This window comes from Natrix helvetica, assembly GCF_964273705.1.
Source record: "Natrix helvetica genome assembly, chromosome: 4".
NCBI classification, from domain to species: Eukaryota; Metazoa; Chordata; class Lepidosauria; order Squamata; family Natricidae; genus Natrix; species Natrix helvetica.
Genome location: NC_138550.1, coordinates 21,849,258 through 21,921,346, shown reverse-complemented (window position 1 = coordinate 21,921,346; position 72,089 = coordinate 21,849,258). Strand labels below are relative to the sequence as shown.

Sequence of the window (72,089 nt, the reverse complement as noted above, 5' to 3'; positions counted from 1 at the left end):
TGGATATTATGATTCATGAATCATTCGAAACAATTGCAGCTCTGTTTAGTTTTAGAAAAGCTTGGAGTTTGTTTTTTCTTTCTTTCCCCTTTTCCTCTCTGTCTTGCTTAGAGCTTTGAAGATGGTGGTAGTGATTATTGTTAAACACTGGAACAAAAGGCAAAGATGGAGCAAAAATTTAAACAGCTGCTTAGCTTTATAACTTTATGAATAGTCTGTGAGAAAGAGCATAAATCAAGCATGTGTTTGTGTGTTTGCAGAACAACAGGAGACCAAGTTAGTTGGCTTTGGTACTTGCAATAAATGCAGAGATGGTATTCAAAGCCAGTTCGAACCGCTTCACCCCAACTGGTAGCACCAAACTGCGGGTGCCCCCCCCGACCCCCAGCTCCAAACGGTCTTATGTAGCCTCATTTTTGACATCACGTGCATGCTGCACAAGCAAAGCGCATGCCCGGAAGGCCACGTGCATGTGCAGAAGGCTTGCGCACAACACAAGTGTGTGCGCGCATGTGCTGACATTTGCGATCCAGTGGTAAACCTAAGTGAATCCCACCGCTGAATAAATGCCTGCTTCATTTAATATCTCCATTTAGCTGATTCTCTAGTTTGAAAAATAATTTTGGACTCCATCCACTCCCATTTGAAAACCAGCCGTATCTTTTTGAGTGGCACTGAATTGCGAAGCAAACACTGCCCTTTGACTTACGGCCACAATCGAAACCATGTTGCTAAGCAAGACAGTTGTTCAGTGAATCGTGCATGGTTTTACAACCTTTTCTGACACTCTCAAGGGAATTGCTGCAGTTAAATTAATCATGTGGTTGTTAAGCAAATCTGGCTCCCCCCCACCCCCCCAGCCATTGACTTTGCTGGTCAGAAATTGGTTAGAAAGGTTGCAGATGGTGATCAGATGCCCCTGGGACGCGGTAACCATCCTAAATAAATACATTCAGCCAAGCACCTGAATTTGGACCATGTGACTGTGCAGATGCTGCAAAGATTAAAGTATGAGGACCAATTGTAAGTCACCTTTTTCCGTGCTGTTGAAGAGTTGTTAAACAAAGGGTTGTAAGTTGAGAACTAGTTGTACCATAACTTTTCTTAGGAGAGATGTTCTATGGCAGGGGTGTCCAAACTTGGGAACTTTAAGACTTGTGGACTTCAACTCCCAGAATTCCCCAGCCAGCATAGTTGAAGTCCACAAGTCTTAAAGTTCCCAAGTTTGGACACCCCTGTTCTATGGGGATTCTCAGCCATCCAGGTCATGGTTGTCTCAAAGGTGCTTTTTCAAGAGGCAACTGGACTTGGTTGTTTTTCTTTGAAGAGGTTTCGCTTCTCATCCAAGAAGCTTCTTCGGCTTCATCCAAGAAGCTTTTTTTAGCTTCAAAGCTGAAGAAGCGTTTTGGAGGAGAAGCAAAACATCTTCAAAGAAAAACAACAAAGTCCAGTTGCCTCTTGAAAAAGCACCTTTGGGGCAATCCTTAGGGGAGAAAAAATACTTAGTTCAATAGAACAAAGATTGAAATGTTGACATAAATTGTAAGTATCAGCTGCACATAATCATTATGATGAGATAAGTGGTCATAAAATTTGAACGAATCAGTGAAGCACTGTCAATTTTCCTTTTTAAAATGTTTTTGTCTTATTTTCTACTCAACTGGAAATCTGAAATAAAGGTACATGTGTGCTTTGATTGCTGGAAACAAGGAACAACCTCTTTTACTAAAGAAGAAAAATGTTGATTTGTTTAGACTTAGTTTGTTCTACTCAACCACTGTCAATTACAAACCACAATTTATGGCAGGAACTCCACTCATGGACTTCCAAAATATTTGTGATATCCCTGGTTGACAACTCTGAAACCAATTTTTAAACTTAAAAGAAAGCTGATATACCACAAACTTGCCAAAATATAATATTCTCGTATGACATGTTGATACTCTTATTTGAGATTCTGTAAAAGTCCATTCAAATGACATTGCTGAAATTTCATGAGATTTGAGGAACACATGAGATTTAGGCACTTTTTTTTAGTAAGATGATTGTTTGTTGGTTCTTTCATATCTTCTCTAGTTGTTCCTTTTTTTTTTACTTATTTATAGCAGATACATACTTTGGGTTGTATGTATAGGAATGCTATAGTTTCTAGATTGTGCATTACAATTATGAGTCCTTAAGAGTAGGGATTCCCTACTCTTCCCCTGATTTCTTGATCTATTTGTCCATCCAATTGAAAAAACTTTTTTTTTTAATTTGCCTCTTCAAAACCTTGGTGCATCTTATCCCCCGAAAAATATAGTATGTAAAGTGATATTCTGACACAAACAGACAAGTATAAATAAGTATGGAATAGTATACACAAATAATTAAAGAAGAAGGGGACCACAAATGTACAAGATGAATGTATAGGAGGGAAAATATCAATTGTAAAGACATACCAATATGGAACTGCTGTACGATGTTTTTTTAATCTATGTTTTGTTCTGTTTATGTATGTATGTGTTTAAAATAAAATAAAATTTAAAAAATTGTTCATCCCTGGTCTACATTTCCTTCTCCTTTCTATCCCCCCCCCCCACAGAACAGCTGCTCATTGCATCTAATTCTGCCATTAAATACATAAATAAGAATAATTTCATTCTTGTTCTAATTGCGAAGGAACCCCCTTAAGGAGAAGTCTTTGATGTGACCATTTTCTAACCTCTGTAACTAGTAATTTACATGCCACACAGTAGAAACCAATTGCACCTTGAGAGAGATGGATTATAGAGACGGAACAATAATTATACCTTTCCTCTTTTAACTGCTCCTGATTATGGCTTACTGATAAATCCAGAGGGGTGGGGTGGGAAGCAGAACTGTGAGCTTCAAAGGTATTTGTGAATACGCTTACCTCCTGCCCCTTTAGCCTGGCTGTCTTCTGGATTCTTTTGAATAAACTGCATGGAAAGGAAGAATGGGGTACACTGAACTAGGTAAATAAAACACAGCTGTGTTTTGCAAACACACCTTTTCATCCTCTTCAAGCACAGTTAATGTTTTATAGTTTGCCTTCTGATATGGCTCAGTCAGTGGCTGAGATGAATGAGTTGGCCCGTGAGCTGGAATCAGCTATTTTTGATTTCGGGTGGATGCAGATTTTAGGCTCATTCCTTTCTCAAGACATACATATTGTTGTGCCTATATAAGCTGGGATTTTCTTACGAGGGCCTATATTTCATTTGATGTTATTGTATTGAGATTTTTTTCCCCTAGGAATGATGGGGAATCAGTTCATGGGGGAGAGGCAGGATTACCTTCTGCACACCAGAAGCAGGGCATTTGATGTCTCGTTTGTAGACACAGAGTAGCTGAATGTATGGCCCTTCTGAATTCCTGAACTACACAATTTATATTTTATCTTCTTTTCTCTTGTTAAAAGACTTGGCAGCCAGTATTATTTCAAATAGGGATGTGATGGCTCAGTGGCTAAGATGCTGAGCTTGTCAGTCAGAAGGTTGGCAGTTCAGAGGTTCGAATCCCTAGCGTCATGTAACGGAGTGAGCTCCCGTTACTTGTCCCAGCTTCTGCCAACCTAGCAGTTTGGAAGCATGTAAAAATGCAAGTAGAAAAAGTAGGGACCACCTTTGGTGGGAAGGTAACAGCGTTCCGTGCGCCTTCAGCGTTTAGTCATGTCGGTCACATGACCACGGATGCCTCTTCGGCCAGCACTGGCTCTTTGGTTTTGAAACAGAGATGAGCACCACCCCCTAGAGTCAGGAACGACTAGCACATATGTACGAGGGGAACCTTTACCTTTTTACTATTTCAAATAATTGTGGGATCCAATCTGGACTAGTCAACGGGAACAGAAGTTTAGTTTTCCGAGCTTTCAGACACATGTTGGAGTCCATCCTTCGGGAACTTCTCTCTCACCAGAATCATTCCAAATAGTCTTCACAAGATAGTAGTTACATTAAAATTCAGTCAATCAGTTTGAAGTCTGCCAGATTCCGGGCAGCTAACAACAATTTATTACATTTGTACACCCTTCAATTCTCAATGCCTCTGATCTCACAACAATCAAAGAAATAATAATGCCGGTAGGTCTCCACTTATGATCACAATTGGGCCTAACATTTCTGTTGCTAAGAGAGACAGTTGTTAAGTGAGTTTTTGTCCCAGTTTAGATGTTTCTTGTCACAGTTGTTAAGTAAATTGCTGCAATTGTTAAGTCAGTAACCTGGTTGTTAAGTGAATCTGGCTTCTCCATTGAGTTTGCTTACCAGAAGGTTGCAAAAGGTAATTTGCATGACCCCGGGACACTGCAACCACCAATCAATATGAGTCAGTTGCCAAGTATCTGAATTTTGATCACGTGACCATGGAGATGCTGCAAAGTTCTGAAGTGTGAAAAATGGTCATCAATCATTTTTCCAGTGCCGCGGTAACTTCAAACTGTACTAAACAAACAGTTGTAAGTTGAAGACCATCTATAAGGTAAATAAGCCTACAAGATTGAGTATGTGATAAAGCAAAGAATTATAGTGTTCCCTGCTAAAGAGCCTGGGTGAAGAGCCAGGACTTCACAGTTACACAACAATAGAGTGTGGGCCATATGGATCTTGGGGAAGATAAAATGTAATTACTGTAACAGAGAAGGGACACTTCCATGGTCCCAACATATGACCTTCTTTAATCAAAGAAACTTAGAGTAAACCAACCCTGCAGGATCAAATAGGCCAGTGGTGGGATTCAACATGTTTTACTACCGCTTCTGTGGGCGTGGCTTTATGGGCGTGGCTTTATGGGCATGGCAGGGGAAGAATACTGTAAAATCTCCTTTACCTTCTGACTCCAGGGGAAGGTTACTGCAAAATTCCCTTCCTTCCCGATCAGCTGGGACTCGGGAGGCAGAGAATAGATGGGAGCGAGGCCAGTCAGAGGTGGTATTTACTGGTTCTCTGAACTACTCAAAATTTTCACTACCGGTTCTCCAGAACTGGTCAGAACCTGCTGAATACCACCTCTGAAATAAGCTATGAGAAACCGGCACTCCCTCAAGTAACCAGGTCCAATGCCATGTAGGGCTAGCAACCAGCAATTTTAAACAGAAACAGATCACAGGCATCCAAAAGACAGAATCTAAATAGCAACACTTAGGGAAAAAATGGTAAATGTCAGAGAAAAAGAATGGCAATTTCCAGGGACATCTCTTACTATTGGTTAAAATGCTATTCCTATCCTCTAAATTAAGATGAAGAATCTTTAGCTTCCCACAATGAGTGAGTAACATTTATTGTCCCGCAAAATACTATAATTTTCACTAGTATATCTTTTCAATGCGAAGGGGGGGATCACCCTGAAGGGGCATGTCCAATCCTGTTTAATGAGGAACTTTTAAACTTAAGCAATAGCTTAGTTCAAAGTGATGCCTTCAGCCAAGATGCCAGACCCCCTAGGAGATGCAACATGAATGGCCAAACGTCCAGTGCTGTTTTGCTCCAAATTAACTTTTGACTGTTCAAAATCCCATTCCCATCATATTTCTCAAGATGCTGTCATTTTCTTTGACCCTGTCAGTAAATTGATTCCATATCTCTGCCACCTAGAAATATTTCATTAGAGTTTATGAGCTGAACTCCATTTCATTACTCTGTTTCCCCAAAAATAAGACCTCCCCGGATAATAAGCCCAATCGGGCTTTTGAGCGCATGCACTAAAATAAGCCCTCCCCTGAAAATAAGCCCTACTTGAAAATATTTAACCGCATAAGCAGCCAGTCTCCGCCATTTCCTATGGTTGTTTGCTGTGCAAACACACGTGGTGAGGCAAGGCTAGAGGAGGGAAATGTAGGAGGAAACATGCCCCATGCACCCCACATCCTTAATTAACGGCTGCTCCCTAGTCACCACACTCCTTCTGTCACACTAATGGCAAAAAGAGTGGCAGGCCAAGCAACACACAACACAGCAGCAGCCATGAGGTGACCACGCTAGCTGCCTCCTGTACCTCAAAAATAATACACACAACACAGCAGCAGCCATGAGGTGACCACGCTAGCTGCCTCCTGTACCTCAAAAATAATAAGACTTCCCTGAAAATAAGGCCAATGTTTATTTTGGGAGTTTTCAGGGAAACACTATATTACCTGTGAATCAAAAAGAGATCAAGATATCGCAAAGACTAAGGATTTAAGATTTGACATATACAATATAATACAAGTCGTGAGTCATTTGAACATATTTTACTTCAAATATTTAAAGTTTTGGAGTAGACAGGAAGGAAGAAAAAGAGACTGAGAATAACAGTTTCCATCTCTTCCCACCATTACCTACCATGACAGGTGATGTGGAAAATTGTCATTCAACGTTTTCTACATCATTCTTGGCTTCCTGAAGGATTTTAAAAACACATTCTGTCCTTCTCTCACACTCATATACTTTATATAAGTAGGTAAAATGTGAATAACATATTATCTAAATGTTTATGAAAGGGACTCAAACAGCATACACGGCCCTCTTAAAATTTGTGCTGTTATACCAGCTCTTAAAACTATGGCACATTCTCCTGAACATTAACAACTGGGATATGTGCATTGTGGAAATTCTTAAAGTCTCAGCTGCTTCCTTCAATTTCTAATGGTTGTTGCCTGATATCAGGACCTGTAAATCAGGGATCCCAATATTAGGCTGAACTTTAACACACAACAGTCAAACAATTAACCAAGGGGGCTTGGAGGTCTTCTAGTCCAACCCCCTGCTCAAGAAAGAAACCCTATACCATTTTAGATGAGTGACAGTCCAGTCTCTTCTTAAAAACCTCCAGTGATGAAGCACCCACAACTTCTGAAGGCAATTTCTGTTCCACTGGTTAATTGTCCTCACAGTTAGGAAGTTTCTCCTTAATTCTAGGTTGTTTCTCTCTTTGGTTTGCCAGCACATAGTCCTTCTAGGTCAGTGGTCATCCACGCGCCCCATTTTTGGCCTAGCAGGCGTCCCTGCAGCCCAGTGGTGGGTTTCAAAAATTTGTAGAACCTCTTCTGTAGGTGTGGCCTGCTTTGTGGGAGTGGCTTGCCAGCCATGTGTCCAGGTGGGAGCGGCTTGCCAGCCATGTGGCTGGATGGGAGTGGCTTGGCAGTCATGTGACTGGGTGGGCGTGGCCAACTTGTAAAATGTGGTGAAACTCACTTAACAACGCTCTTGCTTAGCAACCAAAATGTTGGCTCAGAAACTCTGGCATTTGAAGCACGCAAGTCTTAAAGCTGTCAAGTTACAAGGCCCTTGTACCCCTAACCCTTTAGAAAAAAAAACTCAGGGGTGTTCAAATTTGACAGGTTTAAGACTTGTGGACTTCAACTCCTAGAATTCCTCCTCTTGCTCTTCATCTTGATAATATGCAGGTGGGCGGGGGGAGGGAACTGGAACCGGTTCTAAACGACACTGTTGATTTGTGGAACCTCTTCTATAGAAGAGGTTAGAACTAGCAGGAACCCACCTCTGCTGCAGCCTCCTGGGACCTAAAATGGGTCCCGGGGGCGCCTCCCGCTTACACCTCGCCCTCCGCCCCCATGGATGTGTAGCAGAGACCCGAAAATCAGCTGGCCAGTGGGAGGCGCACGAATATGCGCAGTGGAGCTGAGCTGGTACATTTTGGTATATAATAGGAAAGAAAGTTAGCATGCATTTTCAGCAAACGTTTTGCTATATAAAATGGCAGGAGTCATTTAAAAACTGCAGGATGGAGAACTTCCAAAAAGAATTCTGAAGTCCACCCATCTTATAAGTGCCAACACGGATAAATAGCATCAAACCTATCTACCTGACTAGCTTAATATATTTTCTTTTCAAAAAATCCTCCTCCATTCCACATGGCCATGTTAGCTCTGCAGAAAATACTTTTAACAGTCAGCTGGATTAGTACAACATTCTCATTTCCGGAGCCCTAGATCACACCACTGTTTCTATTACTATCATTTTATGATAACCCCTAAATTATTTAACTGGATAGCTGCTAGTTGTTGTTTTTTCCATTGTGCTACTGTATTCTGTAATTATAATTCTTGCAAATTGTTCCATTCCTTCCCTTGATTTGCAATTATTTTTTTGTCCGCACCAGAAGCAAGGATAGCAAATATTGCATAAAAATCTGCAACAACTTTATAAGCAGATCCTAAGCGAGAAGCAGCACTCTGAGCATCATAAACCTATGAAGTCTATGCACCATTATTGCCAAACTAGTTCTATTGATTAAATAAAGGGAGATTAAATAAAATCACGTTGCCCAAGATTCTTTCTGAAAATAGAAGAACTGTTGATAAACTGGTATCTTGAAGTAACGGCATCTTCTTCCACCTGCTGATTGATGGTTGAAGGCTGCTCCAACAAGAATAACAGGTTAAAACTGCAATAAATTTAAGAAAGATCCTAATTCCCTCTTTCCTTTTGAATTATCAGGGGTGCTTAACTTTGATATGACAACCAAATGTTGATCTACTCACCTGAGAAGCCAAGTGCCACATCCTGAGGCTCCTTGAAAAGCTATTATCCTGGTATTACACCTCATTACAAAGATTGATTGCGATGTGCACTTTGTATGTACTTCATTGGGTTGCTTAAATAATTATAAAATGTTGAGTGAAGCAATGTAAAAAAATTGAGCTTGCTGTTCCAGAAAACAGGAATTGTTGTTAAGAAATGTCTCAGAAATGTATTACCAAATGGTAATACAGAAATACAGGCAGTGTTGCAATAAAATGCAATTGTATAACTGTATTAGGGACGCGTTGGCTCAGTGGCTAAGATGCTGTTGATCAGAAAGTTGGCAGTTCAGTGGTTCGAATACCTAGTGCCCTGTAACGGAGTGAGCTCCTGTTACTTGTCCCAGCCTCTGCCAACTTAGCAGTTCAAAAGCATGTAAAAATGCAAGTAGAAAAATAGGAACCAGGTTACAGTGTTCTGTGGGCCTTCAGTGTTTAGTCATGCCAGCCACATGACTATAGAGACATCTTCGGACAGCGCTGGCTCTTCGGTTTTGAAATGGAGATGAGCACCGCCCCCTAGAGTCAGGAACGACTAGCACATATGTGCGAGGGGAACCTTTACTCTATACCTTTGAACTCTTATTGTTTAGATGCAGTGAAAACAGCATTGTCAGGGGATGGAATTTCAACACATCTAAAGGATGTTGTGGGTTCATTTATTTAATAAATTTATATGCTACCTATCTTACTCAACAATGCAGCGCTGGACAGATTTTTTTTATCCCCGTCCAGGACAACAGACACTTGGAACTTTTACCCCAGAAATTATGTCTGTGCAATATTTTAAATGGAACAGATACTTTAAATAGACAGGAAAAACATATTTAAAATCTAGAAGAATTTCAGACTACTACAATACAGCATAAGGAATCTGCAACTTAAACAGACAAGTGTAAAAACCGCAGTAGACTTTGAGAAAGAGCAAAACAGATCTTTGGCTTCCAGCTTTGGCTGCACCAACGAATAGATAATACCCTATTTATTGCACAAAAGCAATCATGTATCTTAAGCATCCTTGCAATTCGCGTGTGAAGGCTGCATATGAAGAAATGCACGAGTCTAGAAGCACATGGAACATATTCATCTTCTTGAGGAGAAGGAAAAAATTATATGTTTGATATGTATATATGCAACCAATACTTTATGAGCAGGAAAGCATGAGAAAATACAACCCTTTTTGTAACAGCTGTGCTGCAAATGTTTCGACATCCTAGGAATTAAGTATTGAGGAGATGAGTAGAAGGAGACAAAGAACTGATGCACCTTTAAAGCATAAAAATGGGGTTGCTGGAATATTTAAATGAAGTAGCAAGCGAGGCAGCTTTACATGGGCTTTTTGAAATGCCCTTTCTGGACATTTTGAGTTTCTTTTCTGCAAGCAGGAGTCAGGACAGTTTTGAATATATTGTTCTCCCAGAACTGGAGGTAAGTAGTAGTTTCTTTGATGGATTGTGCTTAGGTTTCCCCCCCAGATGGATGTGAGATTTCCCTTTTTATTTTATTGTTCTTTACATATTAAAGTAAAGAGGGACATGGTGGCTCAGTGGCTAAGACGCTGAGCTTGTTGATCAGAAAGGTTGGCAGTTCGATGGTTCGAATCCCTAGTGCTGCGTAGTGGAGAGAGCTCCCGTTACTTGTCCCACCTTCTGCCAACCTAGCAGTTCGAAAGATGTTAAAATGCAAATAGAAAAATAGGGACCAAATTTGGTGGGAAGGTAACAGCGTTCTGTGCACCTTCGGCGTTTAGTCAGGCCAGCCACATGACCACAGAGATGTCTTGGGGACAGCACTGGCTCTTCAACTTTGAAATGGAGATGAGTGCTGCCCCCTAGAGTCAGGAACGACTAGCACATATGTGCCAGGGGAACCTTTACTTTTACCTTAGTAGTTTATTTGATGGATTGTGCTTAGTTTTTCCCCCCAGATGGGTGTGAGGCTTCCCTTTTTATTTTATTATTCTTTACATATTAAAGTGTAAATTGCCTAATATTTGGAGTTGGGTGACCTCTAAGTTTACTTAAAACATTTTAAATAAAAAACCAACAACCCTAGAGCAGGTATGTCAAACTCACGTTGTCACCGCAGCATCATGTGATGTATCGGGACTTCCCCCCCTTTGTTAAACCAGACATGGGCGTGGCCAGCGCGTAACACATTCAGCCGCGGGCCAGGACCTTGACATCCCTGCCCTAGAGTATTGGTTAATGTATGAGTACAGCCTTTCATTTATAAAATGAACAATGAAAGAACTGTAATTCTTCACTTGCCTCTATGTATCTAGAATCTCTAGATAAATAAAAAGTAGCTCTAAAGTCTCTCTTTATGACGTCTTCAACAAAACAAAAAGCAAAGCAAGCGCAAAGACAGTGTCATCTATAAAATGTAGAGTACATCCATGATTTCTACCAAAGAGCTCAAGATGACATCCATGATCCTGGCTTCAGGAAGAACAGTGTTTGTCAACCTCGGCTACTTTAAAATGTGTGGATTTCAACTTGCAGAATTCCCACGCTGGTTGAGGAATTCTTGGAGTTGGTCCACACATCTGAAAGTAGCTGAGGTTGAGAAATACTGAGGGAGTATTTAAAGTATCTGTTCCATTTAAAATATTGCACAGACATAATTTCTTGGGTGAAAGTCCCAAGTTTTACTTAGCAACCTATGACAGGATAGCACTGACAGAATAAAACTGTAGTGAAATCTTTACAATTTATCCTGTCAATTGCCTCTTTGCTTCTTACCCAAGCTATTGCTAAACATATTCCTGAATTTCATTCTTTACTACTGCTGTGAAACACAGTAGGACATCTGGCGATCGTTTCGCAAGCTTTTCATCTTGCAAAACATAATCAAAACAGTTCCCATGTGTTGTAAACCAAGGACAGTTTTGCCAGCCCTCCTGCTAAAACCAAGGAGGATTAACTTGAACCGTATTAACACAGACCTGCATTGTGCTTCTTTGTTATGCGAGTATACCAGTCCCATTCTTTCAACAACAGCACACATTGAAGCCAATAAGGGTTTTGTTTTTGTCTTTTAAAAAAAATATGAATTGGAATGTGCTTGAGGTTGTAATGTAATCCTCGCTCCACAATGAAGCTCAGTAAAGGAGGAAGAGAAAGTAATTTAATCTACTGGAGTGAGTGCTTAAAGCAGGGGTGTCCAAACTTGGGAACTTTAAGACTTGTGGACTTCAACTCCCAGCTGGGGAATTCTGGGAGTTGAAGTCCACAAGTCTTAAAGTTCCCAAGTTTGGACACCCCTGGCTTAAAGGGAAAGTAAGGGTTTTAACCTTGCCATATAATGACCCCAACACAGGAAAAATTGTAATGATGGCACATTCACAAACAAGTAATGAGTATTTTTATTTTATTTATATCCTACCCTTATTACTTTATAAGTAAGTCAAGGCAGTGAACATACCTATTACCCTTGTCCTCTTATTTTTCCTAGAACAAACACCCTGTGAGATGAGTTGCGCTGAGAGAGTGTGTTTGGCTCAAAGCCATGCAGATGGATGGGTTTCATGCTTAAGGCAGGACTGGAACTCACAGCCACCTTGTTTCTAGCCTTTGCCTTAACCACTACACCAAACTGGCTCTAGGTAATGTAGCAACGTCACATTTTTAGGATAAAAAATATGCCTAAGCAACGCAAGCTTAGTAGACAACTTCAGCACAGCTTTCATATTCAAGTCAATCAATAAAGTTTAATATAATTTGATTTTTTTTCCTAAAAGATAAAATGCATTTTCTGAAGATATAGAAAATTGACATTTATAGGACTGTGCAATACTTTAGATTCAATCTTCAAACTGTGTTTTAAGCACATGAGAGGAAGAACATAACATTTCTCCCCAACCCTTTAAAGCAGCTACATCTGTTTTAGGGAGTGTAGGACTGCCATCTGTTGCTGATGAATATTCCCAGATGTTTCAAGGAATTGCAGACAGGTGTCATGTTCATGTTCCCACCAGTATACTTGATTTTCTTACAAAGATTTTTTAAGAAGAAAATAACAGAGTTGGAAGGGACCTTGGAGGTCTTCTAGTCCAACTTTCCTGCTTAGGCAGGAAACCCTACACCACTTCAGACAAATGGTTAGCCAACATCTTCTTAAAAATTTCCAGTGTTTAGAGCATTCACAACTTCTGGAAGCAAGCTCTTCCACCGATTAATTGATCTGTCAGGAAATTTCTCCTCAGTTCTACGTTGCTTCTCTCCTTGATTAGTTTCCACCCATTGCTTCTTGTTCTGTCCTCAGGTGCCTTTGCAGAATAGTTTGACTCCCTCTTCTTTGTGGCAACCCCTGAGATATTGGAATACTGCTATCATGTCTCCCCTAGTCCTTCTTTCTCTTAAGCTAAACATGCCCAGTTCCTGCAACTGTTCTTCATCTGTTTTAGTCTCCAGTCCCCTAATCATCTTTGTTGATCTTCTCTGCACTCTTTCTAGAGTCTCCACATCTTTTCTATATCATGGCGACCAAAACTGAATGCAGGATTTCAAGTGTGGCCTAATTTTCATTTACATCTTTCATTTAATTTCTTCATTTACATTCCTTTACAGGAAAATAACATACCACACAATAATTCTTTTCACCACCAGCTGACCTGGCTCTGAAATGAATAAGTCAACACTCTAAGTATCAGTAGTAAACCTGCAGCACCAACTGTTGGAGACAATGGGCAAGACTTCTTCGAGCTTCCTCTCTCTCTCTGCTCTTTGTGTTGGTGGATCGGGTGGCGACAGGTGTTATTGCTGATCACTAGCGTTAACTAGCAGCAGCCATGCTTCTCCTTCCTCTTCTTCAGCAGACGGCTGTCCATCCAGTCAATCACGCCCCACCCCATGCCTCTTCCTCTGAGACAGCAATTGAGGGGCCATCACAGTCCATACCTGTTGTTTGGTTTAATAAAACTTCTTGTTCCAATCCTCATATTTATTTTTAAAGTACCAGTAGAACTTGCACTTGTTGCACACATGTGCTCTATAATTTTCAGACTTTAGCAAAAGTGCAGACTTCTAACCATTTATTTTCACTTTTTTTCTTAAGAGTATTACCAGTGTAAAGGGCTTGAATTTTTCTTGTTCTGTTCCTGGTATCTCAAATTAACTGAGTGCCAATCTCCAGTATGGTAGAAAAATGTTTGGGAATCCTTTGATCCCTCCCTCCTTGATGGATTCCTTTAACACCCAGCAACCATTTAGGAAATGTCCTTTCTGTCCCATGTGGCTAAGCACACACCCTTCTCTAGTGATTCCACCCCTTCTTGTCCTATTCAACTCAATTGCTAAACCATTGAGGAAATCAGGTCAGAATTATCTCCACAAGCAGCTTCCATGCTAAAGGGTAAAAATTATGCTATTGTTCATGATCACAAATTTATGCCTTGTTTAGAAATGTAAGACTCATAATTAAGAAACAGGGGTTGTTCAGATATTTAACCATGTTTCCTCTATAAGCATAATAATATTAATCTAAGCCGCAGCAGAAAGTGGCACAGCATCTGGTATGTGTCACTGTTTTAAAATAATAGCCTGAGGCATCCAGTGGTGGGATATGACCGGTACACCCGGTACGGGCGTACCGGTGCCTGCTGGGAAACCAGGTACCATTCCGGTATGGTGCTCCGGAGGGCCCACCTGCTGTCCTTACTTGTATTTGAGCCAACCGGGGCTTCCGCGCACGACGCCTGCATATTGCTCCGCCGAGCAGCTGGAGCATCGCAGAGCTGTCGCGGGCAGTAAGTACACATGCGCGTGCTGCGCGCATGCATGTGGTGGACACCTGGCCCCTTTACACTGTACCGGTTGCAAAGGGATCTGGAACCCATCACCAGAGGCATCCCGTATTCATGTACAAAAAGATGAGTATTCTGAGACATACGTATATTATTTGAATGACCATTTATTAACAAATAGAAAAATATATAAACACGTACACAATGCTTCAAGTCACACTGGTATTTCTACATATAAAATATTTAAAAAATCTTAATTGTGTTTGAGAGAAGTCTGTGTCACTATACGTTTTTGTTCCCTCCTTCCCGCCCATTTTTCAGCCCTGCTATTCTTCCTTATTGTGGTGGCAAAGGGCATGGCTGAGCATTTGCACCAAATGGATCACCCAAGGCATGAAGGTAATCCTAGCTGCCCAGACAAAGTAAGAAAGCATCTACGTTGGGTAGCAAGGATTCATTCATTTATTTTATTACATTTAATTTTATACAGGCTTTAGAAATAACGGAAATGGTATAATTTTATATTGAGTGGGAGAAGGCAATGTTAAGCTGTTCCTGCATTTCACTAAGAAAACCACATGGATAGAACAAGTAAAGCGATTGAGGAAATGATGCCAAATGATGGGCTTCTCACATCAGATGCATTGAAAAAGCTACTGGGAGATGGGGGATGGTGGTTTTTCTTTTTGAGTATTAATTCTGTATATGATGTGGTTAGATTAAAACATACAGGATGTTGTTGTAACATAGGAAACATAGTTGTAATGTAGGAAAAGAAAAACTGAAGCCATATAGACAAGTGCTCCAATGGGCATCCGGGAAGCATAAATGTGGGAAAGCTAAATACAGTGAAAGATGAAATTAATAAACTACAAGTTAACATCTTAGCCATCAGTGAACTGAAATGGCCTGAAATTGGATACTTTCAGTCAAAAGATCATCGGAACATGAAAAACAACGAAGGAACAATGTTGCATTCATATCCAGGAAGAATATAACTTAGACAGTACTGACAACAGAATCAACACAAATTAGAATCCTACAGATTCTAGAGAAAAGCAAAAGGCCAGATGCTGAAGCGGTTTTAAAAAAGGCTGAGGAGCAAGAGACATTATTGATATTTGATAAAGCCAAAGACTACCAAAATAAAAGTTAGCAGAGCACTTCACTGATACCACCAAGGTTTTCAATTGCATTGACCATCTCATGTTGTGCAATGTCCTTGGGAAAATTCAGAGACACATCTCAGTGCCCTTACGCAAAACTTACACTTAGGACAGGAAGCTAAGTCTGCAAGGAACATGGCAAAACAGACAGGCTCCGGGTTGGGAAAGGAATGAGACAAAGTGTATATTTTTTCCTTATTTATTTGACTTGCATTTATTTATTAAACGTATATACTGCCCATTTAGTTAAGAGGCAATTCTAGGATAAAGGAGACTGGATTGGAACAAGATAAGCATGATTTTAAAATTTGGAAGAAGAAACACGAATAACCTTTTCCACATTACTCTAATAGCTGAAAATGATCTGCAAGCTCTCATAATCAAAGTCAAGGTGCACAGTGAAAAAATGGGACAAAGATTAAATATAATAAATACAAACTACCCTATTTTTCCGTGTATAAGATGCTTTTTCTTAAAAATAATTTAGTTAAAAATGGATCATCTTATACACAGGAGGCCGAGGAGAAGGTGTGGCCCATTCCCGTCCTCCAGGTCTGCCAGATGAGCCTCTACCTTATATGCAGCTCTATCATTCCTCTCTATTGTAGTTGTTTCCTGTATCACATTGCCCCTCTAGGTTTCATCTCTATTGTTCCTGTGATGCATTTCCTGTTCTTGTATTACTCACTCTCTAATAAGATGACTTCTGTACAGTAATGGCTTGTAGTGTGCGTTCTTAACTCTACATGAAACATGGGGGCGTCCTATACATGGGGGCGTCTTATACATGGCAAAATTGGGAAATAACTGGTATGGCAACCAGCCTCAGAACTGACAATGAAGATACTGAAATGGAGAATAGCTTTTGCATTTTAGGATCATCTATCAGCTACAAAGTAATAAAGAATTATGCCACAGACTAGCACATGAAAGGGCAGCATGAAAATCTTAGAAAAAAATATACAGGTGCTGTGACCTACAAAGATCAGCATCATTCAGGCAAAAGTTGGAGTTTGAATAAGCACAAAGGGAAGAGTACTGAAGTTTTTGAATGTTGGAGAAAGCTCACGAGAAAACATTAATCGCCAAGAAAATAATGAGCAGATCACAGAATGAGTCAGCCAAAAATTTTGTTTAAAGCACAAATGGGCAAATTATCATATTTTGGAAACATAATATAAAGACCTAGTTTTTCTGATAAGTACATAATATTGGGAAAGACTGGAGAAAGAGAAGAAAAGTGTGATCAGCAAGTGTGATGGCTATACCACTGAACGTTTTGAAGGGATGTATCAGGGACAGAATTATACTATGTGATCATCACGTTGACACCAACCTGATGGCTCATAATCAATCATTCAATCTTTTTGCATATATCAATTTGACATAGGCAACATAATCAATATGAATTTTGTTGAATCAAACATTTTATGAACAGTATATTATACGTAATTTATACTTCCCTGTCCTTCGTTTTTAGTATGTGGGCTGGTGGGGAATCTAATTATATAAAGTGTAAATTACACATACAAAATGACCATTGTCCACAGATAGCATAGATAATGGATAAAGATGACAAAATTAATTTATGAAAGAGCGTTCATAGGTGAAATTTCTATACATATTTTATCAAACGTTTTACACAATACTGAAATGCATGTCAGATTATTTACAAAATTTACATAAATATGGTTCCTCATGCAAAAATTATAGAAACGTGAATTTTGCAATAATGTTAACATAGTACCCTGCATACCTATCTGCCTCGGATGTCTGACCTTACATTCTACTTTTTTTGTGGGCCTTACCTTTCAAGTAACTATGTATAAGACTGCATTCCCTCAATTATGTATTTGTAGGTTTAAAAATGTAGCTTTTAAGACTGCAGTTTTATCCATATCTACTGAGAAAATAGATCCCACTGAATTCAATTTTTATCCACAAGGAAGAGGGAATAGTATTGCAGAGTGGCAGAACTATTCTAATGCTCTCTTTGCTACTACTTTAAAGAGCAGAAGCAATTACTGATATATACATCTCTACCTACTTCTTCAAGCAATGAGATTTCTTTTTAATAGTCCCACTGCTATATTTCCCTCCAGTTTGGAGACATGGAAACGGGTTGGAAATTAGGTAGAGAGTTGTGGATCCTGAATGCTTTCTGCTCTAACTCTGTTCATTTCTTTATTTCAAAAAAGAAGAAATGTAAGGAATCCTAGGGTCCTGAGATACTGTCCAAGGGGCCAAAGCCATTTATAATTTTATTTCAAACTTTTTTAAAAAAATGTATAAAAAAGCACATTAAATTTCACTGAGATAGTAAATACCTGATATAACTAACAAAACATCCCTACTGAAATAAATGACGTCTAATGTGTTTTTTTGAATTATGAAATTCTGCCAAACACCAGCATATAACAGCAGTTATTTATAGGGGAAATATTTCATTGAAAGTTGGAGTTATTTTACCTCCAGAGTAGGCAGCACCGAACCCACCAGGACTTAGTTCAAGATAAACATCAGAGAGCTGCCCTATAAAGAGCCGTGTAAAAGACTCTTGATCACTGCTTTTCAATTTCTACAATGTGCTTTTTCCATATAAACACTTATTTATGCAATACTGAACTGCGAAAAGCAGGGGATATTTCCAGGTTCACAATAAATAAATATAGGCAAATCAGAAATTTTCATTTTTCTTAAAAAGGATTATTTGCAGTGCTAGGATTCTTGGCACATTCACAGGGATTCAACACAGCTTTTTGTTGCAAATCCTATCAAATGCTTCCTTTTGCCAATATAATAAAGGATAAATTCCTGTCACACATCTGCTGTTAGTACATATACTGAGAAGACTATTCTACCGCTTGTTAGCCTTACATAATCTCCTTAGCTGTGAGTTCAATCCATCAAACTATGTCTGAATGAGGGACAACCCGCAGTTAGCTGCCCCTGGTCTTTGACCACACCGCTCCTTGAAATCTTCTCATACAGCTGCTTTGTTGCAAATCCAACTGCCAAAGAGCTTTCAAATGCTGCCAATTTATTCCAGCTGTTTCTGAAACAGTACCACTGAGACCCAGGCAGCATTCCATTCACAAACATTAGAGAAGAGGCACTCAATTTAAGGGCTGCCAGGAAAGGTCATGCGGATTCCTAAAAGAAAGAAAAGAAAAGCAAGTCTCTTATTTTTGCCCTCCAATTTATTGGCGATAACCTAAAAAGGCCTTGGTAGGCCACTTAACTTTTCATTGTGACAGAAAAAAAACCTACATTTCTTTTTCTCTTGATATTTTCCTTCTTGACATTTCAGATCAAGGACTTTTCAATCCTATTCAGAGAAAGCTTCTGCAACTGCTGTTGTACACATACAGTGTTACAGTTTCATTTTCAGATGATCTCATTAGTTACAGAAAGATGACAAGATCTGCTAAATCAAACACAGGATCTTTTTTTCCTCACCTCTCTGCTAGCCTTCAAAGATGGTAGAAACCCCCAGAGTGGAAACTACAACAGGAGCAACTGAAGAAGCCTAAACCTCATCTGACACATCCAAAACCCAATGACAAATTTGGAACAACTCTAAAAACAGAGAGGCAAACATTTCTGCAGCCAATAGAAACATTATGCACAACTAACAATTGGTCTCCTTCTCTTCTTCTCTGTTTATTCTCCTACCCTAACTCATTCCTGCATGTCCACTCAACAGTTTTAGAGGACTAAGCTGCAGCAGTGCCCCAGGGGTCTCCAAAGCTTTGCTTTGCTGGATGAGGAATTCTGGGAGTTGAAGTCCACAAGTCTTAAAATTGACAAGGTTGCAGACCCCTGAAGGAGAGGAACTCATACCAGGAGGAGCTGCTACCCCATGGAAATCAGTCTGGCCTTTCCCTGCTTACATTGAAAAAGATTCTCAAAGAGAACTGTTCCAGACAATATTCTAATTAGGCCTTCTCTAATATTGTTGGGAGGCTTGCTCTATTCTTGACTTTTTATTTATTATTTTACTGCTTTGATTTTATTCTACCATGAATGTTTTAGACTTCTTTTTCCATGTCAGGTTAATTGCTGACAGTCATTTGTAGTGAGATATAAATGTAATAAATGAATTATACAAAATACCAACCCAGAAAAGTAGTTTTAAAAATAACTTTTTCTGTCATTTTCTCCTTGCGATGTGCTTTTAATTGAACAAGAAAATAATTATTCCAGACAATACTGCTTAACAGATAACTGTGCTTACCTGTTTATCAGTTTGTTCTGTCATAATCTGTTGCTGAGAATGGTTCAGCAGCCAAAACCTGATTTAAGGGAGCAGTGATACTGGGAAGTTCATGTGATTCTGTCAAGCTTCCGAAATGAGGGTTTGTAGATGTGACTATATTTAAATCCTGTTTGTTATCTGAATCCATAGTGTCACTTTCTATCTCTAAGGCGCTGAAAAGGTTTTCATCTTCTCCCACTAGTTCAGGGTATGATTCAGAGAAAGAAATACTATCACAGCATTCTGGTTTTTGGATGAGAGGCCAAGCATCTGAAAGATCTCCACAAGTGGAATGTGAAAGAGAACCAAGAAATGCTGGAATCATTTCTCCAACAGAATTTGAATTCCTGTAAAAAGTTGAGAAACAAGACATTTAACAAAGATTCAATATAAGATATATATATATATATATATATATATATATATATATATATATATATATATATATATATATATACATACAGTATGTATGTATATATATATGTGTGTGTGTGTATGTATGTATGCATATATTTATATTTATATTATTAATATTAATATTTATATTATTTATATTAATATTTATATTAATATTTATATTTATATACATACATACATACACACACACACACACACATATATATAATCTCACTCGCCATCTTCAGGCTGGTGTTTTGGGCTTAAAGCGTGATCGGAGCTGCCGTCTTGCTATAAACCTTGGGTGGGGTGGAGTGCTGGCCCCGTTTCAGCAAGTGGATTCATTGGATGTGTGGTTGTATCATGATTGGTGCTGATTGGTGCTGGTTGTGGGTGCATTGTGTTGTAACGGCCTGGGTGGTGGATGGGGCTCATTTGTTTACCAGGGCTGGTTTCCAGATCTGGTAGGCGGGAGGTATCGTCATATTTATTCATGTTGTGGGGGTGTTTCTCTATTTTGATAACTTCCATAATTATGCTCTTGTTGAAGTGTTCAGTTTTGGAGATTAACCTGGTTCCTTCAAAATTAATTTCATGTCCTGTAGCTTTAAGGTGCTGGAAAAGGGAGGGAGTTTTTTCTTTTTTTCTTACTGCATTCTTGTGTTCTGCAATGCGTGCATTTATTCTCCTGTTCGTTTGTGCTATGTATGTTGCAGGGCAGATTTTACATGGTATTTCGTAGACTCCTTGGTTTTCTAGCTGGATTTTGTCTTTGGGGTTTCTTAAGATGTTGGCTATTTTTGGGTCAGTGTTGAAGGCTGTCTTGATATTGTTTGTGGATAATTTTGCTGATTTTATCTATGGTGCCTTTGATGTAAGGGAGGAGGGCAATGCCATTATCCTGTTCTGTGTCTCGGTTTTTGGGAGGAGTCTCCCTTTGGATTAGGTTGGTAATTTGTTTTTTTTTTTTTGGAATCTGTTGGAGATTAATACGTTTGTGAGAGTGTGTAATTCAGTTTTCAAGTGGTCTTTGTCGGCTAGGCGTTTAGTTCTGGAGATGAGGGTCTTGGCTACAGAGTTGATCTGTGCAGGGTGGTGATGGGATTGTGCGTTTAAGTAGAGGTTGGTGTGTGTTTTTTTCCGGTAGATGGTGTGTCCTAGGGAACCATTGGGTTTTTTGTAGATTAGGATGTCCAGAAAGGGAAGTTGGTTGTTTGCTTCTCTTTCCATGGTGAATTGTATTTTGGGATGTAGGCTGTTGAGATGTGTGAGGAAGTTGTCCAGTTTTTCTTTCCCATGTGGCCAAATCACGAAAGTGTCATCAACATATCTAAGCCAGGTTTGTGTTTGTGTTCAGATTTATCTAAGGCATTAGTTTCAAAATGTTCCATGTATAAGTTTGCGATGACGGGTGAGAGGGGTGATCCCATGGGTGCTCCTTCTATCTGTTTGTATCTTTGTCCATTATGGATGAAGTATGTGTTGGTTAGGCAGTGGTTGGTCAGGTCCAGGATGTGTTTAGGGAGGTTGTGTTTGTTCTGGATAGCTGAAAAGGCTTCTTTTATAGGCACTTGGGTGAAGAGGGATATGACATCAAAACTCACGAGTAGGTCGCTGGATTGTAGGTTTTGTTTTCTTTATTGTTTCTATGAAGTGGAGTGAGATTTGTACATGTGAGGTGATGGATTCTGCGTAGGGTTGGAGTTGTTTGGCGAGGAATTTGGCAAGATTCTGTAGAGTTGAGCCTATGGAGCTGACTATGGATCTGAGTGGTGTTCCTTCTTTGTGTATCTTGGGGAGGCCATAGAGTTTGGTGCATCTGGAAGATTTCTCTCTGGGGATGATTCTTTGCTGGATCTCTTCACTGATGGGAGAGGCTTTTATTTTGGATTTGGTGGTTTTTTCCAGGTAGGTGGTGGGGTCTGTGTTTAGAGGTTTGTAAGCGGGGTCTTGGAGTAGGTTGGATAGTTTGGCTTGGTAGTCAGATGTGTTCATCACCACTGTGGTGTTACCTTTGTCTGCTGGGAGAATGATTATGTTGTTGTCTTTCCTCAGGTTGGTGAGTACTACTTCTTCTTCTTGCTGTAAGTTGCTTCTGGGTGGATTACTGGAGCAAAGGATGTTGCTGACTGCAAGTCTGATTTTATTGGCTTATCTGGGTTGATTTTGGTGAGTGTAGCTTCAACTCCGCATATGATGTCTTCAGTGGGGATGTGTTTAGGGGTGACTGCAAAGTTGAATCCTCTGGAAAGGACATTGGTTTCAGCTGTAGTGAGGGTTCTGTCTGATATGTTGTCTACTGTTTGTTTCATGAGTTGCTGTGGAGGGGGGTTGGGCTTCTGTTGTTTTTCTACTCTGTGGAGTTTGTTGGTTTGTTTGTCTGTCTTGTAGGAGGTTTCTGTTTTGGCACTCCAGAGGGCTAGTTGTTTGGATTTGTCCCAGAGTGCTGGGTGGATTTTGTTGCTGAGTTTGAGGTGAAGAGTGAGTAGGTCTCGGTTGGTTTGGTCTAGTAGGAATCTTTTCCTGTGGAGTTTGTTTCTGATTAGGGCTAATTCAGTTCTTTTCAGGATCCATTCGGTGGCTAAGGTTTGATCCTAGCGTGCTAATTGCATATCAGTAAATATAAAGTATGATTTGTGTCAAATTTGTGCATTTAGGAGCAGAAAGATGGCATTAAAATATAATTAAAAATAATAATATAATTTTACATCATACAGTCAGTTATAATTATTGCAAGTGACAAGACAGAGAGAAGTTCAAAATTTAAGAAATGGGCACAACAAATTATGCTTTTCAGTACTAACAAAAGTGCAACAGAACTGAACACTTTAAAAACAACAGTACAGTTGTATACAGTATATACACTATATACAGTATAGTTAGAATATAGTTAATTTACCTGCAATTGGCTTTTGCCTGCATATTGTACATCCCCCTTTCCCTTTCAAATTAGTGATTGAATCTGTCAGAAATGTCTGTTCCATTGATTGAAAACTCTACAGGATATATACTCCAATGTATCATGTAATAAGGCCAAAACAAATATTCAATAGAAGAGTTAGCAAAAGGCAGAAGTTAAAACCTGAAGTACCTTTCATGAAGTGTAGTCTGAGAGTGAAAAGGACAGCTGTGACAACTATGTTCAAAGCTACAGGTCTCGTCACAGCACAACGATGGAATCAAATGCACTGGACCTTGAAGAAAGAAAACCTTAAATAAGAAACAAATTGCAAAGTGTTTTCTAGAAATGCAAATAATTTATACTTGTTGAGACTAGCTTTGAGCTGGTTCACACAAGTCCCATAGTGTATACTTGACACATAGTGAAGAACAGCTGTTGGCCTCTGGCTTTCGCCTCTGTTATGTAAGAAAATATCAACAACAAAAGGGGTTGTTTAGATCCCATTAGAATTTAATGCCTAGCCGAGCAATCCGTCATCCATCCACTTTGAGGAAAGGGGCAAGTGAGGGATGATGATATGGGATTGCGTTCTACACAACAATCATATGTTTGAGAATGACACAGCACAGGGCTCATATCTGCTCTTATACAAAATCTTCATAACACATTTAGCCTTTGAGATGGTGGTGTTGCATTTAGCCTTCATATAAAGTTTTAATTATAGAAACATATATTTTTATATTTGTAATTTTGATTTGCTTTACATTATTAAATGCTAGTAATTCTATTACTTTAGCCCTATTGGGATCTATACTATTAAATAGCAATGTATCCATTAAATTAATTTTCTATGCTTCTTTCAAATGTCAGTTTCACTGTGTTTCTCCTACTAAGACTAACCCAGCAAGTAACTTAAGACCATACTTACCACACATCTGTAATGAATCCTGCTGACCCTGGCAGCATGTTCTATGTTCATATATATTAAGTTGTGATCTATCAAAACATTCAAGTTCTGAACCTTCATAGTGAACATCCTGAGATTGTGCAGACCCTTTAGAACAGAGAAGATATTGACACTGGGTGTTAACCCATTTTATTTAGATTTAAATTATTCTATAATCATATTTAGTAACATTACATTTTCACTTTACTTAGAGCATCTATTATAAAAGTTTTCCCATAATATGAATTAAACCATTTTCATGCATCTTGTTGCTTTATGCCTATTTCAATATGTTTCCCATGATTTTCTAATTTAAAAAAAATATAAATACAGAATTTGGAACACAAATTATAAACTAACACGATCAGTAGCACTCAAAGAAAATATGTATAAAATGTTTTATTGTTGGCATTTAACACTAATGAAATTGGCTAAAATGTACCCAAACATGAATCTGACCCGCTGGAAGTGTAAAAAAAATACAAGGGACTTTCTATCACATATGGTGGATCTGCCCAGAAACTCAAAAATATTGGACAAAAATTTGGAAATGGGTGCAAGAACTTACAGGAGAACGAATAAAATACAAACCCGAACACTTTCTGCTGGGAATAATCAAAGGGAAATATACAAAGAAAATTAAGTATATATTAACACATCTGCTGACCACAGCTAGAATAGCGTTTGCCCAATGCTGGAAACAAAATAATATCCCCTTGGACTAATTAGTGATACAAAAAAGTTTGGATTGTGCAAAGATGGACAAATTAACACTAAAATTAAAAGACAAAGAGTCGGAATATAATGAAATTTGGAACAATTGGTACAAATGGCTGCAAAACAAGAATAAAATTAATTAAGCCAAAAAAACTATCTATCATCTATCATCTATCTATCTATCTATCTATCTATCTATCTATCTATCTATCATCTATCTATCTATCTATCTATCTATCTATCTATCTATCTATCTATCTATCATCTATCTATCTATCATCTATCTATCTATCTATCTATCATCTATCTATCATCTATCTATCATCTAGAGAGAACTGTGTATAAAGGTTTATAAACATAGAAGCGAAATAATATTTACATGTAAAGGTATGATGACATAATAATGTTGATATAATGACTGTAAGGTTTTGTAGAAGGAAAATAATATTTTTTTAAAAAAAATAATCTAAATGCAACTGAGTAGCACAAAAAGTAGCCCTAACTAACTGCTAACCTTTCTTCAGACACTCACAATTTTCACACTGCAACATGAATTTGGGATATTAATTTTTGATGCATTTTTGTATGATCTTTTGAATGTTTCACAAAATGCTAGACAAAATTAAGACAGATATAGACGGAATATATAGTCAGCATATTCACATTATTTATCTTCTTTGATGTAATTGATCAAAGTTACATTTGGGAAACTGTGAATCAACTCCAGGTTACACTTAAGTTAGTTAGTTAAGCTCAAATAAATCTTTTTTTTTTGGCACATACATTTATTAGATGGTAAAACTCAACATAAAGATGACATGAGTAAGAATATTAGTAATAAATGTAATGTGGTGGCAGTAGTGGGAGGAGAGAAACTTACAGTTTGGCTTCTTTTCCATGAACTGTCTCTTGCAATAAATAACACACAGGATGAAGAGCGCTGAAAGTACAGTTGCCAGTGCACTGCATATCACAGCAGCGAGAGCAGTGTCTCGTGGGCTAGAAACAGTTGATGGGATTTTCACCAAATTCACTTTTGTGGTGCCTATATATAAATAAAAGCATACCTCTTATAGATATGAAATTTTAGGCAGGGAATAACAAAAAATCATTTAGGCACATGTGATAAATCCTTTTAAAAATTTACACAGCACAGCACAAACAGACTAATAGAATTGGAAATGGCCAATGAAGTCAAACCCCACTAAGTGAATGAAACCAAAGAAAAATATTTTTAGTGAATACTACCATTACTCAATCTCTATTTAAATATATCTAGCAAAAGGAACTTATCTTTCTCAGTAATTCATTCCGCTGTCAAACTACTCTTAAGAGCAAAATGCTTTCCCCTAACACTCAAATGAACTTGTCTTGTAACTTAAGACTGTTATTCTATACACTTTGAGATGACAGAGAAAAACTCTTGTTCTTCTTCTATGTGGCATCTATTCAGACATTTGAAGAATCTTACTGATCTCTTCTCAGTTATCTTTTCTCAAAGGAAATCCTACCCCAGTTCCTTCAATCTCTTCTCATATCAGTTAATTTCTAGTCCCTTGATCCTCATCACTGTTATTCTTTGCTCTTAAGAAAATATCTTTCCTAAGTATAGTGCCCAGGACTGAATACTCTACTTCATCTGGTGAAATTGTAACTTTTCCAGCAAGCTATATACTGTAAATGTTCTTATACAGAGTGTCAGATGAAGATGCTTTCTATTACTGTTTCATAAGTGGATAAAGAACAGCAATCCAGATCTACTAATATCAGCAAAGGGACACCAACAAGCTCCTCCATTAATTTTATGCTATTTATCTCAGGCCATTTAAATAAGGTCAACAGAATCTAACCACTGCTCAGTCTGTCCAAAATTTGTTAAAGACAGAGTCAACAATTATCAACTGAAGATATATTAAATACAATGGTTAAAATCCAGACTTCCAAGGAGTGGTACTATAATAATTAACTAGTCTTATGAAAAGAAGAGACGTAATCTTCACCAATTCCCCCAAAATATTCCCCCCTTCATATCTGAATTTAGGAGACTCTCAGAAATAAAATAAGGGGAAAGAGGAAGTTGATAAAAAAATCTTCTGAGTCTGGATCTGGATCTAAGGCAGAAAGTCAATAAAATGATTTCTAAAAATGGAACTAAAGTAGCACATTTATTTTCCCCCCAGTATATTCTACCCTGAAACAAGCAAATTAATAGGTCTATTCCATTTGTACTAGGAATTTATAAAATTTTCAATGTGGTTTGCAGGACTGCTCCAGAAAATATAGCAGCATGAATACATCATTTGTCTGTGACTGAGGAAAGCAAGTGCATCTTTTGGGGAGATCCTATGGCTGCTGCCAGGAAGCTTTTGCTGCCACTATGTGAACCTGGAAACTGGCAAAAACGTCTTTTAAGAAGACAGCATATTTGTAATCCTTCATGTTCTAAACTCCGATCAAGTCAAATTAAAACACAGCACTAGCATAATTTCTATGACGAAAATACTGAAACCCCTCCCCCATTGGAAGTTCAAAAGAAATTCATCCATGTATCTTTTGTCCACTTTGAATGCTGATGAAGTACGAAATTGATGTTGAAAGTAACGAAATTACTATTTTCAGTATATCAAATACAATAACTGTTAGGAAAGACATCAAAGACTTTTTAAAACATTTTGGGAACCTTATTTCTTTTGTTTGATTAGTCTTGTTCATCATTAATGGGAATACATTCAGTATTTGTATGGGCCAAGCAATATGGGAGCTGTCTCAAAATGGGTCTATGCAATAAATATATGCTTTTTATATATTACCTACATACAGTGGCTCTCTACACACTATAGTAAACAAACCCAAAGGTAGAGCCTGCCACTATCACTATATGCATTCTTTGTGAATTATTAACATCTGCAGAAGGCTATCATTTTCTGTATTCATATATGTTTTAAGTTACAGAAATCTACAAAACCTGTTTATCAGAGAAAAAAGTATAATTTGTCTGTAATAAAAAACCCACCAAAACCAACTATGTACAGTATATCTAATGCAACAAAAGATATGATGTAAGACATTTAATGCTTATAACCAGGGACGTGTGGTCAGGGGAGACAGAGCCTCACCGCTCTCATCATGAAAATAAAAAAAAAGGGAAAAGGGAAAAGGCCTGAGGAGCCTTCTGCACACATGGTCCGGGAATGGGACCACGTGTGCAGGAGGCTCCTCTAGCCTCAGCCTCTCTCCTGCACATGTGGTCCCATTCCCCGCCTTTCTGAGTCAACATGAAGGGGACCGCAGAGCGTGAGCCGCGGTCCCACGGAGCGCGCTCTGTGGTCCCCTTCATGTTGACTCAGGAGTCAGGAAGGAGGGGAATGGGACCACATGTGCAGGAGGCTGAGGCAGCTTCAGCCTCCTGCACACATGGTCCCATTCTCCGCCTTCCTGAGTCAACATGAAGGGGACCGCGGCTCGCGTTGATGACGTCACCAGCCTCACCAGCCATAAACCTCACTGCACGTCACTGCTTATAACACTACAACTGACTATTAAACCACTATAAATTGCTGTATTTATGGAATCTCATAAAAAGCACTGGCTTCATGTGCAAACATCCACAAATACCGTGTTTCCCCGAAAATACACCATGTCCTGAAACTAAACCCTTGCGACATTTTTCGCGTGCACAAAAATATAAGCCCACCCTCGAAAATAAACCCTCTGGACAATCCCCCCCCTCCGACCAGGCAGAGCACCGCTCGCCGACCTAGCGGTATCCCGAAGGCACCAAGCCACGGGAATGAGGTGGGGGCAAAGGCGCTTGCGTTGCTTGGTGCTTTCGGGGTACCGCTAGGTCAGTCAGCGGCGCTGTGCCCAGCTGAAGAAGGGGGGTTGCTGGGCAGCTGCTCTCTTGCGAGCGGGCTCCCGAAGAGCCGGGCACAGCCTCAGGGTCAAATGGCTGTGTTGCGCTGTCGCAGCAGCAACGCAGCAGCCATGAGGTGACCAAGCTTATGAGCAGCCGCCCGGCAACCCCCCTTTCCAGCCGGGTACAGCGCCGCTGACCGACCTAGCAGTACCCGGAAGGCACCAAGCAATGCGAGCGCCTGTTCGCCGCCCTCCGCCTCCCGTGGCTCGGTGCCTTCGGAATGCCCCTAGGTGAGTGAATGGGGCTCTGCATGGCTGGAGGGGAGTTCGCAGCGGCTTTTCCTCTCCCCGCTCGCGCGAAGGGCATCTGCGCTGCTGGCGCCGTCCGCCGCTTGGGTTTTTTTTTCAAAGCACGGAGGATGGATGCCGCTCTGGAAGTACGCTCTATGCTTGTGGGCTGCAGATTGTACAACCATAGAGCGTACTTCCAGAGTGGCATCCATCCTCCGTGCTTTGAAAAAAAACCCCAAGCGGCGGACAGCGCCAGCAGCGCAGATGCCCTTCGCGTGAGCGGGGAGAGGAAAAGCCGCTGCGAAACTCCCCTCCAGCCATGCAGAGCCCCATTCACTCACCTAGGGGCATTCCGAAGGCACCGAGCCGCGGGAGGCGGAGGGCGGCGAACAGGCGCTCGCGTTGCTTGGTGCCTTCCGGGTACTGCTAGGTCGGTCAGCGGCGCTGTACCCGGCTGGAAAGTGGGATTGCCGGGCGGCTGCTCATAAGCTTGGTCACCTCATGGCTGCTGCGTTGCTGCTGCGACAGCGCAACACAGCCATTCGACCCTGAGGCTGTGCCCGGCTCTTCGGGAACCCAGTCACAAGGGAGCAGCCGCCCGGCAACCCAAAAATAATAAGCCCTCCCCTTTAATAAGCCCAAGGCCATATTTCGTGGGTCAAAAAAATATAAGCCCCTGGCGTATTTTCGGGGAAACACGGTATTTAATGTAATAAAATATTAAAAGAAACTGTTCCAAAGCATTAGCTTCTGAAAAATGTTAAATCTATTACCACAAGTTGGTCTAGACAAAATTAAAAGGGTATTATTTGCTGAAAAATTATATGTAGACATAATGACCAGTTAAAAGACCAAACACTGACAAAGTATCTCCATATACTTCAACATGTCTTTAACCTGGGACCGAGATATGTTGGACTCCAATTGCATTATAGCATCTGAAGTCTAATACCACTGGAAGGTGCCTATTTAGCAAAGCTGCTCTAACATGTAACATATTACTTTAAATTTCCAATATATATTTAGTAGGAAAAAAATCAAATGGTTTTTATTATGGTGTCTCCTATTTACTTACTATCACATTACATGAGGGAGAATAAAGTTTTATATTCTAAGTAAATAGGAGAGAGTTGACTAAGCTACAGCTAGGGGACAAGAAGAAAAAGCTAATCAGACAAACTTGGCTCAAATTAATCACGCAGTGTCCATCAAGACTACCATTTAAGTTTTCAAAAATTAATTACACATATTACTAGATTATGCTGAGTCCTTAGCATAGACGTCATGTTGCCCTGTGCATACTTCAATTCAAAAGGAAGTTCATATTTATATTTCCTTCAAGATTTTCTAATGATTGACTAAATCCTTTGCATCAGATCTGTTAAGCCAGAAAGAATCTACACTATATTACTATGAGCTATTGTGTTAGAGAATGAGTTTACCAAAGCTAGTATTCTGCCAATAGAACTATGTCATGAGCAAAAGTGTATAATTCAGCAATAATGACTACAGTATTTAGATAAATTAGAAAAACTGAAATATTTGAACCATTTTTGATACAGTTAAATTATATAAATTATATAATAGAATATACTGGGAATAGTGTTGCATAATTACAATGATGAAAAATAAAAGTATTTTTAAAAAGTCACAGCAGTATTTCAGAAAGAAAAAAAGTAGAAAAAAGCTCTAGTTCAGGAGTGTCAAACTCGATTTCATTGAGGGCCACATCAGGGCTGTGTTTGACCTCGGGAGGCTAGAGTGGGTGAGGCCATGGTGGGTGTGGCTAGCTTGCCGTGACTTGTGTCGGAAGTGCCTGTGATGGTCTGAGTGCTCTGTCAGCAAAAATGGGCTCCTGATCTCTGTTTTCAGCTGGGGCAGTCTCCTGCAATCCTCTGCCAGCGAAAACGTAGCTTGGAAGGGCCATGTGTGGCTCTGCTGAGCTCTGTTTTGCTGGCAGAGGCACGGCCGACCGGTCTTTTGCTGTTTCCAGGGCAGGCCAGATCTAAGCACCCTGCAGCTCGCGAGCCTTGAGTTTGAAACCCCTGCCCCAGTTTCATAAATATATTACTGATGAAATGATGTTATTTACAATACTAGACTTTTCACTTATATACATAAACATCCTTGTTTAATACAGATTTGCCACACTGGATAAGTGTTTCCTGGATTATCTGGATTATCTTTCATCTGTAAACCGGGTAACCTTTTTGAAATTTGAAAGAATAATAAAAATGCAGATTATGTAGGTAAAAAGCCCGACAAATTATTATGTTACTATTAAATATAACATTTGCAGTCCTATTAAAATTGCTCATATAATGTATACATGTAGTCCTTCAATTAGTGACCAAAGTTACAATGGCACTGAAAAAAGTGACTTATGACTGTTTCACACTTACAACCAGTGCAGCATCCCCATGGTCACATGATCAAAATTCAAATGTTTGGCAACTGACAAGCAAAGTCAATGGAGAAGCCAGATTCACTTAGCAACTGTGTGACTAATTTAACAACAGTAGTGATTCACTGAACTGTGACAAGAAAGGTAAAAAATGGAGCAAAATTCACTTAATAACTGTCTTGCATAGCAACAGAAATTTTGGGCTCAACTGTAACTGTAAGTTGAGGATTACCTATAATTATCTCTGCAAATTTATACTAAATATTCAATACAATACAATACAATAGTAGAGTTGGAAGGGACCTTGGAGGTCTTCTAGTCCAACCCCCTGCCTAGGCAGGAAACCCTATACCATTTCAGACAAATAGCTATCCAACATCTTCTTAAAGACTTCCAGTGTTGGGGCATTCACAACTTCTGGAGGCAAGCTGTTCCACTGATTAATTGTTCTCACTGTCAGGAAATTTCTCCTCAGTTCTAAGTTGCTTCTCTCCTTGATTAGTTTCCACCCATTGCTTCTTGTTCTACCCTCAGGTGCTTTGGAGAATAGTTTGACTCCCTCTTCTTTGTGGCAACCTCTGAGATATTGGAATAATGCTATCATGTCTCCCCTAGTCCTTCTTTCTCTTAAGCTAAACATACCCAGTTCCTGCAACCGTTCTTCATATGTTTTAGTCTCCAGTCCCCTAATCATCTTTGTTGCTCTTCTCTGCACTCTTTCTAGAGTCTCCACATCTTTTTTACATCGTGGCGACCAGAACTGAATGCAGTATTCCAAGTGTGGCCTTACCAAGGCATTATAAAGTGGTATTAACACTTCACGTGATCTTGATTCTATCCCTCTGTTGATGCAGCCTAGAACTGTGTTGGCTTTTTTGGCAGCTGCTGCACACTGCTGGCTCATATTTAAATGGTTGTCCACTAGGACTCCAAGATCCCTTTCACAGTTACTACTACTGAGTAAGGTATCACCTATACTGTACCTGTGCATTCCGTTTTTGTTGCCTAAATTCAGAAACTTTCAGAGAAAAGAAACAATAATATTATTTTCTTCTTCATGCATTCACTCAAGGATTCATATGTAATTTTAAATTTTTTATTATTGATACCAACTTCACATAAAAATATTTATGGAACAGATCCAATTATAGAGTACAATCAAATCACATTATCAAGATTAATGATTACTCACTTTCGTTTCTAAAGTGCACTTAAAAGTTGTTAATTAGAAAAGGGTCGACTGATGATCTGCTAAATAATTTTAATTAAAAATTAAATTTATTATTTTTTGAATCCTTAAAAATATAAGCAACTGGATAACTGAGGCAGCATTAAATCTTAAAATAATGTACTATTATGGTATTGGCTTCAAACCTATTATCTGAATTATCTGCTAGTCTTAATTGTGAAACTTGGTTTATATGTGCATAATGAATTTATCAACAAATTGCTTGTTTTCTGTGGTAATAGTAATTAGATAATATTAAAAAAATGTTTCTACATTTTTTTCTGTTTTGCAGGGCTTTGCAAAATTGTTGACATTAATTAAAGATATATTCCCTTCCTTATCTTTAAAACTACCATGGAAATGTCGAGTTACATTTTTTCAGATTACCTATTCAAATTTTTTGTACCCCAGTGCACTTACATTATTTTAATAACAATATTACAAGCAGAAAATTCTACCCTTTACCTGCTCTTTGGTCACTTTGCATTGGCTACTAACTACAGTAATCCCACAATGGAGCTTTTGGTTGTTAGATAGGTTTTCAATTGTCATCTCATTGAACATTGAATGCTAAATACAAAATATTCTGGACCCACTCTTTGTCCTGTAGACACCAGCACAGTGTTTTCCTTCGTTGCTCCTTATTTTTGAAAAAACAATTTACCCCACTATGAAACATTCATAGGTTCCAACACCATCTATTTAAATTTATTCGTCTCCCTGAATTGCTAGGAGTCTGTTCATCTGCAGAGCTTTTCAGATTGCTTTGTTTCTTCTAGGAGAGCTAGAACAAACCCTTTCCCCTAATATATGGGGAAAGAACATCGTGCTCTATATTTCAAGAAATGGGTTGGAAGTTCCACCTTAACTGTGTGCACTATCAACACAGTGGCATATTGAATAGCACATCAATTGCCAAAACAGCAGACATCATACCAAGGAAGGGTAGACTTAAATGCAAATAAGATCAACAGCATTTCATTCTTTATATAATTTTCTGGAAGCTGAGAACATAAGGAACATAAGCAACATTGTTATCGCATATAAATTAATCTGGTTATAACCTAAATTACTTTACTGTTTCATCTTAAGTAGAATGGTTTTTTAAAAACCATTTTCTCAAATGGAACAAAAATGAATTACTGAAGTATATTTTCATTGTCTACAAATTTTGTGTGTCAATAAATTCTGAGCAAAACTAATAAGGCCACTGAAGTATGTATAGATCACATTCCTGTAATCTTGTAGTTTAATGAGCTGTAGGCAAATGTTTAGTTAGTAATTAATATCGGGTGTAAATACTTTCACTGTCCTTAAGGGTTAGCTGTTTTAATAAATACATAATATCCATTCAGTATAGGTTAATCATTACCCATACACCATTCCCTCTCAGGAATTTCAAGTTCACTTAAATCTGATAACTAAGCAGCTATTTCTTTGTTAATAAAAAGTAATGATTAAGTTAAATATCTTGCAGACATCCTATATGTAAAATAAACACTCATTCAGCCCCTGGCAAAGAAGGATCCTAATTATGGGATTGACTCAAAAGATGAAAGACTGGTTCTAGTATTAACTTGTGTAAAAACTGGTTAAGAGAAATACTGACTTTATCAAATCTTGTGGCTGAAATTAACACTTTCTTTTCTCTTTCCAGAGAATAAAGCAGATGTACCAGTGTGTGCACAATAGGTAACTGTAAGGAATAAGAAATCTCACAGTATGTCACATCCTTATTTAACTTGTCCTTTCTCTTTAACAAGGAAGTCCAGCTCCATGATCTTTCAAGAAGCCTACACAAAACATACTTCCTCTATAACCATTTGGCATAACTAGGCAGAAAGAAAGGGAAAAAAAGAACAGGTGGGTATTCCCATGGAACTTAAAGGTAAAGGTTTCCTTATCCAGTCATATCCGACTCTAGGATGCTATGTTCATCTGTTTCTTGGACAAGGTAGCCAGCATTATTCGAAGATAAGTTCTGTGGTCACGTCACCTGCATGTGACCTATATATCAAAGGAGCATGGAAATGGTACCTATTAATGTACTCACATTTGCATGCTTTTGAACCGCTAGGTGGGCAGGAGCTGGGGCAAGTAATGTGACCTCACCCCATTGTGCAGAGCTCGGGTATCGAACCCCTCTGTCAACTCTCCATCTGAAAAGCTTAGCATCTTTAAGTGCTGAGCCATAGCATTCCATATGGAAAATAATCTGTATCCCAAATGTACATTCATCTAAGCACTATCTAGTGTTATGTGGGTAAATATTTAAGAACCAGCTTTGCCAGTTCCATTGCCATTGCCATGCTGTTAGTTGCACAACAGCTGATCAGAGATTGGTGATTTCCAAGACACTTACCAAAAGCAAATGCAAACTCAAAACATAAATAATAATAAAAATGATCTAGCCTATGACTTGATTAAAAAGGGCATTATTTTTTCTCTACACCAACTTTTCTATAGTTGATAAACAAATGCTAAAAATGCAAAATACTTTACTTGTGTAATGGAATAAAGAACTGTGATTTTTATTCATTAGGTGTCTGTTCAGAAAAGAGGCCCAGTCAAAGGGGAAAAACCACCAAGAAGCATCTTAAAATAAATTATAAGACATTGATTAAAAATATCCCTTAAGTTAACTAGCAATAGGATGGTATCTCCAATTTATGATCCTGGTTAACAATAAGATTACTAAAAAGTATTTTTGACTACTGGGGTCAACAGATTAAAAAATGCAGCTTTTAAAAGGTTAGTTTTTCTGAACATGCCCAAATGCCATTTTTTGTAGAGAACAAACTAATTTTGATATTTTAAAAAACTGGCCAGGGTGAACCCGAACTTCATTAAAGAAATGCTGGTATAATCAATTCCGAGACACAGTTCATTAAGTAAGTCTAGAAACTTGTTTTGTTTCATATAATATACTGCAATCAGTATTTGTGGTAAAAAAATGAAATAACTATTCCCATCCCATTTCCTTGAAAAATAAAACCAGAAATAGAGGGAACATAAGAGGATCCTGGAACAGAATTTATTAAACAAATGTTTAGGGGCCAAATTATGGTCAGCAAGGAAGCAGTTCAATTCCTTTAATCAATATCTTAGTGTATACTGAGTTGGCGTCTGCCTCTATAGCCATACGCGAAGTTAAAAGTAATATGAGAATGCCTTCAATATCACAGTTTTAGATTCTGTTATAAAGAGCAGAAACAAAATAGTTATGTTTTTAATAAATTTGTATTTATTATACAAGTGCAATATTTCATCTCTAATATCCCTTGAATCGACTTTCTGCCTATTGGCTCTGACCAGACAAAAGCATTAGCTATGCTCTAGGCATTACCATGGTTTGTCTGGACATGAAGACGACAAATTACTATTGAGATGAAATGTAAATGAAAAGTTACTTTAGATCTTACTATGAATCCTCCTAATTTAAAACAACAACTCCACTCTTGAAAGGCTATTTTTAGGCGTGTGCACCTACCAAATGTAGAAATGCGTTATCCATATTTCATCTAGCTACTTTATCTAATGATGAAAAAAATGACTCAATATGTTCTGCTCTGGCATAAATGTTATGATATTTGATAATGTTAGAGAACCATGCTTCTTTTAAATGTAGAATTAGAAACTAGTTTGGCATTTGATGAATATGTGATATTTATAGTTAGTTTCCCTTTTGTTGTTCTTTTGGTCTTTTTTTTTTTAAGTTAGCTACTGATTCAGGATTTAAAGTATTAAATGAGGCAGATAAACTAAAAAAAACAAAAGTCTTAGCAGTGATCTAAATTGCATGTTCACATGAACTAAGAACTTATTATTCTCCTGAAATGGTAATTGTAAATATACAGGTAGTCCTCAATTTACAATCATTCTTTTAGCAACCATTTAAAGTTATGACAACATTGGGAAAAAAGTGACTTACCAATGATCCTCACGATTGTTGCATCTTCCTCATGATCACATAATCTAAATTTGGCTGCTTGGAAACCAGCATGTATTTATAATGGTTGCAGCATCCTAGGGTCATATAGTTGCCATTTGTGATCTTCCCAGCGGGCTTCTGACAAGCAAAGTCAATGGGGGAAGCCAGTTTCGTTTGATGGCTATGTGATTCACTTAACAGCCACAGTGATTTGCTTAATGAATGTGACAAAAAAGATTCTAAAATGGGACGTGACTTACTTAACTGCCAGCTAACTAAGTGATGGAAGTGGCGATCCCAATTGTGATCATAAGTCAAGGACTCCCTGTACAAGTAGTCCTCGACTTGCAACATTTCACTTAGTGACTGTTGAGGTTACAGCAGCACTGAAAAAGTGACTTATGTCCATTTTTCACACTTAATGACCATTGCTGCATCCCCATGGTCACCTGATTTACATTCGGATGCTTGACAACCGACTCATATTTATGATGGTTGCAGTGTCCCAGGGTCACCTGATCCTCTTCTGCAACCTTCTGATAAGCAAAGTCAATGGGGAAGCCCGATTCATTTGGCAAGCATGTTGCTAATTTAACAACTGCAATGATTCATTTAGCAACTGTGATAAGAAAGGTCGTAAAATGGGGAAAAACTCACTTAACAAATTTCTCACTTAGCGACATAATTTTTGAGCTCAATTGTAAATGGAGGACTACCTGTACTTCATGCCGATTCATATTTTTACTTCTTTATTCTAAATTTATAACTAAAATTATATTTACGTGCTTTTTTCCAGGCCTTCAAGTTTTTGCAAATCCAGTACATTTTATGCATATTATATCTAGCAGAATATAATATACAATATTCAGAAGTGCTTCCTTTATTTTCTGCAGATTTATTTGTTCTTGATTCCATTTCAACATATGCCACAGCATTATTTGCTATTACTGAATGTTACAGAATTCAGCGTTTATCATAAATGTTTACTCAAGAGTGATTTCTCTTCTTTTGCCTTTTATTCTCCTTTTAGAAAGTCCTTTTAACTTTCTGATGGCCTTTTTATAATCCACAACCAGCTTTTTCATGAGTAAATATTTAAACCATAACCCTGTTTTAAAAGATCTACTGATGGAGAGTAGATGAAAGCAGCCCTGAAATTTATAGCTAGCTAGGTAATAATCAACTGCTATCAACATTCTCTGCTCGTTATTAATGTTGCTATCACATTATATGATCATAGGATTTTAGCCTGGGAAGTCTGTGTGGACCCAATTTAGCATTCAAGAAGTTCTATGGGGAAGTTCTATGAAATTGAACATGCTTACTAAATATTTCTAATTTTGTCCACATAATTATTGTGCCAGTTTTATTTACAATACATTAGTTTCAAAAAACTGGAATAAATTAGTTAATTTGTGAAGCAATTTACCCAGTATTAAAGTATTATAAAACAGCTTAATATCAGTATTCACCACTAACACATAATTATCTACAGATGTAGGGAAATCTTCAAACAACATATTTTGACTTGATGAGAACAGCAACAGGTTTCATATTACTAAGTCCTGGTTGTTGTTCTCCATAAGGGATCTTTCATTAAATGCTTCAGTTTGAAAAGCTCCTGTTTTACTTTTTCAATTAGCAATGTTATTCTCCACAATATTCCTGACTTCGCAGAGTTGTTAAAATGTCTCTTTCAATTTTTTTAAAATAATGAAAAATCTGTATTTCTGCTAAAATTGGGTTTTGAGAGCCTAATGATATATTTCATTAATACTAATATACCTCTTCCTCACATTTTGTTTAGCAAAAAACTATATTGGCAGAAAAGTTATTACCCTGGTTGCCAGTCCCTAACCTATCACACACCAATGCTGTCAAATTGGTTGGTCTTATTTACTATTAACTACAATGTTTTAAATCAGCTTTCCAGCTTAGCGGCCGGGGATGGGGGGAGTGCTTCTGTGTGAGTGGCAGGCACATTCATAAGCACATACAGCTCCATTTATGCAAATGGCATACATGCATGTCCACTGCTCACATATAATGGAGCTTCAGGTGTGAGAGCACCTGCTGCTCGCGCAAATGGGAGTTGCGCACACACAGATGCATTCGGTCACCTCTTATGTGGTTCAGTTCCGAAGCACAAATGGAGCTTCACATGTGTGCCCTCGCCCACCACTTGTGCTTGTCTGGTTCTGAATGGGCTGTGGCCCGATAGTGAGCTGTGCCTTGAGAGTTGGGGACCCATTTTAAATAAAGGCCCGGGTAGAGTCCATTAATTTTGCTGCCTTCATTTTCCATAAAAATAATTTCTTGCATGTACTTCCTGTACCTATCAAGTCAAGCTACTAATGTCAGATATAGTAACAGTACTACATTATGCTTAAAGGTAATATGACTTAAGAGTTGCCATACCATGAAAACCATGCAACACCATGCAAAGATCTCACCTCATCTATTTCTCAAGAGAATATTGGCAACTTTGTTTTTTTAAGGGGGCTTCGCAAAGCCCACAAACATATGGAACTTCTTCAAAATTACACTCTTTGTAACTCTCCTGGGAATAATTATGGACATACAGGTAGTCCTGGAACTATAACACCAATTGGGGACTGGGATTGATGTTGCCAAGTGATGCAGTGGTAAAGTGTGAAATTATATTCCAACTTCCAACAAAGGTGAAATTGTATTCCACCTTCCAACTCTACTATTGTATTGTATTGTATTGTATTGTATTGTATATGACCGTATTACTTAGTGATAGCAATCCAGGCCATCCAGATTTTCACAGTAACCAGGAAAATGCAGTTTACATCATGAGCGTTCTAATATTTTAATATCAGAAGCACTTACAATGTGGTTCATAAGGAGGAGGTGGATCACCACAAGGAATACATTCCATATCCTGAAAGCCCCCAAGCTTTGTCTTTCTATAAAATCTGGAAGACACAAGAAAAATATCATATTTTTCATACAGAATTATGCTAATAAAATCAATAAAACGATATTGAAATAAGATGGGATCATATAAGCTGAGATAAAGCAAGAGCTTCAGGTAGTGATTCTTCTGATGGGCTAGGACAATTTAATGCTTTATTGGACAGAAAAATGAGGGCAGCGGTGAGCACAGCAATGATGAAAAAGGAGCAGATTCATATCAAATGCACAAGCATGGGCAAGATTTTCCTTTTTCTTTAGTTTTATGAAGATTGTTTTTAAAGCGATGGACAGTACTAGACAGAACTAACTAAAATGGCAAGAAACTGTGCCAAATTTGGGCAAGCATAACTTTGGAATTCATCACTGCAACCCAGTGCATTCTGGGGAAAACAAAAAACAGGTTTCTAGGCTCACTTCCCGCATAAATCCTATAAGTTCAAGCCTTTGGTCTAAAATCCTGAGGTGAATTTGGTGAAATTTTTTATTTTGTCATCATTGTTTTACTATAGCTTGTTACTCACTGCTACTTTTTGTCCTTCACCTCCATCTGTTCAATTGGAAATCTGATGGGGAACTGCACTTGCATTTGCTTGAATGCCAGTGCAATTTTTCATGTGATCTGCAAAATTAATTTATTACTGGGCAGCCAAGCAGGAGTGGAGGGCTATGTGAGCAACTCTTCTTTGGCCATTTTTAAGATCTCCACATCTCCACCTAAAATATGGTATTTCTACATCTCCTTTATACGTATCTGAACAATGTGCACTGCATAATGGTGTTCTGAAGAAAAGGAAGTTCTGCTACTGTGAGATGACTTTTCATCAGAACACCCTAAGTGCAAGGCTTCAGTATATAATCACTATCACATCTGGAAGACATGGTAGAAGGAAAATCTAGCAGACTGACTTTGATATAATAGACTTAATACCCAGGCCAGTGGACAATTTTAATAATAATAATAATAATATTGAATTTATTAGCCGCACCCTTTCCAGACAGGACTCGGGGCGGCGTACAATGGAGCATATAAAACATAAAACATATGTACAAACACACAAACATACATATATACAAAGACATACATGCACGGAGGAGGCAACAAAGTACATCACATTAGACAGTTAAAAATCACCATTAAAATACCCCAATTGTAAAAACACAATTTAAAATTTAAAATCTAAAAATTAAAAGAACTGTCAGGAGGAGTAAGAAAAATTTACGGTTGAGCCAGGCCGGATAATTGAAAGAGGTGGGTCTTCAGCTGTACACGGAAGGAGCGGAGATCGGAAGTAATCCTGATGTCACGGGGGAGGTCATTCCACAGGGCTGGGCCCATCACAGAGAAGGCTCTGCTCCTGGGTGTCGCCCCCCGACACTGTTTAGCGGACGGCACCCGAAGAAGTCCCTCTCTGTGTGAGCGGATTGGTCGTAGGGATGTATGGGGCAGGATGCGATCCTGCATGTAACTAGGTCCTGTGCCATGAAGCGCTTTAAAGATCATAATCAAAACCTTGAAACGCACTCGGTAGACCACAGGAAGCCAGTGCAGCTCGCGCAGGAGAGGTGTTACAGGGGAGTATCTAGTCCTCCCCATAATCACCCGCGCGGCCGCGTTCTGGACCAACTGCAGTCTCCGAGTGCATCTCAAGGGAAGCCCCATGTAGAGAGCATTGCAGTAGTCCAGGCGAGACGTCACTAGCGCATGGGTGACTGTGCGTAGGGCATCCCGGTCCAATAAGGGGCGCAATTGGCGCACCAGGCGAACCTGATGGAACGCCCCCCTTGCCACGGCTGTTACATGGTCATCCATGGACAGCCGGGCATCTAGGAGGACGCCCAAATTGCGCACCTGTTCCATGGGGGCCAGTTGCACGAGATGGAAGCAACTGGTTGAACCGGGAGGCCGGAAGCCACAGCCACTCCGTCTTGGAAGGGTTGAGTTTTAGTCGGTTGCCATCCATCCAGACCCATACGGCCTCCAAACACCGGGACATCATTTCAACGGCCTCATTGGGGTGGTTCGGGGTGGAAATGTATAGCTGAGTATCATCAGCATACAGATGATATCCCACCCCAAAACCACGGATGATCTCGCCCAGCGGTTTCATGTATGTGTTGAACAGGAGAGGCGAGAGCACCGACCCCTGTGGCACCCCACATGTGAGTGGCCTCCGGGTCGATCTCTGCTCCCCTGCCAACACACGTTGCGTCCGGTCAGAGAGGTAGGAGCCGAACCACCGTAAAACGGTGCCCCCGACTCCCAGCCCCTCTAGCCGGTGCAACAGGATACCATGGTTGATGGTATCGAACGCCACCGAGAGGTCTAATAGGACCAGGATAGAGGAACAACCCCTATCTCTGGCTCTCCAGAGATCATCGACCAATGCGACCAAGGCCGTCTCCGTGCTGTGCCCGGGTCGGAAGCCGGACTGGCGCGGGTCTAGATAATCCTTCTCCTCCAGGTGACGTGGGAACTGTTGTGCTACCACACTCTCTACAACCTTCGCTAAAAAAGGAAGGTTGGAGACTGGACGATAATTGACTAGATCCGTTGGGTCCAGGGAAGGCTTCTTGAGCAGGGGCCTCACCACCGCCTCTTTCAAGGCGGCCAGTAGAAACCCCTCACCCAACGAAGCGTTCACTAGGCCCAGGAGCCAGTCGCGTGTAACCTCCCAGGATGCCAGTACAAGCCAGGAGGGACACGGGTCCAATAAACATGTGGTAGGTCGCAGACGTCCACGCAACCTGTCCAAATCTTCGATGGCAACCGAGTCAAACTCCTCCCAAAGCGGTCCCTCAAGACTCGCCACGGGCGTCTCAACTGGACTACTGAAAGGGGCCCATCCCATCCGGATTTGAGCGACTTTGTCCTGTAGATATTTCCCAAACTCCTCTGCTCTGCCCTGTAAAGGGGCTTCCCGCGGTCTCTCAAACAAGAGGGAGCGAGTCACCCGAAACAGGGCGGCAGGGCGGTTATCTGCGGACGCAATAAGAGCGGCGCAATATTGACGTTTGGCCGCTCTTAATGCCACAAGGTACGTCCTCAAGTAGGCTCGTGCCTGTGCTCGGTCAAATTCGGAGCGGGAGGATCTCCAACGACTCTCTAGGCGTCTCTTGTGGCGTTTCATCACCCTTAGCTCCTCGGTGAACCAAGGGGCCAGGGTGGTTCGTCGCCGCAGGAGAGGCCGCAAAGACGCCACCCGGTCTAGGGCCCCGGTAGTTGCACTATTCCATGCGTCTACCAGGTCCTCCACTCGGGGGCGGGTCAGGTCCACAGGAGGTGGCCCAAGCTCCGTCTGGAACCTATCTGGTTCCATCAGGCGCTTGGGGCGGAACCATCTAATGCCTTCCGGTTCCGCCTCCGGATAATTGATTTTACATATCAATTAACATCAGTTGTATAATTAAAATTGTGTAATGATGTAAACTGCATCATTTCTTTAATAAAAATAAATGCATTTACTATTAATATTATAAATATTTATATTGAATGGACATTTGGAAGCAACAGACATTCCCTCCTCTCAATTTAAACCATGAAAGCAAGTTTCCACTGCAGCGTACAGAAGCAATTTGACAACTTTAAGTAGCAGAGCCAGCCAAAACTGAGAATACAAATTATTTACAGTCCTTCATAATTCCTTCTATAACTTACCCAGGCAAGCAGTCTCCACAAACAGCATTGCTAATGGCAGAACAATTGCTTTTCTGAAATCGATTTACTGAAGCACAGGCCAAACATTGTTTGCATTTTTGAAAGCCCCAGTCCTCTTTGAATCGGTTTGGCCTGCATGTCATGCACTGGGCATCCTCTCCATATCCAAAACCGCATTCCTGTGGGATTAACAAACACTACTGTGACACTTCCAAAGAGACATGAATAATGGGAAGCAACAAAGATGAAATGAGGTCTCAGGGTAATTATTTCTGAAAATAAAAACTTTCTAGAGATAAAATAGTCTTTTCAGCAGTTTCTAAAGTGCTGTCCATTGGTAATAATCCCCTTTACTTTTATAAGAAATACTAACTTATTCACTTTATCACAGAAACCCTAGTAGTTGAATGAAAAAGGACTCGGTGGATTTCCACTGCTTCATTATTATAAACTTATGAAAAATGATGGCATGTCCATCTTTAAACTATGCCAACAATGTCAAAATTTAGAAGCTAGCCTGTGAAGTCCTTCAAGCAATTATATGAACACCCCAAAAATAATTTTAAAATAAACTTGCTGAGCTAAGCTGAAGGTGTATATGATCAACAAAAAGGCTTACAATTATTATTTTATATAAACAATAGAAAAAGCTGTATGTTAAATATAATGCAGTCTCTCTCCCTCTCCCCACTCTGATATTCTGCAATACATGGGGGCTCACATAAAATACATGAAATTGTACATAATCAAAGAAAATATCAGAAATTATAATAGAACCATAAAATTCTATCAAGTAAAAAAATGTGGGAAAACTTTAAAAAAATACTGAGATAATTCTACAGTTCCTCTAAAACTGCTTCCTAATAGGAACTGTTTACAAGAGGGGAAAATAAATTTGCACAATAAATAAAAATAATCTATTGTTAGGCTATTATCATATAGGCAGATCCAGTTCTTTACAGAGAAAGAAAGATCACCCTGGTGTTCTGTTACTTGTGAAGTGCTACAGGGCTCAGTTGCTTTTAATTTCTATATGAAGCCAGTGGGAGAAGCATCTATCAGTATGGGGTGCAATATCTGAAAATTGCTGATCACATCCGAACGTACATCACCAATTTGACAGTGTGGTCAATGTTTTGATTCAATATTTGAAGATAATTAGAATCTGAATGAGATGAATCGAGTGAAACTAAACTCAAGCAAAATAGAGTTGTTGTTTGTCCACTGAGATTCTCACATGTTGTCTTCTCAGGAAACGATACTAAGGGAGAAGACCCATGACTTGGGGATCCTCCTGATTGCTAGGTACTACTCAATGGGCAAGTAGAAATCATGGCCTGCTGGTCGAGCTTCAGCCTTAAATGAAGCAGGAGCATAATCATGTCTCATCCATTACAATGTAACTAAATGAGGCTGCCTTTAATTAATGGAAAATGTAGCAACAGGTGCAATAATTTCTATGGGACACCATGAGCACAATAACCCTGCACTGTGACCCTGCATTGTCTTAAGTGAGATGGGTGGCCATAAAAATAAAATGTATAAAAGAATGAATGTTTAATCCTTAAACTATGAAAAGACCTCTCTAGTAAATAATATTGCAATTTCCAAAAAAAGTTAATTTACAAATGTTTTTTCAGTGCTATATGTAGTGGAGAAATATATTTAGTAATTGTCAAACTTGAAAAATCAAGAGAATAATTTTCATAATTTTATGTGAACATACCTTAGATAATTCCATTCCAGGGCCACACTGTTCACACAATATACAGTTTCCACCATGATCTCTGTACTCCTGCTCTCTACACTCTCCAGTTTCACAAATTATAACATTTAACTACAAACAAAAGAGAAGCAGTTAAGATTACATTGTTAAAGAAATGAATCTTTCAAGAATACAGTCCTATACATACTCAAAATTTGCTCCCAAGAAAATACATAGCTACAGAAATGTACTTGAAATTGCTAATCAAAGTTCGGGAACATATATAATTGGAAGAGTTTTGGGGGGAAACCCCCCCCCCCAAAAAAATCCCCAGGTTTATACTGCAAGAATGGGTGTTGTATAGTAGTTAACTCTCAAAGGTGCTTTTTCAAAAGGCAATTGGACTGTTTTTTCCTTGAGGAAGAACAAAACCAAAAAGTTTCATCAGTTGTGATGGCAGGGGATACTTCTTGGATGAGAAGCAAAATGTTTTGTTCTTCTTCCTCAAGGAAAAAAGCCCAGTTGTCTTTTGAAAAAAGCACTTTGAAACAACCCATGAGCTGAATTGCTGAGAATCTCCACAGACATATAGTAGTTAAGGTAATGAACTTGAATAGGAGAGACCTGTGCTAAAATCCTCACACAAGGATGACTTGGTGCATTGGGTTACTTGTGTTATCTCAAGGCAACCTATCTCAAATGTATACTGTGGAGATGAAATTTTGCCATTTTAATAACCACATTGAGGCTTCAAAAGACGCAGCAGCAAGTTCGCTTGTGTACCACTCCTCCAAATGATTTGTACAGATTGCTTTGCATCTGCAATTTTTAGGCGACTCAGAAATCACCCATGCTTATATTATTATGATGGTTGGTCGCACAGACTGGATTTGGCATTTTTATCTACCTATTCAGTCCTTGCCAAGAACCTGGGATTGGCAAATGTTGTTGTTTGATGGCATTTTAAGTTATTATTGCAGAATGTAAGCTGTTCCAAGGAAAACTGCCTTTTACAGTTGACTGATGGTGATTTTTGTCAATGGCAATGGTATTGAAGTTGTGCTCTAGATGTTTTGGGATTGTACTCAAGTCACATATTACTACTGGTATATCTTTGTTTTCTTTTACCATAGTAATTCTATTTTTATTTGCAGATTTTTGTATTTTGTGATTTTCTTCCGTTCTTTCTCTTCTCTTCTGCTATTTTCACTATTACCATGTTTTTTGTCTTTCTCATCAATAGCTGTTAAGTTTGGGATGTTGTGTGTCAGGTCTGTTTGAATTCCGATGTCCCAGAATACTTTAGCCTTTTCATTTTCTATTACTTAGTCATTTTGTGGTCCCATCAGTACTTACTTGCAGGCAAACTGTATTTTTTGAAAATATTCCAGTACAACATTATTATGGTTTGTTGCACAGTCAGCCAGATGCACCATTATTATTACTATTACTTGTCACACGGTCAGCCAGATGTTTAGATTGGATCTGGCATTTTTTCAACCTGTCAAGTCCTTCCCAAGGACCTGGGGATAGACAGTTGTTCTTATTGTTTTTACACTAAAATAAATATATATTAACTTAGCTATCCTTAGGTTAATGTGAACTCGTGTTAATCAACTTGATATTGATCAGATTAATCTGATATAATAAACAATGACATCTGGTCAGTAAGTCAACATTTATAAAAGAGTAATTCCCTTGCTGCAGTGTAAGCAAACAATACAAACAAACTTTAAAGTGCTTCGCATGCTGGTTTGCGGTCATAAAACAACTATCCAATTACTTAGTTTTTTGACTGCAAGAACATTTACTAGTACAACATACAATGCATAATAAGAAAAATGTTTATCTACTTACAACATATATCAAAAGTATCAGCAATCTAAAGATGAAATATTGCCACTCAAACTTTTGTCTCTGCATTTTTCCTTTAAGAAAGAAATAGACCTATAAACAAGAAAAATGAATTTGTAAGGTTGTAAAGTGCACATTATGCCTATGCCATATAATAAATAATATGCAGTAATAAAGTTATCCCTGGATTTTATGTCTGAGTTGAAATTTCAGTGAGAAAGTTCTCATAACCACTATTTGAATGCTATCTAAGCATTTACTAATAGAAGAAGGGACAAACCCATATTTTTTAATAATAGTAGAAAAATGAAGAGGACAGAAACATTATTGACCAAAATGTCAATGTGGTTGTTTAAATATATAACATTTACAAAATAACGTGTCTACTTTGCAAACTAGCATCATATTGCATTTCCTAATTTAGTTCCAACTACAATTAAAGCAGATTAATTTTCACTAGAGGAAGAATGATTTAAAACATGAAGATATAAACAAAGACATTTCGATTTCCTAATACAAAGAACTTTTATTAAACATTAGGTTTCCAACAATTAAAGGCATTTCAAGTAAACTTATTGATAAACCCTCTCTCTCTAATAAAACTCCTGTAGGAGAAATTTTGAATTTGTTTAAATCAGAGACCAGCATACTTCATTTAAGATCCTAATATGTATGGAGGCAAAGACAAGTCTAAAGAGGAAGACTTAAAGTCCTCTATGGATGTATGCAATTAATAAGTTTTTAATTATTTGAGTTAAGCATATGTATGTAATAATATGATTAGATATGTGAGCTAATAAGAAAATACGATGTTATCTTATAATTGAAACAAGGGGCTATATTTGGAGTCCATATATTCTTCTTCTTCTAGCCACTATCTAAAGCTAGACATTAGTTTCCAGCAAAATTTGTTATTTCTTAGCTACTTAGTTAGCATTCTTGCTGTTAGCACTTTCACTACCTTGTTACTTAATTCAACTTTCTTTGTATCTGAGTTTCCTGGCATTTAAATGAATATATCTGATCTTAGCATTTGTTTTTCTGGAAACAAACTTAGGTTACTAAGTTTAATTTAAGTGTAATTCTAATTCACTCTCCATAAAATATCATAATTTGAAGTCACTGTGATATTAATCCTATTTAGTCTATCTTTTTCTGTATCAAAAGCAATGGTGGGATTCAGCCAGTTTGGGCGAACTGGTTGTTAAATTGCTGGTTGCCCCCACCCCTTTCTGCCCCGTCCCTTCCAGGCGTCTCCCCATGCCCCTTTTTTGCACCCAGGTAAGTGCAGGGAGGCCTACTAGGCCCAAAAAGGGATGCGGGGCTATGTGCGCCCCCCCGCAGCCCATTTTTGCTCCTAGGAGGCTGCAGGGAGGTCTACTAGGCCCAAAACAAGGCGTAGAGGGGCAGCGCCCCCCCCCCATGGCCTGTTTTTGCTAGCAGGGGGTGCAGGAGGCTGAGTGCTGCCTGTCACACCCCTTGGCCATGCTCACATGGCCACACCCACCCAGCTGGTTAGTAGCCCAGAGAACCAGTTGTTAAATTATTTGAATCCCACCACTGATCAAAAGGTTTACTTTCTGAACATCTCAAAATAGAAGAGCATTATATGTACTGTAACTAAGAAGCCTAGTTTGTATCAGGTATCAGGTAAATTAAATAAAAGGATTTGGGGGCCAAACTGAAAAGTCAAAAACATCTCAAAACATTGAACTTTTTCTATAATGTTGCCAATAAGATTACATTGATTCAGTCACTTAATTCAACCCAAATAATATTTACCTTGGTTTAAAAAAAATTAAAAAAATATTTTAAACAACTGCAATGATATGTGTAAGGGCTAAATCACAGGCCAGATCTATAAAATCTACAATGTCTTATCTTTCTTTCCTCCATCCTTTCTTTTTGCTATCATTTACCTGCCAATTCTGCTTCCTCAATAATTAACCGTTATCTGTTTAGACCAGGCCTTCATGGCTTTGAAGTAAATGAAAGTGAATGTGAAGTTGGTTAGCCTTCTATTTAAATTCTACATTAAACACATGCAATAGGATTATTACAGACTATAGGTAGACTTACACTTTGTTAAGTGACCATTCAAAGTTACAATGGCACTGAAAAAAGTGACTTAGCACCATTTTTTAAACTTACAACCATTGCAGCATCACCATGGTCATATGATAATTCAAACACCTGGCAACTGACTCATATTTATGGCACTTGCAGTGTCCTAGGGTTAAGTGATCACTGTTTGTGACCTTCTGACAAGCTAAGTCAATGGGAAATCCAGATTCAGTTAATAACTGTGTTACTAACTTAAAAACTGCAGTAATTTACAATGAATGTGGCAAGAAAGATAGTAAAATGAGGCAAAACTCAGATAATAACTGTTTTGCTTAGCAACAGGAATGTTGGGCTCAATTGTGGTCATAAGTCAAAGACTACCTGTATGGTAATACTAATTGCCCTATTAATATCGCCGGTCATGAGGCAGTTAGGATACTGCAATGCAAAGTAACGTATATCATAACTAAGTTATTCCTTTTTTCCAGTTTTTTATTTTTAATACATTTTTTAAAACCTCAAAACAGAATGAACAGTTTTTTACTGTTTTATTTTTTTTATAACAAACCTTCATTTATTACTCTAAAGAAAAAAATTAAAGCTACCAACGAGAAAATATAAATGCATTTTGTTCCTTTTTATGACCCTTTAATCCCTTTAGTCAGGGTGGAGTCAACCCTTGACCTGAATTGCTGAGCGCTTACTGGCCAGAAACCCTTCCTGACGCCTATGCAGAGTTCACAGCATATATTTCCTCTTTGCACCCTGATATGGAAATATCTGCCGCTGCCTATCAGCCTTGCGAGTGGGAGGTGAGCGTCTTCACCTTTAGGCTACTGTGCCACTTGGTAAATGCAATTTAATAAACTACAAAAATCAATTTAGATATACAATATAGAGATTTCTCTCTCATGTCAGTGCATGACTTGCTATAATTGCCTAATACTTTCAGAAAGATGTAACTTTGACAGATCTCAATAAGAAAAGCAGTCAACATCATGGAAAGAAAACATGCTGCAGAAATATTATCATGGGTATAATATACTATGGGCATAAAATAATCTGCCTATATATTTCATTTAATTAACTCAACTCTCCCAATCTAGTACAGTAAATATCCTTCTATAGCAATCAAAATTTACAGTAAGAATTCTTGGAAATTGTAACCCACCATATCTGGACTATGAGGAAAAACTAACCTGTATGATCAATTCAGCTAAATAAATTGTTAATTAGACTAACAATATTTTAAAGAACTCACCAGGTGAAGTGAATAGGTAACACTATGTATATTTTCTAATACAGATTTTCAAATTGGTAGAAAAATAAATAAACGTATCTAAACTAGTGCTACCTAGACCTCTCCTCTCTATCCTAAAGCTATTGGGGCAACCACACAAAAGACCTTGTTTCTCACTCCATTCCTCTAGGAGGAATATGGAGCAGCTGTTCCTGATCTGAATTTACTAATTCTATTTGGAACATACACTTTCCAGATAACCAGAATCAAACTGTTTCTTCCCACACTACAAAAAAATGAGTAAGAGTATTTATTCAAAGAATAGGATAAGGAAATATTTACACAATGAAGGCTTAAGTATATGAGATAGAAACAGTAGCTGAAAGATCATGTTTGTTTGCCAACAATTTCATCATACAAATAAAGGTATTTTACCCACAGCAGCAGAAAAGCATTATTGTACCAAATCAAAAAAATCTAATTTTTATCAACTGAATGCCAGCATTTCTAGCAAACAAACCCACTTGTTCCCAACCATCACATGTGGATCTCAGTACTGTGTGTAGTTGCTGAGTTTACACATATTTACAGATCAGAGTTTGCAGATGATAAATAATATTAACAATCTCTTTAAGAGATCTACATTGCAGTCCTATAGAGATATTCTTTGTAACAAACCTCATTGGGCATAGCAATATTATTCCAAGGAAGAACAACAGCCTTTTAGTCTTCTACTACATTTCATTCTTTCCTTTGATAGATGCCCTCATAAAGTACAAAAACCTAACAGCTAAAAAAACCAAAACAGGAATACACAGTTTAACTCAGCAAACCTTTAAATGCAGCAAACACAGTTAAATGTAGCAAATATCAATGAAGACAAGTTTTCTTTAACTCCAAATTGGATCTTCTTGAAGTCAGATAGGTTTAGACAAATGACAGAAAATATCACCGAAGACTGAAGATCTTGTTGTTAGTCTTGTGGTGCATTCCTATGGGCCAAAGAAGACGAAAAAGTATAATTTTTTGTTTCAGCTGGGATGTGTTCATATGACAGATCACAAAAACAGTCCATAACATTAATTTTGGTTGTGTGTTAAATAAAGACAGAAAATTGGGATAATCCACCAAAATAGAATTGAATAGAATTGAATTATTTATTGGTCAAATGTGACTGTACACACAAGGAATTTGCCTTTGATGTATATGCTCTCAGTGTACACAAGGAGAATAAAATACATTCATCAAGAATAAAAAGATACAACACTTAGTGATAGTCAAGGTTATTAATAAGCTAGCAAATCATATTAGGGAATAAATAAAAACAATATAAATTGAAAGATACAAGCAACATAGTTATAGTAATAAATTGGAAGAGATTGATACTAGTAAGGAAGAGAAGGATAACAGTAATACAGTCTTAGTAAATTGTTTACAGTGTTGTGGGAATTAGTTGTTAAGCAGAGTGATGGCATTCGTGAAAAAATTGTCGTTGTGTCTAGTTGTTCTGGTGTGCAGTACCCTATAGCGACGTTTTGAGGGTAGAAGTTGAAACAATTTATGTCCAGGATGTGAGGGATCTGTGGATATTTTTTTAAAATATATTTTTATTATTTTTACATTTAAAAACAATGCAATACCGCGGAGTCGGAGTGACCATACATTCACATTATATACAGCTAGTTTCAACCATTAACAGTTAAACTACTTGATACATTGTCTATTCTTCTGTCCAATCACAATATATACATTTGTTCCAGTCTTGTCATCTTGTCTTATACCAATCATAAAATCTATTCCATACCACAAAATATGCTGATTCCCCTTTATTTTTAAGTTCAAGAGTGAGCCTATCTGCTTCTGCACAAGCCAACACTTTTCTGATTATATCTAGCTCTGATGGTGTATTTTCTTTTTTCCCAATACTGTGCATAGGTTATGCGCGCTGCAGTTAGTATATGTATAATTAGATAAAGTGTATCTTTCTTAAACCCCTCCGGCATTATGCCTAGGAGAAAAGGTTCTGGTTTAAACATAATTTGTTCTCCCACCATTTGTTCTAACCATGATTGAATCATTTTCCAATATTTTTTTTTGCCTCATTGCACGTCCATCACATATGATAGAAAGTGCCTGGTGGATCTGTGGATATTTTCACAGCCCTATTTTTGAAACTGCTTTGGTTTAGCAATGGATAAAGCCTGTTATGAGGACAAGATGACTTGAAAGTGGCCCTTCTATGCAATGGAGTATCACCCTTTCTTTCTATGCCTAACATAACATACGTGTGTATGTGTGTGTGTGTTTGTGTGTGTGTGTGTGTGTTTATTATCGCTTATTGTAATAAACTTGGATGCCGCCCAATGCAGGGGAGTCTGGTGTCGGTGGGATAATCATGACAATCCCCACTGAGCCTCTGGCGGAGAGTCATGGGAAAGGCAGGCGCCTCCCACCAAGCCCCCCCACCTCACTCTCCGGCGTCTGAACCGGTGCGAGCGCCCTGCAGCCTCAGATCAAGAAAGGCCCGTCTTCTCGGCCATCCTGCCTTGCCACAGAAGCGAGCGAGCCAGATGTCTTTGGGAAGCCGGCTGGCAAGGAAGACCGGAGCGAAACAGAAATAGCCCTCGCCCACTCCAGCTTCCCAGCCCGGGTATCCTGTTGCCTCAATCCATCCCAGGCGGAGCTCTACTACCCGCCTTGAAAGCCGGCCAGGCTGGCGGCCACCATTTCTTCGTACAAACAACCCCCGCCTTTCCCCGGGGGTCCCCTCAGCTCAAAGCGGGAGAATCCCCCGCGCTGCCTCGCCTCTCGCGCTTCCCCCCCTCAGCTTCTCCACTCTCCCCAGCAGAACTGCTGCCGCCTCGTCGTCGTCCGGTCGCCTCACAAGGGAAGCCCACAACACGCTCATCAGCCCCCTCAAGTCTCACCGTCCAGGGTCGCTCCGCAGCGCTTGGGAGACGGAGGAGCTCGCGAGGGTGAAACGTCGTCCCTCGTCCTCTCCCCAGGGATGGCGGGGCAGCGGCAGCCACTCTCGCCACGCCAGGCTCCCATCCAGAGCAACCGCCGTTTCGGCGGCTCCCGTCGCTCCCCGGCCTACCCCCCCCCCGCCTCCTTCTCGGCCCTGCAGCGCTCTCCCCGTTGCCTAGGCAACTGCCCGCCGCTTTCCCTTCCAGCCGGGCAGGCGAGCTCAAACCAATCGCGGGTCGCTAAACCACGTGACTCATCCCCGGAGGAGGCGACGCTTAGAAACGCGAGAACGCAGCTGCCGGGGAAATTAAATAAATAAATAGGGGTGATTTCTCTCCCCCCCCTTCTCTTCTTTTATATCTATAAGGCACAGAAAGTAGCATTTGGGGAGGAAGGGAATCGCCTTGAGAGGAAAACCTCATTTTTACATTGGCAATATCCAGCTGATCTTGGCTGGAACGGAAAAAAGGTAATTAAGAGTTGGACCTGGTTAATAACGGGGATCGGGGACCACTAGAAAATCCAGGCTAAAAGAGACGGAAGGGAGGGAGGGTAGGAGAAAGGAAGGAAGGAAGGAAGGAATTGTTGCCCAAAAACCTGCATGGACATATTCTTGTGATCACTAGAAATTCAGCTTGATGAAGAGTTTTCATACGCCCTAAATCGGGTCTTCTGGAAAATGGAAATTGGTTTGAACAAATGATGGGAAAATAACACAGGATTGGAGATCATCCTTTGTGGCTGGTGCATTCCCATGAGCTATAGAAGGTGAAAGACTTACTAGCTCTTTAGCTGAGGTGTGTTCACATGAAAAAAATGGCCACCCAAAATTAAATTGGGTTATGGGTTTATAAACTCCCCAAATTGGAATAATTGACTAAAAGTCATGGTTCACTTTAAATTAAATAAGTGTGTTATTTGAAGAATTTGTGTTGTCTGATTCAGATGATGATTAGGAAGGTGGCATTGCATTGCGTTCTCTGCATTGGAAAGATATTTTTTTCCTACGTCCAATATCAACATAAGTGGAGTTTATTTATTATTGATGCTACTGAATTCCAACCATCTCCCAGTGGCTCACAACAATAAAATAACCATCAACAAAATACAGAAAACTGACCAAAATAAGCACAGAAACTATTACAAAATAATCACAAGATAGCAATCCAACCACAAAATAAGCACAAAAAATTATTAACAAGAGAATCCCATCTATACTAACCCCCCAAAGCCTAGATAAATAGCCAGTACTTCAAGACTTCAAAAGCATTATCAGGGTGAGAGTCATACAGATCTCTGGAACAACTCAATCCACGTGCCACTACAGAGAAAGTGTGTGTCACTTTTAATTGATGGTGCCCAGAACATGTCTATTCTTCCGGATATGGCTATTTCCATGAGAGTCAGTGACTTGAATTCATCCCAGACCACACCATTGGATTGTGCCTACACCTTGGTAGACCTGTCCAATCAGAGTCCAACTCAGAACAGATTTGACCAACTGTATCTGCTAAATAGCCGGAATATTTTCACAGCAGCCATGTAGAGGCTGCAACACACTGGATCATGATAAACAGGGCCTCTGGATAGCTGTCAGCCTATGCAATTATGGTGGAGAAATACAGGTAGTTTCTTCTGGTGCTTTATTTCCCAGAGCTCCTCAGTAAACCACAAGGCAACCAAGGCTTCACCTGAACCACCCATAAGTTCCTTGAAAAAAATCCAAGCTCCATCTGGAATCCAGTAGGATCTATCATTAATCAATTCACCTCAATCAAGCTTAACTCAATCAAGCCAATCAAATAGGCCCCATCTTCCCATAAAGAAGGGTGGCACCAGCCAGAAGCCAATCAGTGATGTGTGATATAGGTGGATTAAAACATGACTTGATATTGGCCTTTCCCAGCCACTAAAGTATCCTAAGAGTTATCATCACAAAGATAGCTTTTATTTGGTTAGGCACAGCTGAAGCATACAGTACTAGGTTGTGTTAGCTAACTACCATTTCCTCCCCCTTGTACAAGTGACTGCAGGCAGAGAAAAACAGATCTACTTCTGAGTAAGAGGAAGATGTACATAGAAGCAATGAAAACATTAGCATGCCCATGCTTTTGAAGAACATTTCTTGTTGCATCTGCTGTAATTAAAGACTTAGTCATAACATCAGTGTTAATTGCATTCATACATTTAAAAAGATTTCCTGATTTTTTTTCTGATGAATTAGCTTTTCTATAAGATGCAAACCAGCAAAGAATTCCTTATACCCTCCCTTTAGCGCAGGCAGTGAAAAAATTATAAGGAGGCAATATATTCAAGAAATGTCACCTAAATTCTATAGAAACATCTCAACCTAATCTGAGCCTGCCATTTTAATATTACTGCATCAAATGATTGTGTGTAGGAAGTCTTCTTGTTGCTTAATATAGTAAAACATTCATTATATTTATATGGAACTTTTAGTAAAGCTGCTACTGCTGCTTACACGTCAGTCCTACTGAATTCAAGTTAAATGCTTGCAGATAGTCCTCGACTTACAACATGTCATCTAGTGACTGTTCATACAAAAGTGACTTACAATCATTTTTTATACTTAGGATCATTGCAGCATCTCCATGGTCACGTGATCAAAATTCAGATACTTGGCAACTGACTCATATTTATGTCAGTTGCCGTGTCTTGGATTCATTTTGCAACCTTCTGTTATGCAAAATCAATGGGGAAGCTAGATTCACTTGAACTACTGTGTTACTAACTTAACAATTGCAATTGTTCACTTAATACACGTAGCAAGAAAATGAAACAAAATTCACTTAACAAATGACTTGTTTAGCAACAGAAATGTTGGGCTCAGTTGTGGGTCGTAAGTGGAGGACAACCTGTATTTGAAGTCTCACTTTATTGAAATATATAAACTGAACTACAGCTGAGTTCATTTTATTTATTCGCATTTTTATTCTGCTTTTATTATTTTTATAAATAACTCAAACATATGTAACACTCCTTTTTCCCCTATTTTCTCCACAACAGCAATGTGAGGTGAGTTGGGCAGAGAGAGCGTGTCTGGCCCAAAGTCACCCAGCTGGCTTTCACACCTTAAAGCAGGATTATAACTCAAGAGTCTGTTGGTTTTAAGCCAGCAATTTAACCACTACATCAAACTGGCTCTTCAAAGGGTAAAGCTGCCAGAATCTCATCTTCATTTTCAATTCCCACCATACTGAGCTCAACTAATTTGTTCTTCCTGTGCATCAAGTTTATTATTTTAATTTTTATTCCCAACCTATTCTGTTACTTTTATCTATTTCCTTCACCACTTCAGAAGTTCCCTGTTTATAATCTGTTTTTAATCTAACAAATACCCCCTTTTGAAATGATATCACTGACTATCCCATTTGTTTTCATGCTTTTGATCTTCATTTTATTTACATGGTCAGGTTTTGCATTTCTTAAGCCAGTATCTTTCCTGACTATGAAATGCTTTTTTTTTTTATTCTTCCCACAGAACTCTTGGCACAGAACTCTCTTTCTTGTTAATGGTCGACTCTATAATTATGAATTATTTATTTGAATTGTCAACAAATTTAATTGCATTTAATACAACTTATACTTGCAGAATTAAAGATTAGGACCTAGCGTAAAATTAAAAAGGTTAGGCTCATGTCCTCAATAATTACCTTTTAAACTAGTGTTTCTCAACCTTGTCAACTTGAAGATGTCTGGACTTCAACTCCCAGAATTCCCGAGCCAGGGCTGGGGAATTCTGGGAGTTGAAGTCCAGATATCTTCAAGTTGACAAGGTTGAGAAACACTGGTTTAAACCCGATACTTTAAAATATATATATATATTACATTTTGTACCATCCTCGTGATTTACTTATGCATAAAAGTACTTTCCTCCAGCAAAAGCAATAATAACTGGGTGTGAGACAATGAAGTTACTACTGAGCTGATCATTGCAACATTAACCATGCGTTTTTTTAAAAAAGGCATGCTTAATACCATCACTTCAGTTTCAGGGAAAAGCAACAGCTCAGCAGAGGTACTGGAAAGGAATGAACATTCCCAGACTTTTCCTTTCTACACTGCTAGAGTAATCCATAACTGAAAGCTATTGGGGACCATCATGTTTAGTGTTATCAGTGAGGCCCCTGCAGAATGATGAGACAACATCTAAGAAGGCTGACATTAAATTTAACAAATTTAAATGGCTAAAATCTCAACATGATGACAAAGTTGAAGAGATGTTTGGAGTTATCTCCTCAAATGCAGAGTGTGAAATGAAAATCAAGTGCATACAAAAGTTGGTGAGATTATGCAATATCTACTTTGTCAATTACATTTTATGGGTGTTATATAGACTAACTTTGCATTTACAGCGGTAAATTACAATATCTTTCCTCCTGAGTCACAGGTTAGGCAATTTACTGGTTGATCACAATGGGACATCGCTCAATAGTTCTCTCCCTCTGGGAGGCCATGCACTGGCCCCAATAAACCTAGTCCCCTCCACCATATTGCTTATTGGCAATTATGCCCTTTCTAAGAATTTGCTCTATTCTTACTGTTGTTGTCTGCAAAGAACAATTGGCAAAGCCTTTTGTCAGGCCTCTGTCTCTGAGTGGCATTCTAGAGTGAGTGTAATTCACTAGGTTGAATCTACCCAGCAAAATGCGAGTGTGCAACTTAGCGGACAATGTGATTGCTTAATGGGTGATCCACCTTCTCTGTTTCACAGTTCAAAGAGGACTGTTAAGCAGATGGGCTTAGAGGTTGCTTCCTGTTTCTGTCTGTGTACAGTTTCCCATGGCACTCTGAGAAAGGGGGGGGGGGGAGATTAGTAGCTGTTGCCAATCCCTCCATTGAATACACTTCTTTCCCAATCAACAGAGTTTGTGGGAGGACAAGTTATTGAGGGACAGGCCCAGGATATTCCCAAATCATAGCAGAAGGAAGAAGTTGCTATGTTCCATTTCTTCTTTCATCATCTCATTATTTACAGTCTACTTAATCATCAGATGCTTTCTTCAGATCAAATGCTTTCTTTTGAAAGCATGTTTATTGAGCATTCAAAAAATTCTCTTGACAATTTAACATACAGGTATTCTCCCAGTGGCATTCTTTACAATTTTAGCAAGATTTCTTTTAATATTATTATTTTAATCATTCTCATTCTCTCTCTCTCTTTCTCTCCCTCCCTCCCCCCTCACATACATCAAAACAATTTAGCATTGTGGTACATTGTTGTAGCATGTTTCAATTATCCCAGTTAAACCTATACTTCTGGCATTTTCCGGAGGTTTTCTCATCCAAGTATTCACCATTTCTGACTATTCCTAGCCTTTGAGCCAGGCAACATAGGTAGATATTGCTGTTACATTTGCGTCCAGTGATGTTTTTTAAAAGCTTGTAATTTATGACTATCAAAGATGTGAACTGGAACATACTAATTGTGTAATAGCCAAGATGAAAAATACTTTTTCTTCCTATAATAGGTTGCTGACATGAATGCTTGAGTGTGAAAGGGAAAAAAAACTTATGTAAAATGACTTTGAGCTCAGGGCAATTCTGAAAACAATACTTGGACTGAACAACTGCCTTGGAGTCACTGTCCTCCTTAATTCTAACTATTTGTGTTTCATTCTGAGCATCTTGTACAAAATAGTGATTCTACTCAAGAATAAGAGGTCATAAGTTCTTCAAAAATAAAAAGACATTGTTGTGTTAGTTGTGAAGTCGTGTCCGACCTATCGCAACCACATGGACAACGTTCCTCCAGGCCTTCCTGTCCTCTACCATCCTCTGGAGTCCATTTAAGCTCACGCCTACTGCTTTGGTGACTCCATCCAGCCACCTCATTCTCTGTCATCCCCTTCTTCTTTTGCCTTCAATCTTTCCCAGCATTAGGCTCTTCTTCAGTGAATCCTTCCTTCTCATTAGGTGGCCAAAGTATTTGAGTTTCATCTTCAGGATTTGGCCTTCTAAACAGCAGTCAGGGTTGATCTCCTCTAGGACTGACCGGTTTGATCGCCTTGCAGTCCAAGGGACTCGCAGGAGTCTTCTCCAGACAGTTATAATTTTGTAGACAGCATTAAGCAAAGATGTGCATCAATCTAGAAAATGCCAATGATGCAGCCTAATTACACTGAGTTATTTCCGATAAATAATCCCCTTTTCCAAGAATTGTTCATGGGTTACTATTATGATGCAGCATATATAGAAAATAGCCACCATGAGAGCTGCTAAAGAATTTGCTTTTACAGGTAGCTCTTGATTTACATCCCTTCATTTAGTGGCCATTTGAAGTTATAACACATTGAAAATAATGACTTACAGCCAATGTGCTCAACAATGGTTTTTTGACATGAGTAGCAGCATTTATCCTGAAGTTTAGAAACCAAGGGGTTTTATTTTGGAGAATCAAACCAGATGTTCTTAATAGACTTCCTAGCATTACATAACTGATGATATCCCATTATATTTTGGAAGAATATCATATAATGACCACTTTTATATATTCTCTTTTATCCTTCGACTTATTCATTAATGTCAATCACTGGTTAAAAAATAAAATCTTATCTATTTGGGAAGTTAACTGAAGCAGCCCTTACGATATAACAGAAATATCTACCCTAACTTGATAACTGGAGCGGATCTGCACAGATATTGGCAACAGATGCTTATATAGTACAAGAGCAACATTAACTTTCTATACTAGTATTCTCCCAAATATATTATGGTATTAAATTGGATGGTCTCTTTGTAGAAAGAAATTGATGATTGCTTAACTCTAAGCAATATGTTTCCATGCATCTCTTGCTGAAAGCTTTGTGCTGGAATGATTTACTAACTGAGTGAGTGAGTGAATGGATGTTTATATAGTAGAAGACTAAAGCAGCTTAACAGAAGTATTACTAAATTCTAAATGACTCAAGACTCCTTTAAACTTTAAAGCATTGCGCTATTTTGAATGGCAGAAGGTTGCAGTTTTAAATTAATTTGTTATAAACATTGTAGCAACAGAGAATAAAGCTATACAGATAGTCCTCGAGTTACAACAGTTCATTTAGTGATGGTTCAAAGTTATAACGGCACTGAAAAAAGGGACTTAGGACCGTTTCTCACACTTATGACTGTTGCGGCATCAAAATGCGATCAGAATTTGGATGCTTGGCAACTGGTTCATATTTATGACAGTTGCAGTGTCCAGGGGATCGTGCGATCAGCTTTGGTGGCCTTCTGACAGGCAAAGTCAACGAGGAAGTCAAATTCACTTAGCAATGTTGCTAACTTAACAACTGCAATGATTTGCTTAACAACTCTGGTAAGAAAGGTTGTAAAATGGGGCAAAACTCACTTAACAAATGCTTTACTTAGCCACAGAAATTTTGGGCTCAATTGTGGTCGTAGGTTGAGGACCATCTGTAGTCTCACACTGTCGAAGAATATCTCACTTCCCATCTTAGTGCTATGAACTTTCAACAGCTCCCCCTTTGCAAGCTGATGCTCATCATAGGCCAATGCAGGGATGAAATGCTCTGAAGTCTGCTACTGGTTTGCTTTGCATGTGCATGCGTGCCGAACACACACTTTGCATGCATGCGCACTGCAGGCGCTAAGAAGCGTTTTGTGAATCTGAAAAGATAAGTAGAACAGCGAGGGGGGGGGAACAGCTGTGCCGCACAATTTAGATTCGCTAGAAAGCAGGATTTCCTGCTTTCTAGTGAATATAAATCACATGGCACAGCTGATTATGGCACAGCTGACTACCGGTTCGCCCATACCTGTAGCATTTTTTTTTTATTATCGGTAGCATTTCACCCTTGGGCCAATGTCTGGAGAAGAGCCAGGTTTTTATGGGCATCTGGAAAGTTAAAAAGATGTTATTGCTTATTGCCATTCTGTCTCCATATTTTGTTCTACTGAAATATGTAAATGCTATATTGTGTCTTCTTTCCCAAGTGCTCACAGTGATACTGGCATAATCTTCAATCCCATGAAGCAAGCCAGAAATAAATAGGTCATTGAGAGTGGGCAGTATGGTTTTATCACAACATTAATTTCATTGGCTTCCAGTCTGTTTTCAGAAGGCTGCTTGTGACTGGTGATTTCAGACCACTATTGTGATGGATTAGACTGCTGCATTTGGATCCTACAGCCTTCTTCTGAGGCTTTCCTCTATGGCAGGAGTGTCAAACTCAAGGCCTGTGGGCCAGGTCCAACCCACAGGGTGCTTAGATCTGGGCCCCAGGGCTGCCCTAGAAACAGCGAAGGACTAGCCCACAGGGCTTCTGCTAGTGAAAACAGAGCTCGGGAGGGCTGTGGAAGGCCCTCCTGAGCTCTGTTTTCGCTGGCAGAGGGTTGCCAGAGGCTGCCACAGCCGAAAACAGAACTCAGGATTTCATTTTCTTTGGCAGAGTGCTCGGGCCACTACAGGCATCCCTGACATGAGTGAGGTCAAGCTGGCCACCCCCACCCTGGTCACCCCACCCCCACCCCGAGGTCAAACACAATCCTGATGCGGCCCTCAATGAAATCAAGTTTGACACCTCTGGAACCCTGATCAGTGAATTCTGCATATGTATTCGAGAAATATTTTTTCACAGGTGGTACCTTAACCATAAAAATCCCATGCATCAGTGGAAAGAATTCGTTTTGTCTCAGCTATAGTTTTTACGCTGTGTTAAAGTTTTAAAGATGCACAGCATATACTTTAATTGTATATAGTATCTTAGTTGTAAGCTAGTATATATCCATAAAGAAGCATATACCTATATTATCACTATCATCTTGATTATATTTTTATCCTCCCTTTTTATTTTTTATTTGTTAAATTTCTTTGCCGCCTATCTCGCCATGTGACTTCTCCAGACCGCTTATTTTAAATATATAACTCAAGGTGGCGAACATACCTAATACTCCCACCTCCTATTTCCCCACAATAACCCTGTGACGAAGACTGACGTAGAGAGAATCATCCAGTCAACTTTCATGCCGAAGGAAAACATAGAACTCACTGTGTCCTGGTTTCTAAGCCAGGATCTTCAGCACTACATCAAATGGCTTCTACTTTTATGTGAAAAAATAATTCAGTAAGTCTTGGTCTAGTACAGGTCATTTAATGACCATTTGAAGTTACAACAGCATTGAAAAAAGTGACTTATGACCATTTTTCACACGTATGACCATTGCAGCATTCCCATGGTCATGTGAGTTACGTTTGAATGCTTGACAACGAGTTGACATTTGTGGTGGTCGCAGTGTCACATGATGGGGTCATGTGATCATCGTTTGTGAACTTCTGAAAAGGAAAGTCAATGGGTCACCCAGATTCAATTAACAACCTTGTTACTAGTTGAACAACTGCAAAGTTGTAAAATGGGACAAATTGCCCTTAACAAATTTCTCACTTAGAAACATAAATTCTGAGCTCAATTGTGGTCGTAAGTCGAGGACTACTTGCACTCTGTACACCACAAAGAGGCTTTGTTTTAAGCCATTTTAAGCATATCACAATTCCTCCGTGCCAAGTTTGAGCAATCTTGACACCTCTTCCTGTAAATTGTCCAAGCTTCCATATTAGTTTTAGGAACAGTAACAAAGATTTTATCTTTCCTTCTGTAAGAATGTTGTTGCAGGCAACATTTTGGCACACTATTAAAATCATTAGACAATAAGCATAGACTAAAGACCTAAATTATCAGCGCTGTATTTCCAGTAGCAGAAATGTACTGGGCTGTTTCATGTTAAAAGTTACTGTGGGACTTTGAAGTAATATTCATTAGACGAATCAACAAAGGTATTACTTGATTAATGATGATAGGGTAATTTTAAGAGATAAAGGCAACTTTTGGTGGGCCTGCTGCAAACCCATTATTTTTATGGTCATCAGGTTTTGCTGTGTTGAAACATGCATTAAAGATAAGCTTTTCATGTATAGCAATAACTAACGGAAAGTATTAGCTGTAATCCTAGACTAACCTTCAAGTGCCCTTGAATCAGGGACGTGCGGTCAGGGGAGGCAGGGGAGGCAAAGCCTCACCGCTCTCATCATGAAAATAAAGGAAAAGGGAAAAGGCGCTGAGGAGCCTTCTGCACACGTGGTCCCATTCCCCGCCTTCCTGAGTCAACATAAAGGGGACCGCGGAGTGCGAGCCGCAGTCCCCTTCATGTTGACTCAGGAAGGCGGGGAATGGGACCACGTGTGCAGGAGGCTGAAGCTGCCTCAGCCTCCTGCACACGTGGTCCCATTCCCCTCCTTCCTGACTCCTGAGTCAACATGAAGGGGACCGCGGCTCGCGCTGATGATGTCACCAGCCTCGCCAGCCATAAACCTCACCGCACGTCACTGCCTTGAATGCAGTAAAAATTACTTTTGAGCAGATATGTACAATATAGGATTGTCTTACAAGTGACTGACAAGTTACATTTCTTATATTAGCAATACAAATAACATAATCCCATAAAGAGAACAACAGAAACAGAAAACTTGGTTGGTGATGGGACAATGGGAGAAAGTATATATGATTCATTTATTGCAGGGGTGTCAAACTCGATTTCATATCATGACAACAGGGTTGTGATCTCGGGGGGGGCCTGGGGTGTGTGTGGCCAGGATGGGTGTGGCCAGCTTGACGTCATTTGTGTCAGGGGTTCCTGTGGCGGGCTGAGCGCTCTGCCAGGGAAACGGGGTCCCAAGCTGGGTTTCCGGCTGCAGCGGCCACCTGCAACCCTCTGCCAGCGAAATGGAGCTCCATTTTTGCTGTTAACAGTACTGCGGGCCGGTCCCTCACTGTTTCTAGGGCGGCCCCTACAGCAGGGGTGAAATCCTCCCGGTTCGGGCCGGTTCAGCTGAACCAGTAGGGATGATTGTCCTTGGTTCTGTGAACCAGTAGTAAAAAAAAAAAAGCTTCTGAGGATCACGTGGCTCAGCTGTGAGCCGGGCGATCCTCGGAAGCTTCCCCCCCCCACTTTTTAAAGCATTTTTTTCCTTCCTATTCGCCTGAACCAGCAGGAAAAAAATGCTTTAAAAAGTGAAAAAAAGTTGGTCACGCCCACCCAATCACATGAAACCTCCCCCAAGCCACGCCCACGGAACCAGTGGGAATTTTTTTTTAGATTTCACCACTTCCCCACAGGCCAGATCTAAATTTGACCCCCCTGATTTAATGTATTACATTTATATCTTACTTTTCAGTCATGAAAGTTTTATCCCTATAAGGGGTATGGAGATAAAGAATGCCCTATGCTTTCAGTTAGCTTTGTGATATGATATGTGGTTCCCCAAACGTAGTCCCCCCCTTCTGATTACAGTATATTTAGATAACAACTAATATTATTGAATTAAGAAAATAATAAAAGGATTAAAATATAGCATGTATATGCTTGGACTTAACAGTAGTTTTCTTTGTTATTTGCCCAAGGCAAATGATTTACATTACTTTATAGTAGTTTCTTTGAAGTAGGAATTAATTGGACGGAATATTAATTACAGTTGAGCTTAGGCATAGCAAGTCCATGCCTGATTTCTAATATCCTCAGAAATGCTATCTAAATTCATAGGAAAATGAACCCTTCTCCACTGATATGACTAGTGATTCTTTTTGTTCCATCAACTAAAAAGTAAACTTTTACATACAGCCCAGATATACTACATCTATTGAAGAGTTTGTGTAATTGCAATTACAGCTATTGATGCAACTGCCGCTCTCTTAACCGAGTTATAAATGCTATAGATTTGCAAAAAAATCAATAACTGGATTATTTACCTCTACAGCACCATTGATGCGTTCACTGTTATCCTGTCTCTCGTCTCGGTTCCATCCACCCATGACTTTCCTGGTCTCTCTCTTCCTTTCAGTCCATTCTATCTTATTTATATATTTGTTTTCTGACTCAGGTCTCATTCATTCTCTTTATAAAACCAAATCATTTCAATGTACTTTTTTTCTCACGATCACTAACTTTTGTATTTCAGCCACTTTCATACATCACCCATTCATCCTTGCCCCTTTTCCTTCTTCTTTTATTATATATATATATAATAAAAGAAGAAGGAAAAGGGGCAAGGATGAATGGAATGGATATATATATATATCACCCCTTTCCCTTTGCATTCCACATAATTTTATGTTTCTCCTGATATATACTCAGCTCTCACTTTGACTTTGTAAATATTGGAATCATCAAGCCGGACTGATTTTTAATGTTAAAAGGAGAAATATATATATATGCCAAGACCTGCGTGTATGTGTGTATAGATATAGATATAGATATAGATATAGATATAGATATAGATATAGATGTATGTATGTATGTATGTATGTATGTATGTATGCATGCATGCATGCATGCAGGTCTTGGCGTATTCAGGTCTTTTCCCATGTAAGGTTGAGAGTATCTTGGCGATGTTTCAATGAGGTCCCACTCGACATTTTAAGGCTAGTGCCTTCGGCTTCGTGCTTGTGCGAGCAAAGCGTGATCGGAGCTGCCGTCTTTCTATAAGTATTGGTGGGGTGTGTGTGGCTTTGTTGCTGTAGGCGGATTGGTTGGCTGTGTTGTAATGTTTTGATTAGTTGATGGAGTTGATGTTTGCAGATTAGTCGGCTGTTTTGTAACATCCTGTGTGGCTGAGGTACTGGCTGTGTGCCTATTGTTCTTTTGTGTTGTAACGACCTTGGTAATAGGCTGTGTGATGACATCCTGAACTCTATTGTAGTGATATCCTGAGTCTTGTGCCCAGTTGCAGCTCCGATCACGCTTTGCTCGCACAAGCATGAAGCCGAAGGCACCAGCCTGAAGATGGGAGTGGGACCTTGTTGAAACGTCGCCAAGATACTCTCAATCTTACAGGGGAAAAGACCCGAATACGCTAAGACCTGCATACCTGTACCCATGAAAATCTACGAAAACAAATACACACAGACAAACGCACACATACAAACACACACACACACACATCAACATAATGCAATAATATACTGTATTGCTAATTGTAGCCAAAGGCAGGAAAAGCTGATTTAATAAATAGATAAGTGGACTGAACTTGAATTAGTACAGCAAATCTAGTTTAGATGAAAGTTGATAATTCAGAGCAAATCCAATTAGACACAATGCCTATATCTTTACATTATGGCAATTAAAAAGAATATGGTTTTAGTGGAATTTTAATTCTTTCCCTAGGGACTAAACAAACCAAAGAAGCTACTACAACATGTGTAACTGATTGTACTTTTTAAATGATCCTAAATTATCAGCATAAGAGTGGCTCCAGATTTTGTTGAAAGAGAACATAAATTAGAGCCACTCCTTGTGCTGATCATTTGTCTAGGATGAGGTGGATATGGTTACAAGCATAAAGATATGCTTGAGTTTTAAGAGTGAGGCATATGGTATGGATTTAAGTGTTAAATAAAAAGAAAAATATTTATTTTTAATGATTTTTTTAATTTTATCTTGGGACTTTCCCACAAATGTTAAAGAGTTTACTATATCCAATGAATTTATTATACTATTGATCTGCTAGTGTGTTCATGTACTCCTAGAACCAGTAAGAAGCCCTTTGGTTTTTGTGTTTTCTTATTAAGAAAACAACAAATGTTCTTCAGAGTATTTGCTTACTACTATGAGTCAGAGGTCTCATAGTTGATGGCTATGGATCTCACAAAATATGATGATGATGATCTCACATTGAGAGGCTGGCTTTTGGAACATAAACTCTGAGACCATTTAACAGATGTTCATCACTAAAAACCTGTTAAGATCAGTTAATCCCCAGTTAACATGTTCTGAGTATTAGCTGCTTACACAAATCTTGTTTTGATTTGGTTTTTAACAGATTACAATTTCAGTGTTTGGCCACATTGTTAAAAACTGGGATTTGTTTAAAAGGTTTTTTTAATCTCCTTTTTTAAAAACAATGTTAGTTTATTTTTATGTAGAGTTCTAAAGAATCTAATTAGGAAACACACAAAAAGTCTATATTACATTTTGCACAGTTTAGTCGATTTTTGAAAAGGGGGACTTAACTTCTAAGTAAATGTGCACAGAATTGTTGTGATCATAAAATGAATGAACATGAATGTATGTATGTATGTATGTATGTATGTATGTATGTATGTATGTATGTATGTATGTATATATTTGTGTTATGTATTTGTGTTACAACCCCTGGTATGCCTAAATATGGGAGGAAGGTCACTACTCCCTCTTTCTCTTTATTTATCAGTACAAATACAACACACACACACACACACACACACACACACACACACACACACACACATATATATAATTAAAATAACCATTACTGTATATGTACTTCACCCTAGATACTTTCCTAGCTTCTTATGTTCAGAGAAATACTATTGTGCACTCAAGATTGCACGTGTATGAGTTTAGCATCTGCAACACCTCAAAATACAAGTAGCAATTCTGTCCGTTAGCATTTCTGACTCAGGAACACACATATTTGGACAATAGCCAGAGGTAGTAGAGATTACTATCCTAAACATATTAACTAGTGAATCAATGAATCAACCCCAGCAGAATTCATGATATATACACTTCGTGATATATACGCTTAGCATTGCAGTGATGGAGTAATGAGCAGTCTATTTTCTGGTGTAGTTTCCACGCTAGTTCATTGCCTTCACCGGGGCAAGCAATTCAATTGTAAACACATTTCAAATGATTCCTAGTTTGTATGTAACTAGCAGTGGGTTGCAAGTTACAGACCATGATTCTCAAGTCTTTAAATCCAAATATCATTTATTTTGAAAAGGTGGCACAATGTAGCATTTAAATGGGGGCAGCTTTTGTACTTATTAAGTAAATCTGACCAACTCTTAAAGCCACACATTTCTGATTGTTATTTTTTAAACAAAGGCTTCTGATTGTAATGAGTACTAAAAATGCTGCAGTTATTATTCTTTTTCTGAGAACAATTCTTTTTTATTCTAATATTATCCCACGTAGAGTCTCTAAACCAGAATGCTTCCCAGAATATTTCCTAGGAATGCGGTAGATTTAAATAACCTAAAGTTTCCCTTTCAAATCACCAGCAAAATAAACAAACCCCAAACCAGATAGCGTTCAATGGGTGACACATTTTAAATGTAATAATAATATAATGCTATACCTGATTATCCGGATGCCCATCCAAAAGCCATGCTTCCTGTAACTGAACTTTACTCTGCCAAAGCTTCTCTATTAAACACCTTCATCTTTTCTCATTTTTTAAAAACCTATGTCAGAACAAGCCCAGGCAAACTTTAAATCCAGGAAAATAAAATTAAACACACACATCAAAGGCAGACAAGCAGTGAGACCAAATGCCTGTAATCTGAGCAGTGATCTGTTGCCGTACATCAAAGGCTGTGCTTTGGAGGAGAGAAAGAGGGGGGGGCAGGAGGGAGAGGGAGGGAGAGAGAGAGAAAGAGAGAAAGAGAAGAGAGAGAGGGAAAGGGAGAAGGGGGGGGGGAGAGAGATTGCTTTCTTCTTTAGCAGCTAATAATATTGTGGCTTCTTCTTTTTCTTACATACATTTAATAAAAACTTATCAGTGTAGGTTAACTTACCCTCCTTCCTTTTTCCTTTGAAAGGGATAAAAAAAATATCCGTCTTTCTTGGATTTGAATAGCTGGGTCTCTAACCGATCTTTTCTTTTTTCTTTTCCTTTCCTTTCCTTTTTTTTATGTTCTCAAGCTGTGCTCCTCACAGATTGTGTGTTGGAAGTTTTCCCCAGTGCCAGCGGGTTCCGCTTAATGCCTTTCATCTTGCTGAACTGATCCCATGACATCATTCAATGCTGTGGGACTGGTTAGAGAACTATAATGCAGCCTGTGGGGAAACACAGCTGAACTGCAGCAAGAGTCGGTGTGGTTTTTAATTGAGTTAGCTGTTGTAAACAGGGCAAGAAAGAAACTTTAAACTGCTGTTTTGGAATTTTCATATGAATTTGCAAAAGGCTTGGTCCATTTCAAATGCCCTCGTAGGATGGAGCGGTCTGTTCACGTTCAAGTAAGGGCATTAGCTGGCGTGCTGTATGACTTCCATACAGATTTCCCACCCAGGACCCAAAGGATAAACTTGTCAGAGATTTGCAACAGCTGCCAAAAGAATACTACTGCAACCAGCAAAAGATTTTTTTTTTTAAAAAAAAGACGAAACACGTATATACAGTAAATTCCCACCTTTAACTCCAGATATTCGTAAGACTTTTATAACCATCTTTTTAAAGCTTCAGACAGTTATGCTTCTTTAGATTTGGTTGGAGGATTTTGTTCAGAATAAGTCGTGCAACCAAATTTTACGCATACCTTGATCCGAGTGCCCTTCCTTGATCCGAGTGCCCTTCCTTGATTTGTGGCAAGGAAACCTGATCTGGCTACTGGGTTATTTTCCCTCCTTCAAGCTTTATTGCGTTGGGGAAGTGCTCTGGAGTGTTTGTCTGTGCACTTCTGCCAAGTGTGGTTTGGAATGGAATGTTTGCTTTGGTGATGCCCAAATGGCCTCTGCACAAGGGGCAGCCTCTGGATATGAAAGTACTAATTTTGGCCATAGAGTAATAAGCACAGGGACAGGAAGCATGTGATATCTTTGTCTGTAGCCGTTCTAAGCCCCACCTTCTCAAGAATAATTTTTTAAAAAGTCAATTCTTCCTTCTTGGAGAAGGAAATCACATGAGCCACAAATCTCTGTACATTGAAGTGTGAGGATCTGTCCTTCTTAAGATGATACCCTAGTTTTCAATTATAGGTTGAACGTTATTTATGATTCTGTCGGTCTGCTAGATTTATTTATTTTTATTTATTTACTAGCCGATAACCCGGCATTGACCGGGTATTTATTTATAGGGGGAAAATGTCCGGACCAAATGTAATTTCTAATGTTGGATTTTCTCCCTTACCAGAAGGAGCCCCATTGTGGAGTACTGTGAAGCTGTTACCATGGCAACTTCACTGCGCTGCACAGTAGAAGCCATTTTACGGCAGTACAGTAGAAGCCATTTTAAGGCACAACAGGCTTTATCTTAACAGAACACACACCCCAAGGGGTTTTAGGAGTGTCTTACCCCCACAGTATTTGTTTCCAGAGAACAAGTTATCTGTGTACCAAGTTTGGTTGAAATTGCTCAAGGCATTCCAGAGTTATGCTGGGACATACACACACGCACGCATACACACACACAGCCATAGATAGATAGATAGATGATAGATAGATAGATAGATAGATAGATAGATAGATAGATAGATGATAGATGATAGATAGATAGATAGATAGATAGATAGATAGATAGATAGATAGATAGATAGATAGATAGATAGATTGATTGATTGATTAAACAATTTTTTGTGGCCACTCAACTCACACATCGTGATTTTGGGCATCTTACAACATTAAACGTCAATGTGGAGGCCAATCTTATCTTCCAGGGGATGGTATTTTGAAGGGAGGAAGCCATCACAGAAAGGCCTTTTCTTTAGTCCAACTAGGTGTACTTTCTGAGTAGGTGGAACTTGCAACATATCTTTTTTTTCTGCTCTGGTGGGCTGGGTAGATGCAACTGGGGAGAGGCGGTCCTTCAAATAGTTTAGATTTTGGATCAAATAATTTAGATTAGGAACAGTAAATGTTGATTCAGTCTCACCACAAAGTCTACAGGAAGAGATAGAAAAGGCCACATGCTATATGTAAAATAGATTATCATTAGAAACAGATTAGGAAATACTATGATATAATATGAACTCTGGTACATAAGATCATATTTGAAACAGTGTGTATTGTTTTGATCATCTTGTTTAATTAAATGCATTAGAAGGAAAATGGGAAAAAATTGAAGTACATTGTGGACATCATAAACATGTTTTAAGTAACAAAGGGACGCGGTGGCTCAGTAACTAAGACGCTGAGCTTGTAATTAATTAATTAATTAATTTATTACACTTCTAGACCGCCCCCTCTCCCCGAAGGGACTCGGGGCGGTGTACAGGTACAAATTTAAAAACCATACACTCTACAATATACATAACTAAAATTAAATTAAATATCCCCTGTACAAATTTATAAAAATTAAAAACTTAAACCTTAAAACCAAGCCATAAAATTTAAAAATACAAACTGAGGTGGGAAAGCTGGAATTAGGCCAGGCCAGCTAGGTGGAACAGGTGGGTTTTGAGTTTCCGGCGGAAGGAGCGGAGGTCCGTAGTCGTTCTAATGTCAGGGGGAAGGTCATTCCAGAGGGTCGGGCCCATCACAGAGAAGGCCCTTCCCCCGGGCGTCGCTGTAGATCAGAAAGGTTGGCAATTCAGCGGTTAGAATCCCTAGCACTGCGTAACGGAGTGAGCTCCCATTACTTGTCCCAGCTTCTGCCAACCTAGCAATTCGAAAGCATGTAAAAATGCAAGTAGAAAAATAGGAGCCACCTTTGGTGGGAAGGGAACAGCGTTGTGTGCACCTTTGGTGTTTAGTCATGTTGGCCACATGACCATGGAGATGTCTTCAGACAGCGCTGGCTCTTCGGCTTTGAAATGAAGATGAGCACTGCCCCCTAGAACCAGGAACGACTAGCACATATGTGCGAGGGGACTTCTATCTTTAGCTATAAGTAACAAAGTGGTGTTTTTGGCGCTTTCAAGTCAGGTTTAACACCTGGACAAGTCCCTGCAATTTTCTTGGTAAGATTTTGGAAGCGGTTTGCCATGGCCTCCTTTCTAGGGCTGAGAGAGAGGCCTAAAGCCACCCAGTTGCCTTGTGCCTAAACCACTAGGTCTAGAACTTACGGTCTGGTTTTTACCCTGGTGCCTTGACCATTACTGGCTCTTAACATTATTGCTTTTATAATCTCTCAAGGCTGACTATGTTGACTAACGATGAGATCTACAACACGTTTGGAGAGTGGCAGATTGGGTAAACAAAGCATTTTACTATTTCATTAGGATCACTTGATTAGACAGCAGATGTTGACAGACAAAAATGAAGTACTTCTCATGATAGGTTAATTAACAGAATTTGCTGCCATAAGATATGAAAGTGGTTAGTATTTAATGCCTTGAGAAGATATCACTGTAACTTAAAACTCATAATAATCTTTAGATTATGAGGCAGTATGCACTAAGTACTGGGATTGAGCAATATACCATTTGAATGCCAGTGCTTCATACATTGCTGCAGTACTTAAAACGTCTCGTAGGTTTTATGAGCCTGCGTGCCCATGCACAGATAATACGTTGAGATATTTCCCAAAGTGGTTTTGCACAGCCCTACTAATAAACAGCTTCTAGTGAGCAGCAATGGGATTTAA

General features: G+C 39.1%; 1 protein-coding gene across 5 annotated transcripts; it reads right to left on the bottom strand.

The window, feature by feature from the left end:
* Positions 1-14,416: 14,416 nt before the first annotated feature.
* Positions 14,417-69,213, bottom strand: TNFRSF19 (TNF receptor superfamily member 19). Of its 5 annotated transcripts, XM_081952027.1 has the most exons (12): positions 69,106-69,213; positions 68,365-68,626; positions 50,656-50,814; positions 46,522-46,611; positions 44,686-44,796; positions 42,960-43,138; positions 39,218-39,303; positions 25,533-25,697; positions 23,918-24,043; positions 23,179-23,281; positions 19,671-20,038; positions 14,417-18,586 (listed from the first exon to the last, which is right to left on the bottom strand). In XM_081952027.1, exons 4-11 carry the CDS (start codon positions 46,585-46,587, stop codon positions 19,678-19,680), a joined length of 1,197 nt encoding a protein of 398 aa, XP_081808153.1. In that variant the 5' UTR covers positions 46,588-46,611; positions 50,656-50,814; positions 68,365-68,626; positions 69,106-69,213; the 3' UTR covers positions 14,417-18,586; positions 19,671-19,677. The 5 variants fall into 5 exon arrangements, with proteins under 5 accessions (XP_081808153.1, XP_081808152.1, XP_081808155.1 ...); XM_081952026.1 differs by lacking the exon at positions 69,106-69,213 and having other exon boundaries at positions 68,365-68,871; XM_081952029.1 differs by lacking the exons at positions 68,365-68,626; positions 69,106-69,213 and adding an exon at positions 67,926-67,945.
* Between the last annotated feature and the right edge of the window lie 2,876 nt (positions 69,214-72,089).

What these genes read in the sequence shown, in the direction of transcription:
- TNFRSF19 (XM_081952027.1), bottom strand. Translation starts at nt 46,587, where the DNA reads ATGCAGAGACAAAAGTTTGAGTGGCAATATTTCATCTTTAGATTGCTG. An exon ending in GGATTCATTACAGATGTGTG is followed by an intron (nt 23,282 to 23,917) that starts GTAAGTATGGTC and finishes TCTTTCTTCAAG; the next exon opens with GTCCAGTGCATTTGATTCCA. An exon ending in CAGACTACACTTCATGAAAG is followed by an intron (nt 20,039 to 23,178) that starts GTACTTCAGGTT and finishes AACTTTTTACAG; the next exon opens with GAATTCAAATTCTGTTGGAG.